Source organism: Musca vetustissima, unplaced genomic scaffold, assembly GCF_032173495.1.
Source record: "Musca vetustissima isolate MV318-11 ecotype Yass unplaced genomic scaffold, APGP_CSIRO_Mvet_v1 utg580, whole genome shotgun sequence".
NCBI classification, from domain to species: Eukaryota; Metazoa; Arthropoda; class Insecta; order Diptera; family Muscidae; genus Musca; species Musca vetustissima.
The window spans coordinates 302,922-375,010 of NW_026882109.1; the positions used below are offsets into that span (position 1 = coordinate 302,922).

The 72,089-nt window shown below is 35.9% G+C and overlaps 3 protein-coding genes across 3 annotated transcripts; 1 reads left to right on the forward strand and 2 right to left on the reverse strand.

Moving 5' to 3' along the window:
* The first annotated feature begins 39,107 nt into the window (after positions 1-39,107).
* LOC133328314 (uncharacterized) lies at positions 39,108-40,306 on the forward strand. Its single transcript, XM_061536880.1, has 3 exons — positions 39,108-39,411; positions 39,481-39,667; positions 39,725-40,306. Exons 1-3 carry the CDS (start codon positions 39,398-39,400, stop codon positions 40,304-40,306), a joined length of 783 nt encoding a protein of 260 aa, XP_061392864.1. The 5' UTR covers positions 39,108-39,397.
* Position 40,307: 1 nt separating this feature from the next.
* On the reverse strand, positions 40,308-41,930 carry LOC133328312 (putative nuclease HARBI1). Its single transcript, XM_061536879.1, has 4 exons — positions 41,476-41,930; positions 40,982-41,420; positions 40,779-40,923; positions 40,308-40,713 (listed from the first exon to the last, which is right to left on the reverse strand). Exons 1-4 carry the CDS (start codon positions 41,583-41,585, stop codon positions 40,352-40,354), a joined length of 1,056 nt encoding a protein of 351 aa, XP_061392863.1. The 5' UTR covers positions 41,586-41,930; the 3' UTR covers positions 40,308-40,351.
* A 21,497-nt stretch (positions 41,931-63,427) lies between these two features.
* On the reverse strand, positions 63,428-65,053 carry LOC133328315 (chaoptin-like). The gene has a single exon (XM_061536881.1). It carries the CDS (start codon positions 65,051-65,053, stop codon positions 63,428-63,430), a length of 1,626 nt encoding a protein of 541 aa, XP_061392865.1.
* Between the last annotated feature and the right edge of the window lie 7,036 nt (positions 65,054-72,089).

Consider the following 72,089-nt stretch of genomic DNA (forward strand, 5'->3'; position numbering starts at 1 on the left):
ATCTTTATAAAAACAGTCATGCCGATCCCCTTCTCCATTTTAAAAATCTCGATGTTTGGGCCATAATTGCAGCCACTGGAGCGACCAGAAAAACCAACAAAAATTAAGTATTCGGTCAATTTCATCCCCTGAATTTTAACCGATCTTTACGAAAAACAATAGGGGTTTTCATTGGGCAAAGCCCATTCAACATGCAAAATTTCGTGAAGATTGGTCCATAACTGTGGCCTGTATCGTATTTACAAATTAAAATCAACAGACGGACGGACACACATGTCTAGATCGACTCAGCTAGTCGAGATATTACGATTGGTGTACTTAAAGGTGGGTCTAGGACCAATAAAAAAACCTCCTTTAAGAAGTGAAAACGTCGATAAATTTATCCAGGCCCTTTATCACGAGGTGGACACAAAAATACCTAAAATTGGCCCATATATGTAAACATGATGGATACCGAAAGGATTATTATCATCTTTTGTAAAACCTCTCACCAAATAATAAAAAGTATGAAAATTCGGCTTTATATAACAGTGATGTGAAAACTTTGACCTATATTTAAAATGTTCTCCAAAATGTCGAAATCCTGCATACGTCCGAATGTATTAACAACCTGGCTCATAAAAATATTTATGTAATATTGTCACAGGACCTTTGTATGGGACTATGTCAAGACACGAATCTACATCCACAATTTTCTGCGAAGACGTTTTTCAGCATCAATATGATGAAGGTGGCTATACAAAAACGTGGATCTTTATTGAAAATAATCTTCGAAGAAGTTTCTTAGTTTATAAGAGCACATAATGCCAAAATATAGCCCCTCCGATACCTGTAGTGGGTTGGGATTTTTACTTAAAGATGGGCCAATATGGACAATGTTTTTTTAGAAAAAGATTTGTTATTTGGTGCATTAAAAAATCTATGCAAATTAAAGAAAAGGTTTAATCACATGCAGCTACGGCCTTCATAAAACGGTGTCACTCGATTTTCAATATTTTTAAAGTCTATTTAAATAAATTGGATGCACTTTACCATTTCCTATTGCATCAAAATTATGTTCATGGGCTAATATCTTTTGTCGATGATTCAATAACGAATTGAGAAATTGAATTTTATCTTAAATTGTACATATTACTGATTTCGGGTATATAGTGTTGGGTTTCGGATCCAATTAACTGTTGAGCAGACAATTTATTTAATTTTTAAAGATGTACCGAACTACAGGCGAACCAATGTCTTCTTGATCTATATTAGATTTAGATACATGTGGAGTTAATATACATAACTCAGTTCCCAAGCCTCATTGGTTCTATTTCATAGACAAACATATTTCAGAGTCAATAAAACTGAAATAACAGTGGCGCCCAATATGATCCCGAAGAAGAAAAAATATTCGCCTATGTGAAGCGATATCCTCAAAAAAGGTATATCTTCGCAATAAGCACATCATTGTAAGTTCGGAGCACTTACAAAGGACATGTTTGTGGTGATTAAAAGGATTTCCGCATTGTAATGACAAATTGATGTCGTTTTGAACCAGGCTTAGAATGTTTGTTCTCCATGTCTTTATTCTTGAATAGTAGGGCGATTTACTTCGACTCAGACGGTGTTGTCGCCGGATTTGTAGAAAAATACAAAACTATGAGTTGACTAAAATGAAATAGAACAAATGAGGCGCCTAGGGAGATTTATGAGAAAAAAAAAAAACACACCACTAACTAAACAAGGTATGCAAGCCCTGATTCGAATTTTTTTTTTTCTTAAAATAATTTTATTTTTGCTACTGAGAAAATGTGAAATCGCACTAGGTATGAGGTGAAAACGAATCGATGATGTATTATAGAGATATCTTAGACATAACTAGGAAATTTGGATAAATAAATTCAACCACAGGAGAAGTAAAAAATTCTCACAGAAAATGTTTTGAGTCGTGGTTTTTGTTCTTCTAAAAATGTTAGCCCCATTTCCAACCAAAAATACTGAAATATGGCATTTCGGGTTCTTAGAAGGCCACCTCGCGTAAATTTTTTTTTATTTTTTTATATAAAATTTTTAATATAGGTCCTCGGCAGCATTTTACTAATTGCCTAATGATGGGTTGTACCAGCATTTCTATAAAAGGAAATATGTTATTTAAGTTATCCCAAAAGACCCTTGGCATGAAATCAGTATTTCTGACAAATTTTAAATCCCATAGATCCGACTTGCATCACATACCTGCATTCTATATTTACTTTTCTGAAAATATATATTTTATTTTTTCTGTAAATCCCTCAAGGCGCCCCTTTTGTTCTATTTCTTAGTCAACTCATATAACATTTTCCGCCAAATCTGGCGACAACACTGTCTGGGCTGATATAAATCGCCCTAATATTCCAGAATAAAGACGTCGGACAATACTCTAAACCATGGTTCAAAATGACATCAATTTGTCATTACAATGCTGTAATCGCTTAAATCACCACAAACATTTCCTTTGTAATCGTTGCACTTGTCACGACGAACTACTTTTTTTGAGGATGTTGAGATCAACACTAATCGCTTCACATGGTTAAGAATTTATTTTCTTCTTTGTGTTTATATTGGGCGCCACAGATACTTTTGTCGATTTCTTAAAAATATAAATAATATTTTTTCAAGTGCTTCCCAAGACGTGGATTTTTCGATGAATTTTTTTACAGGTCAACAAGAGATGTCGATTTTTTTAATAATGTTTTTTCAGTGTCAAATATGGGCGTGGAATTTTTCAAGAACAATTTTTTCAGGGTCTATTATACACGTAGATTATTCAAAAATTTTTTCAGGGTCTATCACAGGCTTGGATTTTGTAAAGAAATTTTTTTCAGGAACTATCACAGGCGTGGGTTTTATAACGAATATTGTTTGCAGGAACTATCAACGTCATATTATAAGCGTGTATTTTTTTAAATCATATATTTCAAGGTCCACTACGAGCCTGTATTGTCAGTAGAATTTTCCAGAATGCCATTGCCAAAATCCCTTCAGCTTATCAACTATATCCATATTCGCACATCAAAGAAACTCCCGTTTTCAGATTTGTGACAATTGTCAAACAGCATCAAGATAACATTCACACCAGCAGTATTTAGGAGACATGTGCAGAATTTTCAGGATTTATGTTTCCTTTAATATCCCCCCCCAAAATATTTTATAAAGCGAGAGGATTACTGAAAATCGTTAAAAGAAAATTTTGATTTTGATCTCCATATTTTTCTTAAGCTATTCCTTGAATTACTTCAGGTTCTCAAACAAAAAACTCAGGTGATAAAAATCAAAATCTTTGGTACGCACCACAAGAAAAGAATAACAATTTTGAATTGAATGGGCCACCATCTACTCCAATTTCAGTGCTTGGCAAAATAGTGCCAACTCATTATCACCCGATGTTTATCTAAGGGGACCAAGTGTAGCAACTGAGATTTGGTGTAGTGCGATGGTTTTTCTTTAGATGACAATACCAAAAGGGCATGGAGAGGAGCTCTCCCTCTCGTATTGCAGACGCCGGCCTCTTAAATGTTTGCTACATGCAAATCTATTTCAACCTGATCATATCAGCAGATTAATCATTTTCGTAGAAAATTTTCCAACAACAACAACACACACACATTCCACTCCAAGAGAATGCGTGTGTGTGTTTGTTTGTGTGCATTTGACCTGATCCGTAAAATAGTTCTAAAATACTTCATATTTCAATGCATTCTTCTCTTCCTCCTCTCTTCATCCCTATTCTTGTGGCTTATATGTGGAGGGTGGATCATCATTATGACTGGCGGGATGGCTGGCGCATAGATTATCCCGATGACCACTACTAATGATTATCTTTGAGCGCCTCACCATAAATCGAACAAAACGAAGTGAAATTAGAACAGCAACTCAATATTTACACACGAAATGTATTGTTCCGCATTGTTCGACATTGTCCGGCCAATCGATAATCTCTTGGGATTAAGAACAACTACTTTGTCCTAGTTGGTGAATTTGTTTTTTGCATTGCAAATCTCTCTAGACGCCTCAGTCTTATTTTTGGCCAACTCATTAAGTGTTTTGACCAAATCCGGCGTCGTCATCAAATGTCTGAGCCGTTATTAGTCGTCCTACTATTCTAGAATAGAGACATGGAGAAGACAGACTAAGCCTGGTTCAAAATGACATCAATTTGTCATTACAATGTGGAAATCCTTTTAATCACCACAAACATTTCCTTTGTGTAAGCGGTGTAGAATTGCAATGGTGCACTTGTTTCGAACTATATTTTTGAGGATTTAGCGAATGTTAATCGCTTCATTTTAGGTAATTTTTTTGGAGCTAAATCATCACTAGCAATTCTCTTTCGTCAGAATCTATTGATAAAATATAAGGACCATCAAAATACCAACAAGGAACGTGGATGACATTGTTTTAAGATGTGGCTTATTTTAACCATGTAGGACATTTTGTAAATTAATTGGGCGCCACTTTAATTTAGCGCGTGTCTTCACACTGCTGAAGTAATATGGCTTTCTTCACTGGCTGGTGCGTTCTCTCTGGATAAAGATATCCATTCTACAGAAAGATAAAAAATGGTTTCAGGAAATTTTCAATATGACTTCAATTTTGGAATTGTCCTCATATTAGATATTTTAAACTTTTTAACAGCATTTTCCAACAGAAGGATAGATAGTACCAGAAAATATTTTAATTGAAGTTAGGTATTATTGCAATTTTGAAGACCCTTGATATGTGTATATATGTGAAATTTCAAGTTGCATCGATTCGACTTGCAACGCATACCTGTATTTCCATATTTACGTTGGTGCAAAACGTATGTTTTCTTTACGCGGTAAATCTCCCTAGGCGCCTCATTTGTTCTATTTTATTTTTAGTCAACTCATATAGTATTTTCACCAAATCCGGCGACAACACTGTCTGAGCCGAAATAAGTCGCCCTACTATTCTAGAATAGAGACATCTAGTAGAATCTGTAAGCCTGGTTCAAAATGACATAAATTTGTCATTACAATGCTGTAATCCATTTAATCACCGCAAACATATCCTTTTGTAAGCGGTCCGAACAATGATGCACTTGTTGCGAAGAACTCCTTTTGTTGAGGATAGGAAGATCAACACTAATCGCTCCACATGGGTGAGTATTTGTTTTCTTCAATGTGATTATGTTGGGCGCCACTATTTTTTTTTTCTTTTTTTTTGGATTGGTAATCTATGGATCTTGAAGACCTTCAGTAGTGTTGGCGGGTTATTTGGGATACCATTTGTATTTTGTTTTTGCAAAATAGTGGGGAATGTATGTCCGTCGAGGGTAAGGCATGAAAGACTATAATTTCGGATCTCGCCACTGATACTCATCAGTTTCCTTAGTTTTTTGTTGGGATATTCTCCCCAGGCTAAAAACGACTCCTATTGTTTTTAGTAATGACCGGGCAATATTTAGGATTATTCAGGTTGCTTCTGAAGCCACAATTATGAACCGAACATCACGAAATTTTGCTCGGCGAAGGAGATCTGGACAAAAATATGCATGTTTGTTTTGACAATGATCGGGCAATACTGACCTAGACTTTTGTGTGAATATAAGAACATGTACATTCTATGGCCAATTAATTTACTCCAGAAAGACATAGATCGTAGAAGAAGAGTGGTATCCAAGAGGATTGGTTTCCTTTAGATTTAGATTGAATTCAATAATATTGAGATATATTTGAGTCGAATTCGAATAATTCGAATCTACACTAATTCAAGATTGTCCCTACAAAATTTTAAGTGAAAATCTCAAGAACTCTTGAAGATATAACGGATTTATTGTGTCAGCATCCAGTGACGGCAAGAGTGATTCTCAAACTTTAAACGAATGGAGGGCCCGATAACTCAAAAAAGAATAATCCAATCGGTTCCAAATTTTGACACGTTTCTCTGGGAGTGTATATCTCTCGTATGAACTGGGATAAAACCGATCAGTAAAGAACTTCCTTATTTTTTAAATTAGTTTGTGATCAAAAATAAGCGAATTTCCAAAAACATTTTTTCAAAGCTCTGCCATTTTGTTAATTTTTGAGCCATTTACCAGCCCAATGAAAATCTTGAAAAATTAAAATCGAGAATGGGGAAGGTCCCCTTAAACAAATTACACGCAATAATATAATAATCTATCATCATGTGCATTTTTTTGTTTTATCAAAATGTAAGGGTAATGAATTTACTTCAATAAGGTGTAAAGTTTGTTAGAGAAAAGCTCGACAATACACTACATTGTTGAAGTGAATGCCAGAACAAGTTGAAGTGATTGTCAAACAAGAGCTGTCTTGTTAACCTCGAAGTGAGGCTCCAGCGAAATTCTCATGCAGTTTATTTCGTTGGTCAGCTAAGTACCTCGCTTTGTTGGAAGAGATATTTGGGTATGAAAGGTTTTTTGTAAAGAAGCAAAAAATAGGTTCTGGGAAGAATATCCCAACAAAATACTAAGGGAACTGATGAAGATCAGTGGCGAGATCCGAAACTATAGTCTTCCCTGCCTTAACCCTTGGTGGACAATGCCACACTTCTCCCAACTAATAAATATTTGAGTTTTGTTTTTATGTCTTTTTAGGGCGAAGGATCATTTATGTAAATGTTTTTTTATTAATTTCTCTTTCGAGATGAGCTACATGATCGGAGTTGCAATGAAAAGGGAAGCCAGAGAGATACTAAATTCCTACCACTATGCGACGCGTTTCGCCGTTGGTTAAGCGGCTCATCAAGCATATTGGGCAATGTGGCTTACAAATGTATTTACTTGATAAGTTATATTTATGTCGACTATTGTTGCGAAACTGCATCTACGAATTAAATTCAACCGTGTCAAGCTTCGGACATTTAGCATCACACCAGAACATTCCTTTTCAGAGCAGATTTTTCTTGTAGTGACGGACTTTTTCTCCATACAGACCACAATATTTTTCTTCAGTGGTATGCAACTGCATATTTTGCAACCTTAGGAAGATAAGGAGGTGCCTTTGAGCGCTAAGGCGCCGGACATCAACAAATGCCATGGCAACCAGGGTTCAAATCTTAGCCGGGCTCAAGCTGAATTTTTGAGTTTTGTTTTTATGCCTTTTTAGGGCGAAGGATCATTCATGTAAAATGTTTTTTATTAATTTCTCTTTCGAGATGAGCTACATGATCGGAGTCGCAATAATTTGTTTTTTATAAAAACAACAAACTTTGCCAGACTACTCTGCAAAACCACACTTATAATAGTTCCTAAAAAGCAATAATTTTAATTCACTCTAATGGTATGATCCTAAAAAATATATTTTTACGATATTATTTCTTACAGAGTTTACCAAGCCAAAATAAGAGTGGCCCCGAATATAATCACAAAGTACGTTAAAAGTCTGAAAAAAATAACCGATTATTTATTCATCAATTGAAACACTTCGGAAACGCGCTATTTGTGTAGCCAAATGATTCGATTTTTCTTTTATATCTCCAACAATAGTAGCAAAACGCTTTCTTTTTATCGATGTCCTCAGCTTTGAAAAGAGGAAAATGTAAGCGGGCCATGTTCGAAAAATACGGTGGTTGAGGCATGATAACGGCACTATTTATAATCGATTTGGCAATAATTTAAATGTTAAGGTTTTCTTTGGGTGTCAAATTTTCTTTCCAGAAATTTACTGTGACGTACACTTCTTATAGGAGACTCGATCGTTTTTAGATATTTTGAATCAACTTCATGGTGGAAGTTGGTTCGACAGGCCGAGCTTTCGATATTTTCTCTCATGATGTTAGACTTCAAAATATCTAAAATCTGTTATTTTTTTATTAAAAAAAAAATAGAAATTATCCTTTAAAACTTCATTGTTACCTCAAAATCACTAATAAATTCCTTCATCCTTCCTTCCTTTCAATCTTTTCAATTAATTGCTTAACAAACAACAAATTTTACACACTGAAATCTGAAACTTTGGACGACCTACCACGTGGACAAAAAAAAAAAAAAAAATAAAAAACAAATTATGAACACTTGAAAATCAGAAAATTTTCAAAACATATTGAAGTAGTGGGTAAATCAATTCCTGCACTTTGTACGCCTAAGGTTTATTGCATTTAACCTCAATGTTTTTATTGTTGTTGTTATTATTATTATTATTAAATGCTTTTGTTTAATTAACCCTCGAGAACACTCTACGCAAAACAATTTTAGAACACTCCAAGTGCCTTGAAAGGGGGGGTGGACGGATTTTTCAATGAGGTGTAACAACGTGTGTGTGGAGTGCCAAAGGCTATAGGCCATTAAGAAAAGTGCCAAATCAAAGACCTCAATTCAAAGTTTTTTCGTTTTTGTTCTCCAAGAATTGCACGTACCACAGACTCGTTGACAGAATCGACATTGTCGTCATCGAAGGAATGAAGGAAACATTTTGCCTAGAAGCAGGGGAATGTCGTCTTCCATGGTGGCAAAGCCACACACATGGTTTGGTTGCTTCTTCAACTTTTTTCATAATATTTAGGGAGGCACGCGCTCAACCACTTCACTCCACTTGTCATCATTATTGCTGCTACTGATGTTTTTATTGGGCTTGCACTTTGGCACATTTTGCTTCTGAAGAACTATACAGCATGAGGATGGCACTTCATGTAAAAAAGAAGAAGAAAAAATTGCAACAAAACACCAACAATAGAGGCGCTTATTAAAAACTTCCAAGTGAGGCCAAGAAACGAACAAAAAATCCCGATCTCTACTCAATGAACTTTCAAAAAGGGCCACACATGATGCCTTGGGCCGGAATTCCCTGTTAGTTTTGCAATAACAGAGAGAGGAAGCAAAGGATATGCATTTCCCTAATCAGGATTCTGAAGCAAGCTACTGTCTGCTACTCATATTACAAGCCATAACAAATTGCAACGTGTGCTCGACCCACCATGCTTCTGTTATGATGACAAAAGGACCTTCGAACAGAAGCAGCATTACGACAGCCACAATGCCTCACGGTGTGCTCTAGATTTCTTGCGTAAAAATCTTAGCGCCAGCGATTGTAAAATATGGCATTGTTCTCTATTGCGCACAACTGTTAGAATACCGTTATAAAATATCAATATCAATCTCTATTATTTTATGGGGTCATAAAATGACACGCACACCACCACCAACATGCCAAGGATCATGGTGTGCCTCTCACAAAGGAATTGCGTACATTTTTGGGTAATATAAACAGAAAATGCTATGACAAGCACACAATCGGACAAATAAGCGTATAATAGGAGAGAATGACCTCAAGGATATCATTGTTTTTGTTATTGTAACAGGACACAGCAGGTTGTCCGAATCCTTTTTTGGCCCAAAAACAAGCAAACCAAATACCTAGCCGGTATTTGTTTTTCTTTCTAAGCCCAGTTTAGGCGAACAATATAAGTCGGTTTTTAGTTTACTAGACTTAGTTTAACCTTGCCCTAAACTAACTCTATGTGTGTATGACTGTCCGTCCCTACACTTGTTCGCCCAACCATCCTTCCCTTTCTTTTTTTTTGTATCCCACATATATTGAGACGACTTCTACGAAGTCGTTAGTGTGACAGGTTGGTTTTGATTTGGTTTTTAGGTTTTTGGGATTTGTCTGTCTGTCTGGCTGGCGCCAGCATTAGCAAACAATATGAGAAATATTTCGTCACAAAACTCAGCGGGCGTTAGTATTTGTATTTACTTAGGCGAACGAAAAAGAGACAGAAACAATGTGAGAGTGAAATAGATATATTTTGGAAACAATTTTTATGACATAAATCCTGTCCTGTTCAAATCGTATTTGTTTGTCTATGACTACTAATACCTGGCTTAAAGAGGTAATAAAACAAGGTTACAAAAATATTTAGTTTTTACTTCTTGTGAACAGGTAAAAAATGTACGTGCTTGTCCTGAAATCGGTAGGTTTTCAAATATCAAAAAAATCGAATGATGTTGTAGAAATAATATTTGCCATTGAATAAGAAATTTGTATTTTCCATACAAAGTTGAATAAAATGTATAACACGGTATCACATTTTAAACTTGAATATATTGAACCAATCGGGATTTTCAAAATCTTAAAGCCTATGATGGTAGAAGAAAAATCCTAGCTGGGTTTTAAATTATTAGCTAAGGTTTTTGTTTTGTATCTTACAATCTGTCAGATTTTGCAGGTCTAGATCGGTTCAAGTTTTAATAAAGGACTCTGCAAACTCGAATCAAACTCTGGTAAAATATTTACAGTCGAAATCGATCTAATTATTTAAATTTCATATAATCGTAAAATCGGACTGGGCCGACTATATGATACCCTTCACCACTTTGGGTATGTTGAACATATGTATCCTTACAATTGCATGTCATAGTTCCCGCGAAGGAACATGCTCATGTCTTTCTGCAACCTTTGATACATTTAATTTCATTCGGGCAGATTTAGAGTCGTCTGCGTACCATGGGACAAATTTATGGTAAAATTGATACCCGATATTCGATACGCCGCACTGTTAAAAAAGTAACTTCAATTAGGCACCCGTCATCATCATTTCAGACTCAATTTAGTATGCTATGCCAATTTTCGTGCAAATCGAAGGATATATAGGGACTTTGATGCACTATTCACCTAAAATCGGACAAAAATATGTATGCGAGCTATATCTAAATCTGAACCGATTTTCACGAAACTTACCACTAATCATTTCAGACTCAATTCAGTACGCTTTGCCAAATTTCGTGCAAATCGAAGGATATATAGGGACTTTGGTGCACCATTTACATAAAATCGGACAAAAATATACACGGAAGCTATATCTAAATCTGAACCAATTTTCCCGAAACTTACCACTAATAATTTCAGACTCAATTCAGTACGCTATGCCAAATTTCGTGCCAATCGAAGGATATTTAGTGATTTTGGCACACTATTTACCTAAAATCGGAAGAAAATATATATGGAAGCTATATCTAAATCTGAACCGATTTTCACGAAACTTAACACACACCACTCTAGACTTCATTTAGTACGCTATGCCAAATTTGGTGCAAATCGAAAGATACATAGGTACTTTGGTGCACCATTTACCTAAAATCGGACGGAAATATATATGGGAGATATATCTAAGTCTGAACCGATTTTTCCCAATTTCAATAGAGTTCGTCCTTGGGCCAAACAAATGAGCTGTGCAAAATTTCATCCAAATCGGATTATAAATGCGACCTGTTCTTTGTTTACAATTTAACACCAACAGACGGACGGACGGACATGCATAAATCGACTTAAAAAGTGATTACACATGTCCGTCCGTTGTCCGTATGCCTGTCTGGTGCGCTCGATAAGGGAATAATCAATTTGATCCAAACTTTGCACATCTTAATATTTCTTCTAAACTTAGTTTAAGTGCGAAGATAGGGAATATCGGTCGACTCCTTCTGGTACCTCCCCAATGAAATTGTCAAAATTGTGCTAAAATTAATTTTATAATAACATGCAAACGGATTATCCGATTTTAAGGAAACTATCTAAAACCAATTATCTTTACCAAGCCTAGATCAAGTCCGAAGATGGGACCCAGTTGGCCAACTTAACTTAAAGCGACTTAAATAAGCTGTCGAGCGTAGTTTGTCGATATGCAGTTTATGGATTTGCGCACCATCAACCACGATGTTCAGCGGGAGCTTTATTTGAGCTGCACATGTGGTGATTTGTCGGCGGATATCTTCATATTCCGCAGATGGAAGAACAGTGCCAAATCAGCTATATAGACATAAATCCTTTCACGAATGTCATCGATAATGGGACCCGACGCCATTACCATACAATCAACCGCATGCAAAACAATCTCTGTGCAGTTCGGTAGTTTTGGAATTTCAGAAATGTGGTGCTTATTGATTCCCGAAATATGAACTGTATTGGACTTCTTTTTTCTGAATTTTACATATGACTAGCGACCACATATACAATTGATTATTCAACGTTTCAAAGTAGGCCGGAAGTTGGTATTCTCTATGTCCACGATCCCCTTAGTGCGATTGACAGTATCGAAGGCTTTCGATAAGTCAAGAGCCTCTAAAACTGTTGTATCGCAAGGTTTGTTCTGACAAAACACTTTCTGATGGTATTTAAAATACAGAAGACCCCGATAGTCGCTTGGGAGTCGTTATGTAGGTCTAACAATAACAGTATTTGAAACCCAATATAGACTGAAGACCCTGACTTCTAAAGGGAGAATACCTATAAGTACGCTACCTTCGAATGTTCTTCTACGTACAAAAACAACCTTCCATTGGATTTTTTTTTTTTTTTTTTTTGAAAATTTATCACCAGCCTTAATTCTATAGATAGCACAAATTTCTAAAGCATTCTGTATACATAAAATCCTATTATATTCTATAGGCAAAAGACCTTCTGAGCGCCTTCAAACGATAATATACCCTCGATGGTCTTCCAGAGGATCATATATTGGCTTCAGATAGCAAAAATGCGATTTTAGGGTCTTTTATGGATGGAAGACCTTGCGTGGGCCCATCTAGAAGAAGACCTTCTAACTGTCAGCTAATGCGAGAAAACTTCTAAGTGGAAGACCTTCGATAGCAATTCTACAGACAAAAGACATTTCATAGGTCTTCCATATAGATTTTCTATAAGTATTTTTCAGACAGAAGATCTTTAATTCTATAGCCCTTCTATAGAAGGTAGAACACCTTACATAGGTCTCTTATAGATAAAACAGTTTCTGATGGTCTTCTACAGAAAAATACCTCTTAAAGGGATTCTATAGAAAGAAGGCATCCAATAGGACTTACTGGAACACCAATGGGCAAAATACCTACTGTATATCTTCTAAGCCAGTATTCTAAAGACGTAAGACAATTTTATAGGTCGAAGGTTTGTATGTCTTCTAAAGGCGGAAAATGTCCCGAAACAGACAGAAACTCTTCCATAGCCTTTAAACAGACACAATACCAACTATAGGTCTTCTGTAAAGAAAAGGAACTTCGATAGGACTTCTATGGGGAGAAGATATTAAAAAAAATATAGACTGAAGATATTGTGTAGATATTTTATCTTCTATTTACTTTAAAAAATGTTATATTCAATTCAAATATTTTTATCGAAAATTAACCCCTTGCTTTCCTTCTATAGATAGCACAGATTTCTAAAGCATTCTATAGAGGAGAAGACCTTATGAATGTCTTTAAAGAACAATGTAACCTCGATGATCTTCCAGAGGACCTTCTATTAGTTTTAGATAGTATTAATACAATTTTAAGGCCCTCTATACACGAAAGATCTTGTGTGGGCCCTTCTAGAAGAAGACCTGCCACCCAAAGAACAAATATCTAGCGTAAGACCTGCAATAGAACTTCTACTGGCAAAAGTCCTCTGTAGGTATTTTATAAAGATTTTCTATTTTTTTTAATTCTATAGTCATGCTATAGATAGAATACCTTCTATAGTTCTCCTATATATATACAACAGTTTCTGATGATCTTCTGTAGATCTTCCATAGAAAAAGGCCTCCTATAGGATTTCTGTAGACGACAGACTTTTATATGTCTTCTAAAGGCGGAAATTTTTCTGAGGCATTTTAGTTTTTTGCTTGGGATATTATCCCAGGAAGTCATGTATAACTCCACTAAACAAAAAAACCCTTCTTCCCCAAATTTTGTTACGTCCACAACGTCAAGCCTAAGTACTTCTAGAGAAAAGCTCTGTTTGAGAATTCTCTAAAAGACTCAGAAAATGTCGTGGCCGAACATGTAAACATGTGCCATAACAGAAACTCTTCAATAACCTTCATACATATACAAGACGTGCTATAGGTCTTCTGTAAAAGGACGACCTTCTGTAGGACTTTTATAGGCAGAAGATATTTTAACAATTTGTATGCGCTGAAGATATTCTATACATATTTTATCTTCTATTTATGAAGAAAATTTCGCAGAATGTGTAGAAAATCTTGTACATGCCAAGAGAAAGCTTTCTTCGGGTCTTTTTCAGACAAGAGACATCCTATAGTTCTTACAGACACTGAAGGACATCCATAAGTTTTCTTCTACAGCCCAATCTAGTGTGGATGTGGATGCCTTCTATAGGCGTAAGCCCTTTTGTAGATTTTCGAAAGTCAGAGCACCCTCTTCTGGAGGTCGTCAAAAGACAGAATACCTTTCTTAATATATGACTGCTATTCTTCAAGTCGAATGCTGGCCCTGAAGGCTGTCATTTTTTATGAAGGTATCTCTAATAGATTGAAGGTTAGCATCCTAAAAATAGGGGGCTGGTATATTACAAATGAAAGACTGAATATATACATTCATATTTATTATCATGAGAGCCAATGCGTTTACATTCTAACCCTGAGGCATCATCCTATTTCAAAAATATTTGTAGAACGGCAATCACATTTATATAGTAAATAGGTTGGATTAATTAAATATAACCTGTTACATTTAATTTTTTTATCTTTAAATACGTGATATACCCATTGTTGTACTATCAGAGCAAAGCGATGAAGATTGCACCTTGTAACCTCAAGTGTAAGATCGTCATAAAGCAGGTAGAAAATTCCCAGACTCGTAAATCAAAAAAATGTGACAGTAAACACAGAGAGTGAAAAAATATTCTTCCTTGGAATAATGTTTTACGATCGGCAACAACAACAAGAACACTTAAATACAACAATTCATAATTTATTTTCATCCCGCCTAACCTAACTGTCTTGTCTATTATTTTCCAGAATCAATGTCACAGCAGCATAAACCTCTTTTAGGTTAACTTAGTTCCCTTATTAAGATTATCAGGATTGTCATAATCGTCATCATTATGATAAACGTGTGGATTATGAAAACATACACACACAAACATTTAATAAATAATCAACTAATGATGATTAAAGGAGCGCAGGAGTGAGTCCCAACGTATGTTTTCTTCCTGGAATACCCAACCTCCAGCATTCCTCGGTGTTGTTTTACAGAAGGTGTATAAAGTGTCATCGTTTTTTAATTTCAATTCGCCTTGTAAAGGTGATCGAGGTTCTTGTTCATCATCTATTTTCCATGTTGTTGTTGTTGCTGTTGTCTTCCCCCGTAACCAAATTATCAAAACTGCAATCTGTCACTCAAGGATGTTTTGTAAGGTGTGTGAGTGGTATCTGTTGTTAGCTACTGGGCCAAAAAAGCTGCAAGCCCCATGGAGTCCCAAAACAACACTCTGCACTGCCTACTGTTCTGCTCCGTTTTTTTCTTTCTTGGCCTCCTCCATTCATTTCCAAAGCAAAAAAGAAGAGATTCATTAAACATTCAAAAGAATAATAATGAAATTTACATGATGTCGCTCTTGTGTGTTGTTGTTGTCGAAGTTTTGTTTGTATAAATTGTTGTTGTTTTATTTTGATTGTTTTTATTTTTCTGAATTCAGGGCGCTACTGGCTGGAAATTAAACAAAACACAAAACCAAACCTTTACAACAACATCCCATCCAACGAGAAAAAAAGTTCTCCTCGTACCCAAAGAACATCCAGACAGACACCATCACCAAGAGCAGCAGCCAGCCAGCCAGCAGCAGCCGAGGAGACTCATCTACAACTGCCACATTTAAACCCAGATTTCAATGCAAAGATAAAAACCCTTTTACCAAAGAATCTCTCTGTGCATAGATGAATGTCATTGGGAGTTTTATTTAATTTTTCTGTCTGTCTACACTCAGAGAAAACTATAAAAATGAATTCCCGGTAAATTGGGGAATATTTTAATTAGGGTCACGAATGTGAGTTGAGGAATGCGAAGAGGGGGATTTTGAGAAGTAAAGGAGGCAAAAAAGAAGAAATGTAGCCAGATGACCTAAGAAGGGCCTTAAAAATACAAAAGGAATTTTGAAAGATCAGATAATATACCTCCGAAACTTCTTCTATAGACAGCGCATGCTCAACGAACTTTCAAGGATGGAAGGCCTTCTGAAACCTTTTATATACAGAATACCCTCTGTAGGACTGAAAATGTCGGAAGATGATCTTTAAGAAGTTCTAATGCGGGCCTTTCACAACATGAATGCCTTTTGTAGGTCCTCTATAGACGGAAGACTTTGTATAGACCCTCGTAGAAAAACATATATATTTCGTTTATAGACAGAATGCTTTCGATATTTCTTCTACGATATTTCTACTTTTATAAATCGAATGATGACATCCCAAATTCTTTGACACACAAAATACGTTTTTTATGAATCTTCAACAACAGAGCAAAGCTTTTCGAAAACTTCTACATATAGAATACTTCATGCAGATCTCCTATAGACACAAGACGTAAACCTTTCTAGACAGAATACTCTCGGTAGAAATAATACCGCCTGTGCACAGGCAGGGCTTTTTTTCAGACACAAGCCCTAAACAGAAGATATTCGGAAGGTCTTCGAAATACAGAGGACTATCGATGGTCTTCCAGAAGTCCAATTGTAGAATTTTTATACTAAGAATACCATTTGAGGGTTATCTATAGATGGATGATCTTGTATATATCCTTCTTGAAGAAGGCCACTTATTGTTATTTTAAAGGCAGAAGACCTTCGGTAGATCTTCTGCAGATAGAAGACCTTCCATAGATCTTATATAAGAATTCCATAGGCAGAAGACCTTCAGCAAGTGCTAGATAGACAAAAGGTTTTCAATGGACAGCAAATTTTTCTGTTTCTACGAAAATATTGAACAGGCTGTATACCTTCGGCAGAAGACAGCACAGAATACCATTTGTATAGGTGCAAGACCTTGTGAAAACCCTTCTAGAAGAAGAAATTCTATTTGTCTTATGAGTTCTTCTGTATGAATTTTTTGTGAATTCTTTAGGCAGAAGACCTATAATAGGTGGCAAATTTACAGAATGCATTTTAAGGGTCTTCAATAGAAACAAGGTTTATTTTATATTCAACAGACCATTTACATCCTGCAGGTCTTCTATTGACAGCATAAACTTTCTGTAGCCTATTATAGACATAAGACCCTATGTAGATCTTATACAGACAAAAGATCCTCTGAGGATATTTAATAGCCAGTAGACCGTCTGACAACAAAATACCCTCGAAGAACCTTCAGAAGACCTTCTGTAGATTTTTTCATAACAATATTATTTGCAGCTCCATATATAGAGGACAGATTTTGTGTATACGCTTTTATAAACCACAAAGGGTTTCTAAAGCCTTAAATTTGTTGTCTCATACAACAAAGAATGACAAATGACAAAATACCATCGAATGGTTATTAGAAGACCTATAGGTTTCAATAGCAAGGTCATCATTTGCAGAGACAAAATGACTTTGATGATCAGGGGCTTGAAGATTTTATATATAGGTTTTCAAACCCTAAAGGCACCCATTTGTATAACTTCTAATAAAAGATTTATCATGTGCATTCTGTAAGCAATATAATTTGTTGATACTTTTAGGCAGTGGTATGTGTCAAAGAGAAAAACCTTCTGAGGGTCTTTCAGTAAACAAAAGGTTATGTTCAAAATTATTAGACGGCATAGCACCTGCAGGTCTTTTATAAATACCAAAGATCTTTGTGAAACTTTCTATACATATACAACGCAGTGAATATTTTATATAGAGAGAAGACCAATGACAAAATATCTATCGATGGTTCTCCTGGCTTTCTTTCGAAATTATTCAACAGACGATATACCTCCTATGCAGGGACGTATATAGACAGGGGGGCCCCTGGGGGAGGGCCCCCCTCGAAATGAATTTTTTTCACAGTAAGTTTATGTTTGCAACAGCGAATTTTTTCATTTTGTACTGCCGGGAATCAAGGAGACCATTTGTATATCATCTACAGATGGATTACCGTGCGTAGAGGCTCCTAGAATGAAAACCTTATAGCCCTTCTACGAACAGAAGACCTTCATATACCTTCTATAAGAAAAATAATTTCTAAGGGTACAAAAGGACTTTCAATATGTGATAAATAGAAAGAAGGCCTTTAAAGGTCGCCAATATATATATATATATATATCAAAATTATTCAGCGACCTGCAAATTTTCTATAGACAGCAAAGACCTTCTGAAGGCCTTTCATACACAAAATATCCTCGATGGTCCTCCGGAAAATCTTCGGTAGGTTTTTAATAGAGGAAAGACCTTGTGTGGACCCTTCTGTCTGCATAATATAAGACCTTCTAAAGGCCTTTTGTTTACAGATGTTGTTCTAAAAGAAGGAGAGAAACCTTTTCTATGTTCTCCGCAGACAGAACACATCCTGAAGGTCTATAAGGCTGTCTTATAATGACGAAAAATCTGAGGACAGGTTATAGACAACAAAAATATTCCATAGTCCTTAAACACATATACATATTACGATCTTCTGTAGCCTGACCTTCTTATAGACGGAAACTCTATAGTCCTTTCACAGATCTGGGATTTTCTGTACGTTTTCTGTACATTCTGTAGAACTTATATTGGCAGAATATATTCTATAGGACTACTATAGGCAGAACTGTAGATATCTAAGGTAGAGATAACACTTTGAGTCAGGTAAACTATAGACAGGTATGTACAGATCCTCAAAATAGATTAAATGCTTCTGAAGGAATTCTATGGACAGATCATCTGAATATCTTCTATAAACGAAATACTTTGTGCAGACCATTCTATAGGCGTAAGGCATAAATGTCTTCTAATGAAGGTATGTTTATAGATATATAGGACTTCTATAAACATACCTTTATATATTCAAGGTAGAAAAGATGACACGTTCAGAAGACTTTCTACAGGTCCTTCAGACTCAGCCGTTTTTCTACTGGTTTTGTAGAGAGAGAAGACCTTCAATAGACAGAATACTTAGCGAATGCCGCAAGTCTGAAGGTCTATAAATGTAGGAGGCCTTTCTAAATAGGAAGGCTGGCCTCATAAAGATGAAAAACAATGTCTTACTGATGGAAGGTTGAGTTTCTATTTCTATGAGACATCATAACAATAGAAAACTGGCCTTCTAAAGATGGAAGGTAGGCTTACAATACACAGAAGCCTCTCCTCCTAGATATGAACGACTGGTATCCTGAACATATAATAGATTATATATTTACCGCATATAAAGAGATAGAAGACTATCCTTCCATAGATAAAATCTGACTTTCTAATGATATGCGGCTGGTCTCCTACACAGAAGTTTGTCTCATAAAGGTAGAAGGCAGGCCTCAAAAATATAGAAAACTGGTCTCCAAAAGATGGATTGACGTCCTCCAATATATTGAAGCATGTCTCCTAGATATGAATGACTGATATCTTAAAGGTAAAGTACTGACCTCCTATAGGGCACACGGCTGGGTTCCTATTACTAGAAGTCTGGTCTCCTATACATAGAAAACTTTTTAATATAGATGAAGCACCTGCCACTAAAGAAAAAAGACCGGCATACTACAGATGGAAGGCTGGACACCAATAGATAGTAAGCAGATTGATATCCCAAAGATATAATATAGTCCTCTTATAGATTGTAGGCTGGTCTCAAAAATATGGAAGGCTGTCCAGCTAAAAATAGAAGGATGGTCTTCAAAAATAGAAGGTTGACTTCCTTACAATTATATACTGGTCAGAAAACATTAGCCGTACTCCATAATGTCCTCCTATATATGGAAATCTTCTTATAGATAGAAGGCTAGTCCCTGATTAATAGAAGACCATCATCTCATAAATAGAAGACTAACCTCAAAAAATAGAACACTAATTTCTTATACATGGGAAAATAACAACCTAAACATAAAGTGATGGTCTTTTATAGACAGCAAGCTGATCTCATATTGATAGAAGGCTATTCTCCAATACATAAAAGGTCGACTTCATAAAGGTAAACGACTGTCCTCCTATATAATAAAAAGTCCGACCTTCTATAAATGAAACTGTGAATAGAAAAAATTATTTAGGTCTCATGAACCTAACCTTTCCATTGGCGTGATGGGGAAACTTGGAGTATTTTTCAAAAATATCACGTAATCTCAAGTTTGTTGTCTGGAAAAAATCTACCAATCATCGCCATTATCATCAGCAGCAACCCTCCACCCAAATCAAAAAATTAAACGAATGACTGTTAATATGAATGCGATTTGATAAGAATCAGTTTTTTTCGAAGTTGAAGTTCTTCCAATAGATATGAGTAAGTAAGGAATGAGGCGAGGAAGAACTTCAAGTGGAATGATAAAACAAAAGTAATAACGATTTCTTCAGTGATTTTTTAATCAAAAAAGATGGAGAATTTTTGAGGATTTTTCCACATTACAAAACGCTTGCGATTGGAAATCTTCCCAACAACAATTAATGGGGACATTTAGGGGGATTTTTGTAAACATAATCTAAGCAGCAAAATATTAAACAATCGCGTTGTGTCATTATCTATGGTTACGAAGTTAATTCTACTCCCATCCGTTCTACGTTGTCTTTTTTCAAAATCTTCTGTTGATGGCGGGCAGTCAAGCGATTAGATTCGATGTTTGTTTTTTAAAACGCTTTTCAACAGTTTGTTGGTTAACTGATTTGTTGTTTTTTATGATTGAAGGTGGTTGGTTGTGTATTCATTGTAGCTACTGCCATTGGTTGCGCTTCTTGACTGTTACCAGAGTTCTGTTGTTTTTTCCCTTTCTGCTTGAATAATCAAAAGATTAGTTGGCTGGCTGGCGATAAGAAAACCCATCCATCGATCCATCTAACCATTCGTTGTCCATCGATCTAACCATCCATCCATCCACTTGGGAAATATCAAATCAAAAAAATTTTATTTATCGCAATTATTGAATTATCACAACTTTTTTGTATAGATTTTTAACAAAAACAATCTATGAAAGCGTTAATCGCTTATCGCATAGCCGTCATAATTATTTTTACAGTCTTGAAAGAAATTAAAAAAAGAAACTAAATACTCAAACAAATTGAAAATGAATGACTTTGTAGAGAAGGCAAGATAGGAAGATTGTGGGGAAAAGATAATGAGTATCTAAGTAAAGGTGAAATTAATTGCACGGATTTATTGAGTTCCAGAAGATCTACAGCAGTTCTATAAACGGTTTATATAAGGTTTTCCACAAAAGAAGGCATAAAGGATATTGTATATTTTTAGATGACATAAATAATGGCTTTAAACTAAAGAAGATCATCCTTCAATCTGGACAATGCCAACCTTTATCTATAGAAAAAAATCCTTATATTTGAGGAAGTTTATACTATAATATGTAGGAGATTAGGCAGTCATGAACCTGTAGAATGTCCGCGTTTTATCTATACAAAATGTCATATATACATAGAAAGAATGTCTTTATTCAAGAAGGTCATCGTTTTATCAATCATATATTTATAGAATATCAGCCTTTTATCTATATAATAGCATCCTTCTAAACTTCTATCTATAAGAGACCAGCATTCTATTTTCGAGAGACCAACCTTACATCTTTAGGAATCAAGACTTGTTTCTTTGGAGATTAGCCTTCTGTCAGGAAGCCAGCCTTCCCTTAACTATGAAATATAGCATTCTAGTATTACGAGGCCATCATTCCATCCACAAGTGGATAGTCATCTACCTATTCTAACAATGGGAGGCCGTCTATCAACTAAAACAGGACGGTCTTCTAGCCATAAGAAGTCAAGCTTCTATATATGAGAAAATAATCTTTAAAAGGTCAGCTTTACATCTATATGAGGTCAGCCTTCTATCTATAAAAGCCCAAGGTAGTTTTTTGTTGTAGTGGCTATCCCCTAATGTGGAGAATGTTAGCCATTTTTTTTAGAAAACCTTTAGAAGGTTGGCCAACTATCTTTAGAAGTGAGATCTATAAAAATTCTTGTATACATATAAAGTCTTCAAGGACGCCCTCATTGTATACGTAGGAGATCATGTATCCATTGAAGGCGAGAAGGTTAGCCTTTTATGTAAATGTAACCAGCCTTTTATCTGCAGGAGGCTACACTTGTCTACAGAATTCATTCCATATGCAGAAGGTCAGCCTTCATCCAAATCATAGTATTTAAGAGGCCAGACTTTATCCTATAGCCTTTAAGAGGTAAGTTTTCATTTATTTATTAAGAGAGTTCAGCTTTCTATCGTTAATGTAGCACTCTTCTATCTCAGGAAGGCCAGCTTTCTATCTATGGATGGACAGCATTCTATTAATAAAATAACAGATTTCAACATTTCTATCTATAGAAGGAAACCTTTACATCAATGAGAGTTCAGCCTTCTGTCCGAAGAAATACCCCCGGGAAGTCAGAATTCAAATATAGGACAATTCAGGCTTTCTATAGACTGAAGATTTTATGTTTATAGAAGATCTTCAGAAGAATATCTTTATGAGTTATGCCTTCTATCTACTATATGAGACCACCTTCTTTTTAATATACCAGAATATACTGGTTTTCTATTGCACATAAAATATTTGCCGTTTTGACTTTGTTTTGTGTCGATTTTTCTTACTTACATGTTCTTGTTTTGTAATATTGTATTTAGCATTTATATCGAAATAATTTGGAAATTACATATGTGAATTTTGAAACAGCAATGACGACGTCGGTAACTGTATCTGAAATAAAGAAACCATGAAATGCAAAACTAACGAAAACAAAGTTTTGCATTCCATTGTTTCTTAATTTCAGACACTGTTACCGACGTCTGTATCGCTGTTTCAAAATTCACATATGTATTTTCCAAATTATTTCGATATAATGCTAAATACAATATTACTAAAACAAGAACATGTAAGTAAGAAAAATCGACCCAAAACAAAGTCAAACCCATAAAATCAAAACGGCAAATATTTTATGTGCCATAGAAAACCAGCTGCCACCACCAAACACGACTCTAAAGTTATCTTTCGAGCTTTCTCTCTCTCTCTCTCTCGGCAAATACTTTCCTATCATATACGAATTATTTTTTTCCTTTGTACTGAAGGCCATTGTCTATAAAACGCAAACGGCATCACTATATATCCATTCGAGGACAGTCCTTCATCGATATTTTTCAAGCCAACTATCTTTAGAAGACCAGTGTACAATCTGTAGGAGGTCAGTATTCTATTATTAGCAACAATCTTCGACATATAGGATGAATGACTTCTATATACTTAATACCAGCCTTTTGGAGGTCAGTCTTTTATCTTTATGAGGGTTCCCCCTGCTATCAATAGAAAAAAGGAAAGTCCTCTCTAAAAGAGAAGAGTTCTATCTACATAAGATATCATTTTATCTTTATTAAGCTGCTTTTTTTTAGTAGAAGCCGTTATTTATACAAGGTCTGTCTTTTATCTGTTCAGTTCAGCTTCCTCCCTGTAGAAGTTCAGCATTTTAGTTGTAGAAGACCTAGCCTTTTGTCGAAAGAAATCTAGTCTATAGAAGATCTTCAGAAGAAGGCTTAAAAAATAATTTATTTTGTATATAAAAGACCTACAGAAGGTAATCAGTAATCCGTCAAATATACATGAATATTTGACGGATTACTGAAGAAATGCTTTTGACCATAGAAGATATACGCATCGTCCTTTGTCTATAGAAGGCTTGAAAAAAGTCGTCTGTCTACAGAAGATCTTCAAAAGATGGTATTTTGTCTTTAGAAGACTTAAAGAACTTCCTTATTCTATTAAATACTTATTAAGTATCCTGTAGGTGTTCCACAAGCAGATGACCTATAGACAGCATGACTTCAGTACATATTACATATTCAACTGACTGAAAGCTTTTTATAGGTACTTTTGAGCTAAAACCTGCAAAATATGTGAGTCTGAAGATCAGAAGTATAATAGGAAGTTAAACTTCTGGAGTCTTATACTGTCTATTGAAGTCCTTTTGTCCATAGGTAGCGTAAACAAAATCCTTTGTAGCTACCGAATGTCCTCTGTCCTTCTGAACGACTTTTGTCTAAAGAACACATTGATCTTAACATGGTATTGTCCTGTCTGTAGAAGAAATACACACGGCCTATGTAAAAATAACCTGCAAAAGTGCACATATGTTTAAAAGACATTCCGAGCCACTTCTGTACAGGATATCCAGAAGTTCTCCTACAGGACGTGGACAATGTAAAGTCTAGAAAAAAATATTGAAGACCTCCGGAGAGTGTTATATTCCGCAAAAAATACAAAAGCGCTTATGTCTATAAAATACCTTCCGAACGTCTTTTGTATATTTACTCCAGAAGGTATTTTGCCTATAGTAAGAAGGGTATGGTCTAATGATTTAAAATCGAATATTTATCATCAAAAATACCGCATGTATTTTGTATATTACCCACAGATCTTCTGCTAATAGTTAGGGAGCAATAAAAAAATCTGTAAAAGCGCATAAGATATATGGCCTATTGTAAGAATGGCTATATATTCCTGGTCTAATAATTGTTTTTCGAAGTATTCTCCAGTATTATTTATACACTCATTATATATTCTTCCACTTAGATTGAAGCACCTCCAGAACATGGTTATACACGGTGATGCTTCTGGCGGAGAAACTCAGTGACCATGAATGTTATTCTTGATGTGCTGGAATAGAAAGGGCTTGTATTTCTCTTGTGTGGATTTTTCGAATTTCTCCGAAGACTTGAGGTAAATAAATTGTGTAGTGTTTACTCAGTTTTGCTGACGATGCAGGCTACAATTCGTATCGAAGTGATTCGTCGACACAAAACTTTAGTTGGATTTGATTCGACTTAGAAGATACACACGCTCGATTGTTGTTATGGGCTCTTGCGCACACATCCATGATTTGGCACCTGTAAAGATTTTTAAGAACCGCGATCGTACTTTTTCAAAATTTCTATGCAAGTCTTGTTTTCAACGATTGTCAAATTGTGCGGAATCAATCGAAAACAAAACTTTTTTCTGATGTTAATGCATTATTGAATATATGCTGGATATAGAAATGGGCAGGGATTCCTCTACCTTAAGATATGTAAACATGACGATCTTGGATTATATGTTCTTGCACGACATCAATGTTCTGTGACACAACGGCCGTTCTGGATGAGCTTCAGGACTTTTGTCTTGAAGAGAGCGCCAATCACGGTTTAAACAGTTTTTTATAGTGCTATAGGACGGTATAAAGCGCCGTACAATGATTTAAGTTCATCGATGCCCTCATGTCGTGATAATCCGCGTCGAAGTGTGAACAAATATAGCACGAAAACTTTAATTAACTCAATATTTTGAAAAATTGATTTTTAAGGCTCGATAAAAAACACAACACATGATCTGAGTACTTTTGCTGTAGAAATTGTCCAACCTTCAACACTTAGTACTGACTAGGTCACAAATATAGCCTTCGCATCTTTAAAAAACCAAACTTTCATACTCTGTCTACAGAGAGCCTGCCTATATAGCTAATGTATGATTAAAATATTTTTTAATAGAAATGTATATTTTGAACAGAATATCCAGTCTTCTTTATATAGAACTATGAAAAGAAAGTCTGCCTGCAGTCCACTGATGTTTAAAATCGATTGGAATTCCAAATAAATTTAACAGCTTTCCTAAACGCTCTGACCAGAAACTCGTATCCGAAATCTGATTATTTCATTAGCGTCATTCTTATTTAATTGAATTAAAGCCATATACAGTATGTGTCATACATACCATTATGATACACCTACATTGCCGTCAAGGAGTTCACATGACCACACATACATGCTTACATTCGTATTTATATCCCCATAACAACAAAAACCGACAACCTACAATCTCAGTTGTATAAAATGTCTCGTTAACGAAATATTTGATGTCTGATTTATGATCTGACATTCTAGTTTCTGTGATTAACGACAAAAACCACAAACAAACACACATAAATACGAATATACATATTCACATAATGGCATGCAATAAATGAATGAATTAAAGACAACTGCAACTGATATTCAACGTTCGTCTGTCCGTCCGCCTGCCGTCTTTTGTCATATCGGCAAAAGAGATTTCACAAAATTAAATGATTAACATTTTGCCAATGCTACTGGAACTTTTCAAAATTTACATCTTGTAAATAAATGAGCAGGCAAACAAACCAACAGACAGACAGTCGTAGGAGATTCGAGTCCGCATGACCTGAAATGGGTAGATTGTTAAATGATGATTTCGCAATTTGACAGAAGAATTATTTTCGATAACACATTGCATGACATTTACATTTGCATCTTTGTAGCTTTGTGTAGGTATGTTTGTGTGAGAGATGTGGGAATCATTATTAACCACAAAAACAAAATGCATATCAATTAAGTGAGAGAGAATGTTAATCAAGTTCGATAACCAAAAAAAATATAATTAATATAATTTTGAAGGAAATGTGATTTGGAAAACAAGACCTTCAAGGAGATCTTCTATAGCAGAAGACTATCGAAGGAGGAGGTGTTCTCTCAATAGCGGATCTTCTGTTCAGAGACCCTCGAAGAACATTTTAGTCAATTGATCAAGAGAATATCGTCGAAGGCCCTGGAGGGATGTATTCTGTCAATAGAAGACATCGAAAGAGTATTTCTGCTTATAGAAATTCTGCAAAGGAGGTCACCTAATAATAGAAGATCCTCGAAATATAATGTCTAATGATAGACACACTTCGAAGGAGAGATTCTATTACTGGAAGAAGGCCTCGTAGTAAGGCTTATATTTATAGATGGCCATCGTATGATGACTTCTCTCAGTAGGACAACATAGCTTATGTTAATAGAAAACCCTAGAAGGGGAACTTATATTAATTGAAGACTATCGAAGCAAGGCTTCTATTTATAGAATACCCTCGAAGGAGGTTTTTTTTCTTTATAGAAGGACTTTGAAGGAGGACTTCTATTCAAATAATAGCCCGGAAGTTGGTCTTCTCTTAATATAGAGCCCTCGAAGGGGGAGTTCTACTAACAGAAAACTCTTGAGAGAGGTCCTCTATTGATAGAAGAAACTCGAAGAAGGGCTTCTATTAATAGACGACCCTCAAAGGAGGACTTCTATTGATAGGAGGACTATTCTTAACAGAAAGGCCTCGAAGAAGGACTTATCTTAATAGAGAACCCTCGAAGGGGAACTTTAATAACAGAAAACTTTTAAAAGAAGTCTTCTATTGATAGAAGAACTCGAAGAAGGGTTTCTATTAATAGATGACCCTCAGAGGAAGACTTATATTAATTGAAGAATCTCGAAGAATGACTTCTATTGATAAAAGAAACTGGAAGTAGGGCTATTCTTATCAGAGGACCCTCGATCGGGAACTTCTAACAGAAAAGTCTTGAAGTAGGTCTTCTATTAGTAGAGGACTCTCGAAGAAGAAATTCTATTAATAGACGATTCTATCATAGATTAACTTCTATGATAGAAGAACCTCAAAGGAGTGCTATTCTTAATAATTAAAGGCCCTCAAAGGAGGATTTCTATTGATAGAAGAACCTCGAAGGAGGGTTACTCCTAATAGAATTTTAAAGAACCCGGCATGAAAACAGTTATTGAAAATGTACCTATTGTAAACATTTTCATGCCAAGAAGTTTTTTACATTCCAAGATCCGGAAAATGGTGTGGAACCTCCATATGAAGCTATGTCAACTTATCTTACTATGTCAACTTGATATCGAAAATGTTCTGCAAAAAAATTTTCTCCCTCCCTCGATAGAAAAATTTGACAAAAACCTTCAAAATAACGAAACCAAAACCGGGACCAATAGAAGGCTCTCGAAGAAAAAAATTGAGTAAATCTTTAAAAATAACAGCATTTCCTTAAAAGAACCAAATGTTTTTCACCCTACAAGAACCCGGAAAGCCAGAAAATGAGGCTACATACAAACCTATATTATACATTCTCAGCATAAATGTGTATGAGCCTCCTAAAACTCAGAATTCCAAATTACAGCCTTTTAGGTTGAAAAATTGGCATAAAACCTTTAAAATAACAAACCAGTGAGCGGAGTAATATTGTCGGACATGGTCGACATATTATACCCTAGCCTAAACTATACAACAATCACTGAATGTTAAGTTTATTCGACTCTATAAACCGATCATAGACAATATTTCGCCATACTTGCACCTCTAGTCAAGTATAATAGGGTCGCCAGCACAAAATTGATCACGTTATATGTCCGAACTTGGACTTATGGTGAATTTTTTCATCTGAGGTTTTCACATAACCACCAATGTAGGAATTTTTTTACCCATCTATTCATATCCCATTTGCGATACCAAACGTCCTATGATCTCTATCATTACAAATGACAAACGGACATGGGGGAATATAGCTTTACACAGATCGAAAATATGCATATATACCTTTAGGAGTCTCCGACAAATATTTTAAAGAGTTACAAAGGGAATAGCAGCCACTACACTGTATCATTGGGGGTATACAAATACCCAAACACCTGAATCGGTTTCTACTACTCCGAATTGTGAACCTCTATGCCCCATTTCAACAGCAAACATCCATTTCGGATCCGATAATACTTCATTATGAAAAATTCTAATGAGGTTACAACAGTCAGACGTGGCTACATGGGTTCTGACACCAATGCAACTACCAGACATTTATCCATCCAACAACCTCAAGAATACCATCTCCATCGCAATACATCGGAGTCTGTCCAATTATACATCGCGTATTTCTATTATTGTTATGAGTGTTAGCCTTAAACTGAAAACAGAATATTGGTTATCATTGGACAACCATCTTAATTGTTTCTTGTCATTCTTGTCAACTACCATACGCACAAACACACTCACACTTTGTTTCTATAGCTGTCTGAAACATCCAATCATCCATCCGTGGACAAAAAAGAAATGTTCCCCAAATGATCGCTGGATGTAGAATAAGAACAACAACAACAACAGCAGCAGCAGTAACATGGACAAAATAGACAATTGTTTGATTGTATGTATGTGTGATTTTGTATGTTTTTGTTATTTGGTGGTTTTGTTGTGCTGTTGTTGTTGTGCCCAATCTATGGCCTATCTCGTCCATCTCCGAATGGCCATGTTCTTATGGGACAACTGCCTCTTTTACAGCTTCTGTATTTAGTCTTGTGTTTTTTTTTTGAGTTGAGAATTGTTTTGTGGTTTTTTATTTTGAATATATGGAAATGTTTTTTTTTTGTTTTTGTATTAATAACCCCAAACATTCACAGTCACAGTCACAGCGGCAGGAACAGCTGAATGGAATCCAAAAGATTATCGAATAGATAAAACAATTGTTTTGCTGTTGTTGTTGTTTTCTTTCATAATTAGTAGCAATATCTACATTTTTATGGAAATTAATAAAAAAAACAAATGAATGCTGTGATCATTATTTAATAAAGAATTATGTAAATTATATTTTTATATTAATTTAAATTTATGATAGCTGAATTTTGGAAATGTTTTAATTTATAGGGTCAAATATGGATACCGTTTGGTGGCAGTTTTTCTTTTTTTTATAGCTACTAATGGGTGGCGTAGGGGATGTTAGATACCAAGCAACGTATCTGATTGGCTTTAACATGGCGAAGTCCAGGCTTATCTTGGTCCCTCTTTCATCTCAATTGTGGACACTGACCTCCCCGTGGTGCCACCTGGGGTCGCAATTTTCATCACCCGATTAAATAGTGAGCTGATATGTGCCGCGAGTTCACCCATTAGAATTAAAAAAAATGGGTTGAGGCGTCGGAAAACCGAACCTACTATAAAAAAAAAAAACAAAGAAAAAGAAAACCAAGCCCACCTAATGTTGACGGTGCCCGCAAACGTATAAAGGACCACGATCTGCACTTGGAATGTGCGCACCTTGTACAGAACAGGCACAGTGTTCGCCATGGCGGATGTACTCAAGAAGTACAAAGCCGATATTATTGCCTTACAGGAAATGCGATGGAAAGGGACTGGCGTAAGTAAATCAGAAGATTACGCCCTGTATTATAGCTGTCATGAAACGAGACATGAATTTGGCTGCGGATTTATGGTTAACAGGAGAATAAAAGACCTCGTCTCCAGATTCACTCCAGTAGATGAGCGAATTGCTATAATCCGCATAAAAGCGAAGTTCTTCTACATCAGTCTTATTTGCGCCCATGCTCCGGCTGAAGACAAAGATGAGCAGACCAAAGACATATTTTACGAGCGCCTAGAAACAGCATATGATCGTTGCCCTGGTTATGACATTAAAATTCTGCTAGGAGATTTTAATGCAAAAATCGGAAGGGAAAATATCTTTGGCCCCACCGTCGGAAAATTCAGCCTTCATGCAGAAACATCAGACAACGGAATGAGGTTGATTGACTTCGCGGCAGCAAAAAACATGGTAGTTAGCAGCACCACCAGATTCAAGTATCTCCCGATCAAAGAACGAGTAATCAAATCGATCATGTTGTGATAGACGGAAAGTGTTCATCCAGTGTTGTAGACGTCCGATTGATCCGGGGAGCGAATATCGATTCGGATCATCACCTTGTGGCAGCCAAGGTACGCACCCGTCTTAATGTAACAGCAAAGTGCGATCTAATGTAACACGGAAATTTGACGTCGAAAAGCTGCAAACACAACAGATAGCAGAAGCCTACTCCGCTCAACTTACCCAACTGCTTGACGAAAGCGCCCCTTGTCCCGATAATAACAAAGTGGCAGAGAATTGCCCACTCCCTACAAACTGCAGCAAAAGCAACACTTGGGCACCAAAGACCACCATCAAGAAATGCGTGGTACGATCAGGATTTTCGTAATGCTACTGATTTGAAAAACGCAAAGTATAGGGTAACCCTGCGGACTGTAGCAATACGAAATGCGATGGTGACCTATCGGGAGAAAAGGAGGGAGGAGAAACATATTTTCAGAAAAAAGAAGAAAGAACAATAAAAACGTGAGCGTGAGCAAATCGAGATGTACAGGAGTCAGAACGAAGTCCGAAAATTCTACCAACGGGTAAAACATGAAACCGAAGGCTTTGGTGCAGGCACATCCTCCTGTAGAGATGAAGAAAGAATCCTGGTGACAGATACAGACAGCGTGTTGAGGATCTGGAAGGGACATTTTGAAAAGCTTCTGGTATCATGTAGTGACGGTGAAGATGATACCACAGAACCAATAAGAGATGATGGTATAGAGTGTATACCACCTAGCCAAGATGAGGTCATAAAAGCAATTAATCGGCTCAAGAACAATAAAGCAGCACGAGCCGATGGGTTACAAGCCGAACTATTCAAGACTGGTGGTCAGATGCTGGTCAGGAGCATGCACCAGTTGATTAGTACAATTTGGATAGAGGAATGCTTGCACAATAATTGGAACTTCAGCATCCTGTGTCTCCAGCACAAAAAGGAGACAAGACAAGTATCCTTCCCATCGCATATAAAGTGTTATCCAGCGTTCTGTGTGAACGTCAGAAGGCAATGGTCAATGACATTACCATATCAATGCGGCTTCAGATCTGGCAAATCCACCATTGACCAGATTTTCACTCTGCGCCAAATCCAAGAAAAGACCCACGAAAACACACCAACAAATATCATGTATTCGTCGACCATAAACCGCATTCGACAGCCTTATCCGTTCAGATGTGATTAAAACTATGTCTGCATTCGGTATTCCTGCAAAATCAATACGGCTATGCAGGAAAACTTTAAGTGGCACAAGGTCAGCTGTTAAAGTCGGAAAGGACCTTTCAGAGTCCTTCAATACCGAACAAGGATTCAGACGAGGTGGCAGTGTGTCGTATGACCTGTTTAACATCCTGCTGGAAAAGGTCATACGAGATGCAAATGTGAACAAAAATGACACTCTGTACACCAAACAACACATGTTACTCGCCTATGCCGATGACATCGACATAATGGGTCGAACATTGAGAGCGGTAACAGCCAGCTTTGAACAAATTGAGAAGGAGTCTGCCAAAGTGGGTCTGGCAGTAAACGTCGAGAAGACCAAGCTGATGGTATCAACGCGCAAGACGTCCAGTAGACACGGACCAACTGTGGAATTTGAGAACTACAGCTTCGAGGTTGTCAAAGATTTCATATACCTTGGTACCGCCATAAATAAAATATCAGTTTTGAAATTCGGAGAAGAATTGTGATGGCCAACCGATGCTTCTATGGTCTAAGTAAGCAGTTCAGAAACAAGGTCACCTCCCGCCAGACCAAACTCACACTTTACAAGACGCTGATACTACCGGTGCTTTTATACGGATCTGAAGCATGGGTACTTACGCAAACAGATGAGACAGCTCTTGGAGTGTTTGAGTGAAAAATTCTCCGAAAGATCTATGGTCCGATCTGCGTTGACGGTGACTATCGCCGTCGAATGAACCATGAGTTGTACCAGCTATTCTCGGACATCGGCATTGTTAGACGTATTGAGCTGCAGCGACGTCGTTGGCTAGGTCATGTTGTGAGAATGGATGAAGATGCCCCAGCCCAGTAGGCATATAAAAGCGAACCAGCTAATGGTTCACGTAGAAGGGGAAGGCCAAGAATACGTCGGAATGATCAAGTGGAAGACAACATTGCCGAAAATGGTCTTTCAAATTGGAAAAACTGCGCAAAAGACCGACGCGCCTGGAAATCTTTTCTAAGCTCGGCTTATGTAACGAAAGTTTTGTCACAAGCCAGCTAAGTACGTAACCAGGGTGTGGATTTTTTAAAGAATATTTTTTCATGGTTTAACAAAGGCGTAGATTTTTAAAGAAAATTTTATCGAGGTCTATAAAAGGCGTGGATTTTTTAAAGAATATTCTTTCAAGGTCTATAAAAGGCGTGCATTTTTAAAGACTATTTTTTCAAGGTCTATGAAAGGCGTGGATTTTTTAAAGAATATTTTTTCGAGGTCTATAAAAGGCGTGGACCACGCTTTTCATCTTAATTTGACCACTGTGCATAAATTGATCATTGTTTTCATTTTGATTGTTTTTATTGCTGTTGCTGTAAAATTGTGATTGCTGCACTTAAATTCTGTTGTAATTGTTGTTTTTGTTGATAATGTTGCTGATGTTGAAGTAAGGACCATGTTAGAAAGTGAGATCCCAACAACAGTATTAACAACAACACAAAAACATCACAACAACATGATGTTTTTGTAACAAAGTTGGAGTTACTTTTGGTTGGCTGGCTGAATACTTTCTGGACGTGCCTTCAGTAACTGCTGAGGATGGCTTCGAGGCTAGCTGGTCATCGCAATTGTGTTTGGTGTAAATAAAGACAATCGAATGCCATCTGTAGATGTGGTCGGGGGATAATGACGACAGCGACGATGATGAGGATGGCTTCCACGTCGATGTTAACGATGTGTTATGTGATCAATATTTATTGTGCGGTTTTCAGTCTACCTTCTGCTTCGTTGAGGGGTTTGACTTCTCAGTATTTGCCACCACCACCAATAATATTAACATCAGTCTGACTGACTGCCAGCCAGGCCATGCCAGTCAGTTAGAGCCGATCATCGTCTACATTTAGGCACGATTAGTTAAATGTGTGTCTTATTTCTAAATACGATGAAAACACTCCTCCTTATCTTATCAATATATCATCACTAAACGAGATGATGATGACGAAGAAGAAGAAGAGGAGACTCCGCATCAGGCCATAGAAGAAATTCTCATCATAGATATTGTGGTTCGATTCCCTTTTTTGAAAGAAAGTTCTCTCTCGGAATTGTTTGTTTTTGTTATTTTTATTTATGTGTTTTTGATTGTTTGTTGTTTAGATCGCCCAGCCCTCCGTCCGTCCAAGCATCGGATTCTATTCTTCCAGCCCAAATGACAAAACAATATGAATGAACGAACGTAGCAATGAATTGTGCCAATACTTCATTTGTTTTTTTATTTTTATGTGATTTGGTGTTTTATTTTCAAAAATTATGGAGAATTACAAATTCCCAGAACGAAGAAGAGACGACGACGACGAAGTGGCAGACGGGCGGACGGACAACCGCTTTAAATAGAGAATGGTACAAATTTGAATTTTTTGTCTTCCCAGGTTTGTGACACACAAACGGGTGTGCCATGACAAGCAAAATGAAACCGTCCATCGGGTTTGGGTTAATACAGATTTTTGATAATAATCAACTGATTAGAGGACGAACTCGCTCAATGGACGAACGTGAATACGACAAACAAACGAACGAGCATAAATTTATGTGGTTAAACAAAATTTCTTTTGCGGTTTGAGATTTTTATTTTCCGTAGATCCAGATGTTCTAATATCTGATATCCTTGTTTTCGGTTTCTTTTTTTGCCAACCTCAATTTGCTGGCTGGCCTTTTTTTGAGAGTGTGAACGATTATGACAATGAGTTAAACTGCCGAAATTTACTTATCTTACTTAACATCGAAGAATCTGTGAAATTTTGTTCGTTATTTAGAAATATTTGTTGACAGTGACAGTAATCCATCAAATATGGAATAAATTCTTAACACGTGGTTTATACTGAACACCTGGAGAGGAAGAGAAGTTGTACGGATATTTAAATAATCTTGATTCGAAGTAAATCTATTGACCAACGTTATCAGTAATCAGATTCGGGAGATTTAACTACTGGCCAAGGAATATTTCATTGGTATTTTCTGATAATATTTGTTTAGTCCTCAGAAGTTTTTGACACCTCAAACTATTGGTTGTAGATACACCTTTTGTATGTATGGACCAGCTGAATCGATCTAGTTATGTGTGCCCATTCGTCAGGCAATCACTTATATTGCAATCTCAGTAATATTCGCAATAAAGTACCGATTGCTTAGGAATGATTTATATTTAGGGACATGAAAAGGAACATAATCAAAGATATGTGTATGAGAATGACCTCCCAAATATGTCAAAATTAGAATTATATTTTGAAGGCATTGCTAGTAGAGCCTCTAGTCTAATAAATTGCTTTAGGATATAAAGGACAAATTAGCAAAAATTCGTCCGAGCCGGACTTTTTATACCCTTTCCCATGAAGTTTATAGGATTTTTTAACCTCTGAGAAAACGAGGTTGGAAAATTTCGGAAAGTATCGAAACTGGGCGGGACTTTTCATGGGAGGCTATGACAAAACATGGACCTATATTAAAATGTTCTAACATAAAATATTTCGAAGAATGGCATATTACAGTCACATCGGTAGAAAATAATCAAAGAACAAAATATCTATAAAGGTGCGGAACCATTATATTGACATGTATAACAAAACACCTATAATTTTGTTATCACCCACCACAAAAACAGGAACCCTTTAAAATACCAAAAATGAGGCGGGGCCTTTAAAGAAAAATTACTACAAAGATATTTGTCACTCTCTAAGAAACTGGAATGCTAAATTCCAACCACAATAGTAGGCCCTTTAGAGGAGGCTATGTTAACAATATTCTCGAAATATATTTTTTTCACACAACAAGAATATACAATGCCAAATCACAGCTATTTCGTTGGGAAAATCCGCCTAGGAACACAAATAGCGTGGAACCTCTGTATCGGGCATAAAATTGCCGAAAAATTACAGCGTTTTCTGAAATGAAAGAAAAATGTTGGCAAGATCGAGGAAGTCGGCCTCAAATAAATATCTAAATCATGACAATAATAAACCAGTAAGCACTGCTCTCGGACGGGGCCGACCATATGATACCCCACACAACTACCACGAAAAGCTACCTTCCGTGTGATATCAAACGTTGGCTTGCCAACTTCCTTAATGGGCGGCAGGCCTTCGTTTAGTTCCGTGGCCAAAAAATCCAAATATCGCAAGATCAAAATGGGAGTACCACAAGGCGGTGTCCTATCTCCCATTTTGTTCAACATGTATCTTGCGAAATTCCCCATTCCTCCACCAGATATTTCAGTGGTGTCGTACGCCGACGACTGTACGATTAGTTCGTCCGGCGTTAACATTGACGACGTAAGTGCAAGAATTTCCAACTATCTAGCCACCATCACCAACTTCTTCCGGGAGCGCAATCTAAAAAGTCCACTGTGTCACTTTTCACTTCCTGGACGCGAGAAGTCAATCTAGAACTTGACATTTCCGTTGAAGGTAGTCGCATCCCCACCGTCCATAATCCGAAAATCCTTGGGGTGGTGTTCGATAGCCTCCTTCATTTCTCCTCGAAATCCAATTACATCAACCAGAAGTTGAATAAAGTTCTGAAAGCACCTCCTGGGGCAAGGATAAAGAAACGTTGGTAACGACTTATAAGGCTATATGTCGTTCCATTCTGAATTATGCTGCCCAAGTCTGGACTTCATTCCTTAGCGACACACAATGGAGATCCTTGCAAACAACCCAAAATAATGCACTCCGAATTGCAACCGGGTGTGTCCAGATGACGAGCGTCGATCACCTACATGAGGAAACCAGGATGCTGTCAGTCAAGCAACATAATGTGTTGTTGACTAGACAGTTCCTGCCGGAATGCTATCTGCCGTGCCATCCTAACCATCACACAGTGATGGCAGATCCACCTCCGCGACACATCCGCCAGGACTTGAGGCGCTATCGTGATAGCATCCAAGGCGTCATTCCATCGGACGTCAACAGCTTGTCGATAGCGAACGCAATGAAATCCGTGCATCAACTGGCGGTCTCCGAAGCCATAAATGGCAACAGATGCAATAAAGTCCTGCAACAACATCCTCCTGCAATTTCGGATAGTGAGAGGCTTCTTCCTAGGCAAACCCGTTCAATTCTGGCACAACTTACAATTTTTTTAATTTTTCCCACAAAAGTCAGGGTCCATTTCACCCGCTAAAAATTATTACCGATCTTCATTAAAACAGACGGACCTATTTTTGGCCAGATTCCATTTCTGGTGTAAAATTTCGTGGTGTTCGGGTTATAATTGTGGCCTCTAGACCGTCCAAAAAAATCAAACAAAAATAAAGTTTTTTTGTCCATTTCATCCCCTAAATATTAACCAATCATTACAAAATACAATAGGGGTCCTACATTCAAAATTTCGCGACGATTGGTCCATAATGGTGGCCTGTATCGTGTTTAGAAATTATAATGGTCAGACGGACGAACACACATGTCTTGATCGACTCAGCTAGTCGAGATATCGATTGTCATATCTTGACTGAGCCACTTAAAGGTGGGTCTAGGACCACTATTTCGCGGCGTAAGAAACTCCGGGCGGCTGCGCAAAGCTATAATACCCTGACAACATAGTTGTGTAGGGTATAAAAACTACATAGTAAAGTAGCAAATATCAGAATTGAAGTAGGAATTAAACAGAATATGGCTTGATTTCGCAAACATTCCTATATTGACCATTTTCGGGAAAGATGTATGCCAAAAAAAGGTACTTCGGTTGGAAAACTAAGTCAAAATCTTTAAATCTCATTTTATGTCAAAATGTGGCCTGTTTTTATGATTTTCATGCCCTGAAAAAAATATTTCCTTTGATAATCCTTTAAAAACTCCACGCCTTTGATAATCCTTTAAAAAGCTCCTCGCCTTTCATTAAAAACATATCCTTTAAAAAATCCAGGGCTTCTAATGTAGCAATTCTGTTTAGTTGGAGTCCCTGGACCACGAAAATACCTTTGGTTTTTTTGGGCCACTTCGAAAATTACTTTTTTAACAGTAAATGTAGAGAAAAAAGTGGAAGGCTATTCTTTGATGGCAATAAGTCTGTTCTCCTATAAATAAAGGACATACAATATGTCTCATATAGACAAAATAACTTCAGTTGCAGATTGGTAGGTTATGTAGGTCTTCTATAGAAAAAAAAACTTTCAATGGGTCTTCAATAGACAGAGGTCTTCTAAACACAGGGAGACTTCTGAAGGTCATCGATGGACAGAAGTACTCGTGTAAATATTCAATAGCCAGTATACCTTCTGTAAGTCGTCAATATATCTTTAGTGATTATTATTATTTTTATACACCCAGTCTAATGAGGGCATATACACATAGGTAGGGCAAAAATGTGCCTCATCGAAATATTGGTTTTAGACCAGTGTTGGGCAAAATTAAATTGAGAGCAAGTGTATGCGAGCGTAACTGAGAATTCACCATTAAAAATGACTGACGCAAAGAGAAAGAAAGAGAAAATGTGTTTACCAATTGACCCTCAGTTACGGTAGCGTATATGGGTAAGCATGCCTGTTTTAGACTCTATGTTTCTTTGGACCGTTTCAGACAATTTGGATTCGATTTACAAATGTCCGTCTATCTGTCTGGCCGGCTGGTGCGCAGTATAACTCTCGAAGTGACTAACCGATTTCATCCAAACATTGCACATCGTAATATTTCTTTCAAACTTAGTTCATGTTCGAACATGGGGAATATCTGTCCAGTCCTTCTGGTATCTCCCCCACAAAATAATTTCACGCGTGAGGTTTTTTATATAATTTTGTTTATAGATTTTATCTAAACATTTTAAAAATGTATCAAAATATGATACGAGGTTGCAAAAAATCATAAATATATAACATGCCCCTAAAGTAAATTGTATCACTAGTGTCATCAATCATCATCGTCAATCATATTTAAACTGGGGAAAATTCCCATAACCGATTTGAAAATTGAATATCAGGCGATATTTGATTATGCCATAATTCGGAAAAAATGTGTGTCTTCTTATATACATAAATATCTAGGGTGATTGAGAGACAGAGATGGCCTGTCAGAAACAGTGACGTAAATGACATACATTTCCGACGTATTATACATACGTCAGAAACGACGGAAATCTACCCAAATCCATTAGGTTTTTGATAAAATAGCTATTTCCATTAATCAATTTGGAAGTTACGCATGCTTTACTCAAATCCATAAAAAATTGAAATTTTTCTTCTCAAAAAAAAAAAAATTAGAAATTTGTATCAGTTCTAGCAAGGAATAGTCAGATATATGTAAAAATAATATATATTCTTGAAAATAACTTTATATGCTGATAATATTGAAATAAATGACGTTTACTACATTTATTACATTTTATACAGGTATATGACGTTTTCGACGTTTACACCTTTTTGACAGTCGAAACCTGTTGAGAGATTTCAACTACTGAAGATAAGACTTACGATATAGCATATTAGATAAACAATTTCTCCATCCCTATACAACACTTCGATTCTATAGTTTTTGTCCGATATTAATCGATGGCGATTTTACTCCATGTGTAAAGAAATCTATAGAAAGCTTGGATTATCTCAAATGTCTCAGTTAACTCCACACGTATATCGACCACATTGAGGAAATCTATTGCAAATTAACGGCCTGTTCCACGATATCGAAAGAACACGTTCGCACAACTTTTACACGACAAACAGCTGATTTCCGTTCCACTAAAATCCATCAGAACGAAAATTTGCACGAAAATCAATGCGAACGAAAACGTAAGCGTTTCAGTGTAATTTTGCGTTCCACTATTTTTTCTTTCGTACGCATGCGAACACAAATGTCAAAATCAGTCACTTGTGTGTTTGCTGTCGTACGATAACAATTAAGGAAAATCTGTTTTAAAACATAAACATTGCTTAATTGAAAATGGAAACAAAAATGTAAGTAAAAATAATAAATCCAATTTATTATGGGAACAATAAATAATTTTTTTATTTTCTCAATTCCAGCACGAAAAAATCATCAACTACACAGCTGCGGGCACTAGTTGAGTATATGGAGGAGAATCCCGAGTTTGCCAGAGGAGTGCCAATTTTTGGAAGCAGCAGGCAATCCCTGGAGGACCACTGGAAGAAGTTAGTTTTTAAATTAAATACCATGGGTCCTCCTTCCCGCACAATTGCAGAGTGGAAAAAGGTAAGTCAGAAAACTCGGCTTACGATCTATTTGTCTGACCGGCATTACTATTTACAGACGTGGGCCGATCTAAAGTCCCGCACCAAAAAGAAAATTGCGGAAAATAAAAAAGGGCTGCAAGGTACAGGGGGTGGTTTATACCGGTTTGAGTGCCTAACGGAGCTGGAAACAGCAATTGACCGGACACTCTTCTTGTCGAAGTCCGCAGCACCAAGTGGTAAAACTTTTGGCTACGCGGACGAAATAGATTACTGCTTCGAGGCATTGAATACCACCCCATCAAGACCATCCAAGGCCGTAGCAGTGGTAACACCTACCAGGCAGTTCAGTTCCCCAGAATCACATACCCAACAACAACAAATAAACGTAAAAACCTGTACCATCACAACTCAACAATATGCAAAACAACAGGCACAGTCAGCACACACACAACAAACTCAGACACAGTCAGCACACACACAACAAACACAGACCCAACAGCAACACCAACGTAAACAAACAACGTCCCCTCGTCAACACATGGAACATCAAACCGTGCAGAAATCACCCCCATTCAAATGCACATCACAACATAATTTTCCATCCACATCATCAGCAAAAAAACGTTCCAACGTCGGAGAGCAAAAACTAATTTTTTAATTTTTAATTTAATTTATTTTATTTTAATAAAAAATTCTTTTAATTTTACAAATTTATTGCAATTTTTCTCCTTATTGCGTCAGCTCTGCTTTCAAGATCATTATTGTCATCCACTTCGTCTTCCAGATCATCATCAATAACATCACCTGGCGGCTCTTCAGATCGGTAGTGTATGCACATGTTGTGCAGCGCACAACATGCATTTATAATTTGCACTACCTTTGCAGCGTCATAATGAAGGCCCCGAGATCCGATGATACATCGGAATCTGTTTTTTAGGACCCCAAAGCACCTTTCAATGACGTTACGCGCACTAGCATGTCTCTTATTGAATTTTTTCTCGGCGACATCTCTAGGGCTGCGGTAAGGCGTCATAAGAAAGGGCTTCAATTTGTATCCTCCATCCCCTATAAAAAAGAAAACACAAATGTAATTGATGTATTATGATATAAGATGTATACAAATTACTCACCGAGAATCCAAAAGTTTCGTTTTCCATTGTCAAACTCCCTTTGCATACACTTGTCTGGATCACTCCTTTCCCATACAAATGCATCATGGTTGCTTCCGGGATGTCTAGCGTCGACAAATGTTATACGCATTTTATGGTCACATATCTAATTCGAAAAAACACAATAATTTTAAAATCGCTTTACGATAAATGTATTTACTTACCACCATTGCATTTATACTATAATAACCCTTTCTATTATAGTAAAGGGCTTTCAATTCGTCCCCTGGTGACTTGATGCGGATATGCGTGCCATCAACGCATCCAACAATTCCAGGGAACATTGTTCTTTCATAGAAAGCGTCCATTGTGTTGCGTTCCTCTGTAAGTGTCGGCTTTTTTATCCATTGGCCGCAAATGTGGTCCTCAAAAATCTGCAGACATTCCGCAATGGTTCTGCTCACTGTCGACTTCGCTGTTGAAGTCAAGGCTTCGTTCCCTAGATTCTGTTGGTAGCTTCCTGTTGCCAAAAACCGCAAGAATGTGCCAAGTTTTAAATCGGGGCGGATTTGGGTAGTTCTGCAACCGGCCACCCACTTCTCTTCCATCATATCCAAAAGAGCCCGAAAAACTTCCTTCGACACACGAAAATTGGCCACAAACCTAGAAAAAATCATTTTTTATTATTTCAAAAATGTAAAAATACAATCATACTTACTGGTTGTTAGGTACTTCAAATAAATTCGAAGCATCTCTTAAATGCCTCCGTGGCACATTTTGTACCTCCTCCTCATCATCCATAAAAAACAGGGCCACAGAAATATTCATTTTTTTCTTTTTTAAGAACACAAATAATCTGAACACAATCACTAGAAATTTTATTTTGTTTGTTTATTTACAATTTGTTTGTTTACAACTGAACTGTCAGTTGAGACAGAGCCACTGCTGCTTTTTCGCGTTTAAATTAGACATTTGGCGCTTTTTTTTGCCTTATTTCGCGATTAATTTTGCCAAAAAATATTTTGCAACACTGAATCACGTAAGGCTATGCGAAAGAAAGAACGAAAGTTAGTGGAACGCATTCTTATGCGAAAGTGAGTGAGTAGCCTTCGTTCGCACAAATTTTCTTTCGAGATCGTGGAACAGGCTGTAATACATCGTTTCTGTGATGATTATGAATTCAACATATTTCCCCAATTAGAGGTCAGACTTTGTTTTTCTATAGAAAATCTTCAATTGAGCCTGGCTGAATTAGTTTTTATATTGGAAATCTTCAATTCACCCCCAGCTAAAAAGGGTTTTCTATAGAAAATATTCAATTCAGCCTGGCTAAATTGTTTAATTTCTTTTCAAAAACGCAATTCATCATGTCTAGTCCCTAATTGTTCAATTTCTACTCAATTTCCCTTTTCCTTCCCCCTTCTTCATGACTCATATTATCTTTCAAAAAAAATGTTCTAATTAAAAGAAAAAATCAAAAACTATATCATAGTTTGTCATTTACTGGAAATCATTTAATATTTGTGTGTGTAGTTGTACCAGGGTATAGCTTGATGTCAGTAGCGCGTTGACACATCCAACGTTATCTCAATTTGTCATTTCAATTTATCAAAATGCCTTCGTGACGACCGAATGAAGTACCTGCCCGGTTATAGTTGTGATTTGATTTGTTTTTTCTTTCGATATTTTTCGTTCCAATCAAATCAAAATTCTTCGCTTCTTCTATCCGCTATCTCTAATTCAGCAGCGATGTGTTGATTTTTTTTTTCAATCTAGGCAGTAGCGTCTACAGGGTTATCTATCAAATTCAATTCAATTTGAAATTGTGTCGTTCGATAATTAATTTTCACAATCGCCACCTTATCGCCACATTTCAAATCAAGTTTTTTTAATACCAAAAAAAGAAGAAGCAGCAACTATGATACAAACAGACAAATAAACAAAAAAAAATAAACATGAAATCGAAACAACTACAATAAAAGGAACAAGAACAACTACAATCGATAAGCTTACATAGCTACTCCAGAGGATGATACTATTAACTATACAACTATTCGCTGATGATGACGACGATGTTGATGATGATATCAGACACCAGTTGTAACCAATGGGGGAACAAAATAACACTCTTTGATTGGATGGACTACAAAAACAACAACAGACACTCAATACAAACACACATACGCATGCACCTTTCGAATCGAATGGAATACCTGTAGCTATGTATATGACATCACCAAACGGTCGGCGGGGTTCAATAAAATGTCAAAATGGGTATTATGGCAAATACAACCCGAAATCCATGATTGCGTGCAATTTGACATATCTGTCATATTGGCCAGGGGAAAATGATAGTTCGCGCGGTAAATGTATTTTTTGGGGGGCAATTCGAGTTGAGTACAAAAAAGACAATCACTTGAAAATGTCAAAAACAAAAAAAAAAATCACGAAAATATCCAAAAACCAAAATCCACCGTAAATTTGCAATTATTGTCTGAGCCACCACCCATTGACTTCGCAGGTTAGAAGACAGCCTAAAACGATCCGACCAGACCGTACATTTTCATTTGCAGTCTATGATTTCTTGACACGAATATTCAATAAAAATGGCAAACATGATTTGTTTTGGTTTTGAGAAAACTTACATTAACCGAACAGATATCAAGTCGTTGTAAGCTTAATCGATTCCGCTTATGTTTTCAATTTCCCATGACGTAAACAAACTGATGTAAGTAAATCTATATGTGTATAGGTATGTGTGTAGTTTTCTGGGGCGTTGGCATTTACAATTTACTTATTTTTTTCTCTAAATTTGTAGGCAGACGGGAAAATTAGGCAGGTGACACTTGTTCATTTCGAATGGAAAGGCTCAAGAAAAGGCAAATAAAATAAATGTAGGTGGGCTGAATTGAAGATTTTCTAAAGAAACACTAATTTCAACATACTAAATTAAAGATTTCCCATAGAAAAACTACTTCAGCCAGGCTGAATTGAAGATTTTCTATAGAAAAACTACTTCAGCCAGGCTGAATTGAAGATTTTCTATAGAAAAACTACTTCAGCCAGGCTGAATTGAAGATTTTCTATAGAAAAACTACTTCAGCCAGGCTGAATTGAAGATTTTCTATAGAAATCCTAAATCAGCCAGGCAGAATTGAAGATTTTCTATATAAACTCTTATTCAGCCAGGCTGAATTGAAGATTTTCTATATAAACTCTTATTCAGCCAGGCTGAATTGAAGATTTTCTATATAAACACTTATTCAGCCAGGCTGAATTGAAGATTTTCTATAGAAACTCTTATTCAGCCAGGCTGAATTGAAGATTTTCTATAGAAACTCTTATTCAGCCAGGCTGAATTGAAGATTTTTTATAGAAACTCTTATTCAGCCAGGCTGAATTGAAGATTTTCTATAGAAACTCTTATTCAGCCAGGCTGAATTGAAGATTTTCTATAGAAAACCTTATTCAGCCAGGCTGAATTGAAGATTTTCTATAGAAAACCTTATTCAGCCAGGCTGAATTGAAGATTTTCTATAGAAAACCTTATTCAGCAAGGCTGAATTGAAGATTTTCTAAAGAAAACCTTATTCAGCCAGGCTGAATTGAAGATTTTCTATAGAAAACCTTATTCAGCCAGGCTGAATTGAAGATTTTCTATAGAAAACCTTATTCAGCCAGGCTGAATTGAAGATTTTCTATAGAAAACCTTATTCAGCCAGGCTGAATTGAAGATTTTCTATAGAAAACCTTATTCAGCCAGGCTGAATTGAAGATTTTCTATAGAAAACCTTATTCAGCCAGGCTGAATTGAAGATTTTCTATAGAAAACCTTATTCAGCCAGGCTGAATTGAATATTTTCTATTGAAAACCCAATTCAGCCAAGCTGAATTGAATATTTTCTATTGAAAATCCAATTCAGCCAGGCTGAATTGAAGATTTTCTATAGAAACACTTATTCAGCCAGGCTGAATTGAAGATTTTCTATAGAAACTCTTATTCAGCCAGGCTGAATTGAAGATTTTCTATAGAAACTCTTATTCAGCCAGGCTGAATTGAAGATTTTCTATAGAAACTCTTATTCAGCCAGGCTGAATTGAAGATTTTCTATAGAAACTCTTATTCAGCCAGGCTGAATTGAAGATTTTCTATAGAAACTCTTATTCAGCCAGGCTGAATTGAAGATTTTCTATAGAAACTCTTATTCAGCCAGGCTGAATTGAAGATTTTCTATAGAAACTCTTATTCAGCCAGGCTGAATTGAAGATTTTCTATAGAAACTCTTATTCAGCCAGGCTGAATTGAAGATTTTCTATAGAAACTCTTATTCAGCCAGGCTGAATTGAAGATTTTCTATAGAAACTCTTATTCAGCCAGGCTGAATTGAAGATTTTCTATAGAAACTCTTATTCAGCCAGGCTGAATTGAAGATTTTCTATAGAAACTCTTATTCAGCCAGGCTGAATTGAAGATTTTCTATAGAAACTCTTATTCAGCCAGGCTGAATTGAAGATTTTCTATAGAAACTCTTATTCAGCCAGGCTGAATTGAAGATTTTCTATAGAAACTCTTATTCAGCCAGGCTGAATTGAAGATTTTCTATAGAAACTCTTATTCAGCCAGGCTGAATTGAAGATTTTCTATAGAAACTCTTATTCAGCCAGGCTGAATTGAAGATTTTCTATAGAAACTCTTATTCAGCCAGGCTGAATTGAAGATTTTCTATAGAAACTCTTATTCAGCCAGGCTGAATTGAAGATTTTCTATAGAAACTCTTATTCAGCCAGGCTGAATTGAAGATTTTCTATAGAAACTCTTATTCAGCCAGGCTGAATTGAAGATTTTCTATAGAAACTCTTATTCAGCCAGGCTGAATTGAAGATTTTCTATAGAAACTCTTATTCAGCCAGGCTGAATTGAAGATTTTCTATAGAAACTCTTATTCAGCCAGGCTGAATTGAAGATTTTCTATAGAAAACCTTATTCAGCCAGGCTGAATTGAAGATTTTCTATAGAAAACCTTATTGAGCCAGGCTGAATTGAAGATTTTCTATAGAAAACCTTATTCAGCCAGGCTGAATTGAAGATTTTCTATTGAAAACCCAATTCAGCCAGGCTGAATTGAAGATTTTCTATAGAAACTCTTATTCAGCCAGGCAGAATTGAAGATTTTCTATAGAAACTCTTATTCAGCCAGGCTGAATTGAAGATTTTCTATAGAAACTCTTATTCAGCCAGGCTGAATTGAAGATTTTCTATAGAAACTCTTATTCAGCCAGGCAGAATTGAAGATTTTCTATAGAAACTCTTATTCAGCCAGGCAGAATTGAAGATTTTCTATAGAAACTCTTATTCAGCCAGGCAGAATTGAAGATTTTCTATAGAAACTCTTATTCATCCAGGCTGAATTGAAGATTTTCTATAGAAACTCTTATTCAGCCAGGCTGAATTGAAGATTTTTTATAGAAACTCTTATTCAGCCAGGCTGAATTGAAGATTTTTTATAGAAACTCTTATTCAGCCAGGCTGAATTGAAGATTTTTTATAGAAACTCTTATTCAGCCAGGCTGAATTGAAGATTTTCTATAGAAACTCTTATTCAGCCAGGCTGAATTGAAGATTTTTTATAGAAACTCTTATTCAGCCAGGCTGAATTGAAGATTTTCTATAGAAACTCTTGTTCAGCCAGGCTGAATTGCAGATTTTCTATAGAAACTCTTGTTCAGCCAGGCTGAATTGCAGATTTTCTATAGAAACTCTTGTTCAGCCAGGCTGAATTGAAGATTTTCTATAGAAACTCTTATTCAGCCAGGCTGAATTGAAGATTTTCTATAGAAACTCTTATTCAGCCAGGCTGAATTGAAGATTTTCTATAGAAACTCTTATTCAGCCAGGCTGAATTGAAGATTTTCTATAGAAACTCTTATTCAGCCAGGCTGAAATGAAGATTTTCTATAGAAACTCTTATTCAGCCAGGCAGAATTGAAGATTTTCTATAGAAACTCTTATTCAGCCAGGCTGAATTGAAGATTTTCTATAGAAACTCTTATTCAGCCAGGCAGAATTGAAGATTTTCTATAGAAACTCTTATTCAGCCAGGCAGAATTGAAGATTTTCTATAGAAACTCTTATTCAGCCAGGCAGAATTGAAGATTTTCTATAGAAACTCTTATTCAGCCAGGCTGAATTGAAGATTTTCTATAGAAACTCTTATTCAGCCAGGCTGAATTGAAGATTTTCTATAGAAACTCTTATTCAGCCAGGCTGAATTGAAGATTTTCTATAGAAACTCTTATTCAGCCAGGCTGAATTGAAGATTTTCTATAGAAACTCTTATTCAGCCAGGCTGAATTGAAGATTTTCTATAGAAACTCTTATTCAGCCAGGCAGAATTGAAGATTTTCTATAGAAACTCTTATTCAGCCAGGCTGAATTGAAGATTTTCTATAGAAACTCTTATTCAGCAACGCTAAATTGAAGATTTTCTATAGAAAACCCAATTCAGCTAGGCTAAATTGAAGATTTTCTATAGAATCTCTTAATCAGCCAGGCTGAATTGAAGATTTTCTATAGAAACTCTTACTCAGCCAGGCTGAATTGAAGATTTTCTATAGAAACTCTTGTTCGGCCAGGCTGAATTGAAGATTTTCTATAGAAACTCTTATTCAGCCAGGCTGAATTGAAGATTTTCTATAGAAACTCTTATTCAGACAGGCTGAATTGAAGATTTTTGTACAGAAACCCCAACTGTCTTAAATATATTTTTTATCTCTAAATCCCTCTATAATACAATTAGTTTCAGAAAACTTTGCTGAATTGTATATTTCTGTTCGTAATATGTTTTTGTTATGTTTTCTATGTAATCTAAATGATATCAATATCTAATTATGAGATAAATCTAAACTTCGTTCTGGACAAAAAAACAGCGAGCTTTCCACTTCAGCAACATCAAAGAGAGCTTCAGCAGATTAACCTCCCCACAGAGGATTGTCTGTGAAATGTCAAGTGGCTGTCAACAGCAGAACTTGTTAACGGTTAAATACTTTCGCAGACAATTGGATAAAAAAGACGAATAAAAAAGTATTTTGTGGATAAAAAAGATTTCGGAAAAATAAATTTCAATTCACTGTCGACAGATGAAAACATGAAAGAGCAACGCACAATTATGTTTGTGATAAAAAAGCATTCGTCAAGAGGTAGAAAGGGATGCTAACTTCAGTGTAGCATCAATGGAATTCATTTTCCTCAATGTTAAACCCTATTCAGCTAAGCTGAATTCGATTTTTCTATAGAAAATCTTCAATTCAGCCTGGCTGAATAAGAGTTTCTATAGAAAATCTTCAATTCAGCCTGGCTGAATATGGGTTTCAATAGAAAATCTTCAATTCAGCCTGGCTGAATAAGAGTTTCTATAGAAAATCTTCAATTCAGCCTGGCTGAATAAGAGTTTATATAGAAAATCTTCAATTCAGCCTGGCTGAATAAGAGTTTATATAGAAAATCTTCAATTCAGCCTGGCTGAATAAGAGTTTCTATAGAAAATCTTCAATTCAGCCTGGCTGAATAAGAGTTTATATAGAAAATCTTCAATTCAGCCTGGCTGAATAAGAGTTTATATAGAAAATCTTCAATTCAGCCTGGCTGAATAAGAGTTTCTATAGAAAACCATCAATTCAGCCTGGCTGAATAAGAGTTTCTATAGAAAATCTTCAATTCAGCCTGGCTGAATAAGAGTTTCTATAGAAAATCTTCAATTCAGCCTGGCTGAATAAGTGTTTCTATAGAAAATCTTCAATTCAGCCTGGCTGAATAAGAGTTTCTATAGAAAATCTTCAATTCAGCCTGGCTGAATAAGTGTTTCTAAAGAAAATCTTCAATTCAGACTGGCTGAATAAGGGTTTCTATAGAAAATCTTCAGTTCAGCCTGGCTGAATAAGGGTTTCTATAGAAAATCTTCAATTCAGCCTGGCTGAATAAGGGTTTCTATAGAAAATCTTCAATTCAGCCTGGCTGAATAAGGGTTTCTATAGAAAATCTTCAATTCAGCCTGGCTGAATAAGGGTTTCTATAGAAAATCTTCAATTCAGCCTGGCTGAATAAGAGTTTCTATAGAAAATCTTCAATTCAGCTTAGCTGAATTAGGTTTTCAGTACGAAATCATAAATTTTGCCCAGCTAAATTAGAGTTTCTGCAAGAAATTTTCAATTCAACTTAGCTGAATTAGGGTTTCAGTACGAAATCTTCAATTCAGCTTAGCTGAATTAAGGTTTCTGTGGCAAATCTTCAATTCTACTTGGTTCAATTAGGTGTTCCTTACATTTTCTTTCAATTCAGCTAAGCTTAATAGTGAAAAAAATCAGAATTCAATATTACCAATTATATGGCAAAGGTTTCCTTTGGCTATCTCTCCCTGTTGTTCATTTATTTGTTTTAATTCCGCAACTATTTTTTGTTTACTTCGGATTTGTTGTTGTTAGTGTTGTTTGCATTCATTCCATGAATAATTCACCATCAGACAAGCGCTAAAACATTTCATTATTGTGCTACACAATCAGAATATTTAATGATTTAATCAGTGCAGCAGCCCCAAACAGTCATCATCACATTTACAGTCATCCTTGTCGCATTCGCTGAGCAAGATATAGCATGATGGAAGGAAGGAGGAAGAGGAAGATAGAGGGGCAACATCCAACCATAATGACTGTTTGACTGCAGCCTCTACGAAATTTGAAACAGTATTTCTAATACATATCGGAAATTTTCAAACCCCTCCAACCTGCCTTGTTGTGGTTTCGAAACACTGTGCCGCATATGGAGATGTGGCATAAAATCTTAAAAAAGAAACAGAGAAATGAAAATGCATCCTCCACAGATATCACCAAACAGCTCCTAATAACAGCCAGCCAAGCCGACAGTTGTGAACTGCTGATGCTGCTGCCGGTCTGGCTGGATAGCTGGTGACCAAGAAATCTGAGGCAACAAAAAACGTTTGTTTGACTACGATCATGACAGTGATAACAACAAGGTTCACAGATTTTTTTCATTTTAATTTAGCCAAAATACTTAAAGGAATCACAGCAACTGCAACAACAACAAAAACACAAACATAGATCAAGACGACGAATCAAAACAACAACAACAAGAACGACAACGAACAGCAACCAGAAAACCGCAACAAATGAACAGCGTGAATCCGAAACCAAAAAAAAAATCGCAAAAAGTATCCTCAACCTGAGTAATGGCGCGCGACTCGTGTTTACACACACAAGTCACACAGCATTTAAACAATCAGCGACGAAACATCTCACCAGAAACGAAGAAGAAGAAGATCACTGCCAAATACCAGAGTGGGTTGACAATGTTCTCCCTAAAGGGCCTAATTTCAAGAATGAAAAAAAAACGAAGTGAAAAAACAGAAAGTGAGAAGGAATTTTATTTATTCCATAGAGACTGCACGTCTGCCACAAATTGGTGTAGGGTATTTCGCACTTTAGTTATGTATGGAGGGGAAATTTATCTGAATGATAGAGACAGTGCAGGGGCAGGATGGTGGTTCTTTGTTTGTACAGTACAAAAGGTGTTCTAGGTAACAATGGGAATCAGAATTCTTCAATGTGGGAAGTGAATAGCATTCACATTCAAGATCGATCATTCCAATTGGAATCTAAGTGGGAACTTTTTATAAGGGAAATATGATCTTTAGGAGGCATTATATCCATATTGTGAATGATGAATGTTATGGGCAACGAAAATGTTGGATACGATTCTTATTAGACAAATCGAATCTAATCTGATCCCACGACAAATGTCGGTCGGATAGAGAACGATAATACATACATAATTTCCAACGATGTCCTTTTGAATCTATCATAATTAGAGATAGACAGTGGGCAAATACCCGGTGAATTAGGTAAACGCCCATTTGTGGATATTTATAAATAAATACCCGAGTATTTACCCAAATGTTGGGTATAAAGTCGTTAACTGCCAAACCATTTGACGTTTTTAATTTCAAAACAACTACTGTTATGCAAAATCGCGTATTATCAACATTTTTAAATCAACTTTGCATTTGCAACAGAGTGTTATCAGTGTGTACAAAATATCCAACAAAAAAATTGTCGGTGTAGGTCTACGTCTTTTGGTAGTCCCCATATAAAGGTACCTAATTATGAATATTTACCAAATATTGAATATAACCCAAGAAATTATACTATGGTCTGAGTAAGCAATTCAAAAACAAGACAAGCTCTCGCCTAACCAAACTCACACTCTACAAGACGATCATACAATCCGTACTGGTGTATGTCGGACGACATCGACATAGTCAGATGTATCAAGCTGCAGCGACAACGTCATGGATAGGTCATGTTGTAAGGGGCCGTTCAAATATTACGTAAGCAGATTTATTGCAATAAGCTCGGCTTATGGAACAAATGTTCTGATTCAAGCCAGCTAAGTAAGTAAATAATTCCATAGAAACTAGTTAACTGCTGGACCACTTGACGTAGGCTGCAAAAATTTGGTTCTGGGTCAATTTTTTGATATAGCCCCCATTTAAACGTACCTCCCAATTTAAGGCATTTTTTATCTATTATCCACATTTTGCAATCAAATTGGCTATAACTTGGACAGAGTGTTCTCAATGTGTACAAAATATCCAAGAAAAAACCAGTAAGGAAAGTAGTAAAGTCGGACGGGCCGACTATATGATACCCTTCACCACTATGGGTATAATAAACGAATGCATCCTAACAGAAGGGCCATTAACATGAAATTGGATGAACTAAAATATGTGACCTTTATCTAAATGTGAACCGACTTAGATTAATCCATAAACATGTCATTCGTTTGTTACAACGGGACAAAATTTTGTAAATAGATTTAAAGCAAATATCAAAAATATATGTACGTTGTACAAAATTTCATATCAATACTACAAACATAAGGAGTTCGGTGCACCATTTACTTAAAATCGGATGTAAATAGATATGGAAGCTATATCCAAATATGAACCGATTTCAACGAAACTTGTCACAGGTTAGGTTGTACTAATTTCAGCAGGTTTTGTTCCTAATGACCATATTTTGGGTCCTACTTAAAATCGGACGAACATATATATGAGAGCTATATTTAAATCTGAACCGATTTTCAAGAAATTGTATACACATCATTCTACACTCAATCCAGTATGCTATGGCGAATTTCATGGAAATCGAAGGATATATTGGGACTTTGGTGAACCATTTACATTAAATCCGTCGAGAATACATATGGGATCTATATCCAAATCTGAACCGATTTTTAAGAACTTTCACACATACCATTCTAGACGCAATTCAGTATGATATGCCAAATTTCGTGCAAATCGGGCTTTGGCATACCATTTACCTAAAATCGGTTCTAAATCTGAACCGATTTTCACGAAACTTAGCATACATCATTCTAGACTTATTTCAGTACGCTATGCCAAATTTCGTGCAAATCGATATATAGGGTCTTTGCCACGCCATATACCTTAAATCGGACGAAAATATATATGGGAGCTAAATCTAAATCTGGACCGATTTTCATGAAAAGAAGCACACTTCATTCTGGACCCAATTCAGTACCCTATGCCAAATTTCATGCAAATCCAAGGATATATAGGGACTTTGGAGACCCATTTACCTTAAATCGGACGACAATATATATTGGAGCTATATCTAAATCTGGACCGATTTTCACGAAACTTAGCACACATCGTTCTGGACCTAATTCAGTACTCTATGCCAAATTTCGTGCAAATCGGATGATATGTAGGGACTTTGGGCACCATTTACCTTAAATCGGACGAAACTATATATTGGAGCTATATCTAAATCTCAACCGATTTTCTCGAAACTTGGCACAAATCATTCTGGACTTAATTCAGTACTCTGTGCCAAATTTCATGCAAATCGAATGATATGTAGGGATTTAGGTGCACCATTTACCTTAAATCGGACGAAACTATATATGGGAGCTATATCTAAATCTGAACCGATTTTCTCGAAACTTGGCACAAATCATTCTGGACTTAATTCAGTACTCTGTGCCAAATTTCGTGCAAATCGAAAGATATAGAGGGACTTTGGTGCACCATTTACCTTAAATCAGACGAAAATATATATGGGAGCTATATCTAAATCTGAACCGATTACAATAGGGTTCGTCCTTGGGCCAAATAAGTGACTTGTGCCAAATTTCATCCAATTCGGATAATAAATGCGACCTGTATTTTGTTTACAATTTAACATCTACAGACGGACAGACGGACGGACGGACATGTATAAATCGACTCAGAAAGTGATTCTATGCATATTCTCAAAAGGAACCATGTGTCTATCTCGTTTCCTTTTGCCTGTTACAAACATATGCACAAAGTCATAATACCCTGTACCACAGTGTGGTGAAGGGTATAAAAATGTCGGCGTAGGTCAACGTTTTTTGGTAGCCCCCATATAAAGGTATCCCATTTTGAGTATTTAACCAAATATTTTGTATATATTACTTTGCATCTAACTTTCGAACCACTTGACACAGCTGTCCAAATTTGGCTGAGATGGGTTTTTATATCAAAACAACTTCTAGTATGAAAAATGGGGTCTCTTGTACAGTCCCCATATAATCGTCACCTAATTTGGTAGGAATATCTACGAAGAATTTGAGCATACTGAAAACCTAGAGCTAACCCTAAAATATGGTTGTTACAAAATGTGGATTCCCAGAAAACATATTTTCAGAATACGTTCCGAATTCGAGCCGATTCTCATGCCCAATTCGTCCCGACTTCAGTACAAAAGTTGTATGGACTTGGTAACCGAAATAGGAAAGTTTTTCGGAAGGAATTCGGAAAATATATTCGATTTTCCCACTGAATACAGTCCGAATTCGGATACAAATTATTGGAAATTATGAGGGAAATGTAGATTATCTGAGAGAATAGGACCGAATACGGATTAAAAATAAAGTGTTCTGTAAAAACTTCTAAAGCAAATAATTGTTTTTTTTTCTTTAAATTTTGTAAAATAAAATGCCCTCGGAAAAAATTGTTAGCTGGGTTTATCCTTCATATTTCTTTCCGAGGAATTTGTTCAATTATGCAGCACCCGATTTCGATTACATTCAGGTACCAAGCGAGAATAATCAGATCAGAGAACAACCATCTCTGGACGATTTTGCAGATCGTCAATCATTGAAATATGTAAAATTGATCGGAAATTGTATATGAGCGATATGCTATGGTAAATTGCAGGCAGAAAGAACGAAATATCGAAGTACAGTCTCTTAGGTTGGAAACTTGGAATGGGACCGTGAACATACCGAAATTCTCGAAATGCCAAATATTAGGAATACCATTACAAAAACATGGATAGATATTTTATAATTTTTATTAGAGAGATTTTGACACCCATCGAGAACCTCAAATATATATTAACGGAACTTGATTGATTGAAAAACGCGCCCTAACTCCACAAAATATCGAAATTCGGGAGGTTTTAGGATATCCCATCCTAAAAAGTGGGCCGATGTAAAAATTAATATATAAAGTTAGAGCCAAAACTTGCCCAAATTCCTCAAAATACCGAATAAATATTATACTGGCTTGGTTAACACATAAGGTTGTGTTGAGTTTGCTTCAGATCGAATAGTCCATTCGCATGATATTTATAATAACGCAAGAAAGATAGACATTTACGGAACAGTTATTGTGTTTTTTATTAAAAACCTGCCTACAAATTCCCAAAGAAAAAAAGTAATCTTGAGGGGTACTGTTATATGGGGCTAACCAGAATCTTGATCGTTTTTGATAGGGATATTTTACATCTGACATAACTACAATTTTAAGGGTATCAATATATGGAGGCCAATCATGGACCGATATATCCCATTTTCAATTACAAACATTGTAAGTGTAAAGCTCGATTTTAAATATTGCTTTCTCAAGTGTGATTTCAACAGATGGACATCAGCATAGAATTGTATTCTGATCAAGAAGACAGATCGGAACAGGCTCGAAGAATACTTTTCCCACGTAATAAAGGGCAGAACATTTTTATGATTTTTTTACATTATTCTGTTATAACTTATATGTCGTTAAAAACCGTGTTGTTCTATGCCATTTACACTGTACTTAAAATGATTTATCCTTAATATAGAAGTTAAGTCAAAATTTAAATTGCCTACAATTTCGATTGAAAAATTCAATTGCAGGGTCTGAAAATTTTCAGCAAGTTGTTGTTTATTTTCAAGCCTGAAAATATAGTTTTTTTTTTAAATTTTTGGCACCCGAATATCTAAAAGCTTATTGTGCTTTAGAGATTAATGTTTATGAGTTTGGTAACTATGTACCAAAAATCATACAATATACATATGTACAAACATAGTAATGGGGAGTAAATTTCATCAATAATCAATAATAGTAGATTAGAGGCATTTGAATACTCACCTATGGATCGAATACCATTCAAAGTCCGATGATCAAACCTGAAAATATAAAAAAAAATGTTTTTTATTAGTTTGGGAAAAAAGAAATACATTATTTTTATATGAACTATATTTTATTTAAAATTCTTCGGAATGTCCGGTTTGGGCCAAATGGGCACCGTGGCCCAGCGTTATCCTGGTGGAACACGACACATCTCCTGTTGGCTAATTCTGGCCATTTCTGGTCAATTGCTATCTTCAAACGGTCCAGTTGTTGACAGTAGAGATAAGAATTTAGAGTTTGTCCATATGGAAGCAACTCATAATAAAATGAGGTGCTTCACCGTTCTTTGACCACGATCGTTTTCTCATTTCCAGTCACTATCCGTTTAAAAATTGGTCTATTTCATTCCGTTTGGCCAAGGCTTCGAAGATGGAAATTCAATCCATCCTTTTTATACCCTTCACCACACTGTGGTACAGGGTATTATGTCTTTGTGCATATGTTTGTAACAGGCAAAAGGAAACGAGATAGACACATGGTTCCTTTTGAGAATATGCATAGAATCACTTTCTGAGTCGATTTATGCATGTCCGTCCGTCCGTCCGTCCGTCTGTCCGTCTGTAGATGTTAAATTGTAAACAAAGTACAGGTCGCATTTATTATCCGAATTGGATGAAATTTGGCACAAGTCACTTATTTGGCCCAAGGACGAACCCTATTGAAATTGGGAAAAATCGGTTCAGATTTAGATATAGCTATATAGATATAGCTCCAGAATGATTTGTGCCCGAGAAAATCGGTTCAGATTTAGATATATCCCATATATATTTTCGTCCGATTTAAGGTAAATGGTGCACCAAAGTCCCTCTATATCTTTCGATTTGCACGAAATTTGGCACAGAGTACTGAATTAGGTCCAGAATGATTTGTGCCAAGTTTCGAGAAAATCGGTTCAGATTTAGATATAGCTCCCATATATAGTTTCGTCCGATTTAAGGTAAATGGTGCACCGAAATCCCTACATATCATTCGATTTGCATGAAATTTGGCACAGAGTACTGAATTAAGTCCAAAATGATTTGTGCCAAGTTTCGAGAAAATCGGTTGAGATTTAGATATAGCTCCAATATATAGTTTCGTCCAATTTAAGGTAAATGGTGCACCACAGTCCCTCTATATCATCCGATTTGCACGAAATTTGGCATAGAGTACTGAATTAGGTCCAGAACGATGTGTGCTAAGTTTCGAGAAAATCGGTTCAGATTTAGATATAGCTCCCATATATAGTTTCGTCCGATTTAAGGTAAATGGGTCTCCAAAGTCCCTATATATCCTTGGATTTGCATGAAATTTGGCATAGGGTACTGAATTGGGTCCAGAATGAAGTGTGCTTCTTTTCATGAAAATCGGTCCAGATTTAGATATAGCTCCCATATATATTTTCGTCCGATTTAAGGTATATGGCGTGGCAAAGACCCTATATATCGATTTGCACGAAATTTGGCATAGCGTACTGAAATAAGTCTAGAATGATGTATGCTAAGTTTCGTGAAAATCGGTTCAGATTTAGATATAGCTCCCATATATGGTTCGTCCGATTTTAGGTAAATGGTATGCCAAAGCCCGATTTGCACGAAATTTGGCATATCATACTGAATTGCGTCTAGAATGGTATGTGTGAAAGTTCTTAAAAATCGGTTCAGATTTGGATATAGATCCCACATGTATTCTCGACGGATTTAATGTAAATGGTTCACCAAAGTCCCAATATATCCTTCGATTTCCATGAAATTCGCCATAGCATACTGGATTGAGTGTAGAATGATGTGTATAAAATTTCTTGAAAATAGGTTCAGATTTAGATATAGCTCTCATATATATGTTCGTCCGATTTTAAGTAGGACCCAAAATATGGTCATTAGGAACAAAACCTGCTGAAATTAGTACAACCTAACCTGTGACAAGTTTCGTTGAAATCGGTTCATATTTGGATATAGCTTCCATATCTATTTACATCCGATTTTAAGTAAATGGTGCACCGAACTCCTTATGTTTGTAGTATTGATATGAAATTTTGTACAACGTACATATATTTTTGATATTTGCTTTAAATCGATTTACAAAATTTTGTCCCGTTGTAACAAACGAATGACATGTTTATGGATTAATCTAAGTCGGTTCACATTTAGATAAAGGTCACATATTTTAGTTCATCCAATTTCATGTTAATGGCCCTTCTGTTAGGATGCATTCGTTTATTATACCCATAGTGGTGAAGGGTATCATATAGTCGGCCCCGTCCGACTTTACTACTTTCCTTACTGGTTTTCTTTTCCAGCTTTTTGTGAATTGTTTAAAACACATGCCGGTCAACTTCGATCATTTCATCTGATCACAGCATAGCATACTTTTAGGCGCATGCAATTGAATCAGGTTTCTAATTTGATAAAGATGATCAAATTAGATATTAGCTATAAAAAAATTTCTAATTATCACGTATTTCAAAAGTTCCAGTAAAATAAGTCAAGATTTTTTAAAGGGAGCGTGAAAAGATCTCAAATATGAATGAGATTTAAATTATTAAAATATTAATTAAATGTATATGTTATAAAGGAATACGGCACATAATTAAACCCACCTGGACCTCTCTATCGCATATATTTTAATAATACCAGGGGTAGATGATTATGGACCCATCGTCACGAACTTTTGTATGCAGACCACAGAAGCGGTCTTCTTGTTTTTGGTAATGATCGGTTTATATTTTGAGGATGAAATGGACCAAAAACTTTATTTTTTGGTTTTTCTGATCGCTCTAGAGACTACAATTGCGACCACAAAATTTTACACGAGGAAGGGAATCTTGCCAATAAATAAGCATGATTCCTGTAAAGATCGGCCAATACAATACTAAATTGACCAAGACTTTTGTGTGAAAAATTACTTACTTTCTTTCTTGTATTTCATCCTAAAAGAAATAGACCGGATAATATTAAATATTTATTCAGAGACAATGACCCATTCGGTCTAAATTGACATAGGCCTCGCCTCAATTTGTCACCCATAAGCAGTGTTGCCAAAACTTTGCTAATAAAAAATGCTAGATTTTGTTTGAAAAAGCACTAAAAAAATTAAAAATGTGCTAAAAATTTTCTAAGAGAAATTAGTAGAATTCCCTACCAAAAATTATTAATGTGGGTCTATGTTTCGGGGTAGGCCCTAGAGAACGGAATTTTGGGGACGTCGGGCATGTTTTTCCATCAAATTGACTATATTTTGAAACTTTTGATTTTAATGGTGTGTCAAATGTTCGCAATAAAAATAATTAATATCGGGTTTTGCGGGGTGAATGGGATATATGCAGACAATTGTAAAGCCAAAGTTTGGACTTTGTCCTCATATTAAAGTACAGCTCTTTCTTCATTATTTTCAAAATTTTAGATGCATTCTGTGGGTCCTTGTACGGTATGACATATTTATGCGGACAATTTTGTACATAGGTCTATGCTATTTGCGTTCTTTTAAGGTTTAGAACCTTTTCTAGCTGAAGTGGCTGTAATTTAAAAATATGTTTGCCGAAATTTTTCAATGTACGCCCATCTTTTGACATAACCCCATTATAAAGTGGGAAGCGACCCATTTTCGGTACTCCGATGTGGCTATAATTTGGCATTCCGGATTTCCGTTGAATAAAAAACTCCTTTCGAGAAAGTTACCGATTTAGGTTCATGATTTTTACAACGCACTCATACAAAGACCCTTTCATATGGTTTTCATTTTACCAAATAAACAACCTACTAGCAGGCGATGCTATAGTAACCTTATGAAGTACCCGACCATGTTTTGAGAATATATTAACACACCCCCTTTGTGCAGGGTATAAAAAGTTCTGACCGGCAGTACTTTAAGACTTTTTAACTTGTTTATAAATGTACTGACACTGTTTTAACATTGCAAAATCAAACTCATAGCATGAAACCTAGGGACAATAAATGCGTCAATGTGAAATCGAAATAATAACCAACATTTTAACTAATTCTTTAAAAAAAATAAAAGTGCTAAAAAATGTGCTAAGTGCTAGATCAGTTTTTTTTTTGGTGCTAAACGAGTTTGAAAAGTGCTAAATCTAGCACTAAGTGCTAAATTGGTAACACTGCCCATATATATTCTGAATAAAAGTAAAATGCTATGTAAAATTCTGACAATCTATGGAACAAATCTTTCCGCGAGAAATTTGTTAATATACGCCAGTATTTTAATGTAGCCCCCTGGAGAGACAAACTGACTGACATTCGCCTTAATTTAATTGGGGAAACCGGATCTATCCTTGTCAGGCAAGAGAGTATCCTGACGTACCCTTGTTATGATTCGATCTTGACGGATGGGAATGACGCTATGGATACCACTTAGGTCACAATGGTGATTCACGTGACTCCTCCATCTAAAGAATGATGCTGATGATCTGCATATTTAAGCAATGGATGATTCAGCAACGCAGTCAGCCATCAAATATATCCAAGCCAATATAGCCCTATATTTGTATACAATCTCCTTTTTATGGTCATTTTATAAAAAAAACAGTAAGGAAAGTAGTAAAGTCGGACGGGGCCGACTATATGATACCCTTCACCACTTTGGGTATATTCTACATATGTATCCAACAGACATAGCTTGTTATTATTATAGACGTAATTCAGTATGCTATGCTAAATTTCGTGCAAATCGAAAGATATATAGGGTCTTTGATGCACCAATTACCTTAAATAATATATATATATATATATATATATCGGAGGAAGATATATACGGGAGCTATATCTAAATCTGAACCGATTTTCACGAAACTTTGCACACATCATTCTAGACTTAATTCAGTACGAAAGGTATATAGGGACTTTGGTACAACATTTACCTTAAATCGGAGGAAGATATATACGGGAGCTATATCTAAATCTGAACCGATTTTCACGAAACTTTTCACACCTCATTCTAGACATAATTCAGTACGCTATGCCAAATTTCGTGCAAATCGAAAGATATATAAGGACTTTGGTACACCATTTACCTTAAATCGGAGGAAGATATATACGGGAGCTATATCTAAATCTGAACCGATTTTCACGAAACTTTGCACACATCTTTCTAGACTTAATTCAGTGCGCTATGCAAAATTTCGTACATATCGAAAGATATATAGGGACTTTGGTACGCCATTTACCAAAAATCGGGCGAAACTATATATGGGAGCTATATCTAAATCTGAACCGATTTTCACGAAACTTGGCACACATCTTTCGTGGCTCAATTCTGTGCGCTATGCCAAATTTCGTGCAAATCGAAAGATTTTGAGGGTCTAAAGCCCGTAAATCAGGCAAAAATATATATGGGAGCTATATCTAAATCTGAACCGATTTTTCCCAATTTCAATAGGGTTCGTCCTTGGGCCAAACAAATGAGCTGTGCCAAATTTCATCCAAATCGGATCATAAATGCGACCTGTACTTTGTTTACAATTTAGCATGGACAGACGGACGGACGGACGGACATGCATAAATCGACTCAGAAAGTGATTCTATGCATATTCTCAAAAGGAACCATGGGTCTATCTCGATTATTTTTGCCTGTTACAAACATATGCACAAAGACATAATACCCTGTACCACAGTGTGGTGAAGGGTATAAAAATTAAGGTTACGGACTTCATACAATCGAACGGACTTGTAGGCATTATAATTCTACTGATTAAATTTAGAATCGCAGCTTAATTGTTAAACATGTGACACTGGCTGTCTTTTATTATTTTAGTCGAAATAAAAACTATAACTTTTAATCTGGCGATCCACCTATATTAATGAGGTCCATTCGATTTCAACGTCTAGGTGGTTTGGCAGATTCCCAACATATGTTTCAAACAATTTGCATTCGATTTCAAAGTACCCTGTGCGCACGATATCTCTCGAAGCATATAACCAAATTGCATCAAATTTCCTATCAATCATAGATCCATTTCAAAGATGAAGGTCCAATCCTTGTGGTACCTCCCTACACATTTTCAAAACACTCTCACATGGAATGGAAGCAGGATCGGATTTCATCAGAACTACGAACATTGTAAATGTTTTTCCAAACCTATATTAAGTCAGAAAAAATATTGAAGGGTCCTATTTCAAATCCTTAAAATATAACTAATTTCGGTGAACAGAACAATATCTCATATCGGTGGTGTTTATTTTTTAAATATTTAAATTTACAATGAAAAATCTATTGGCTGTGCAAGTATGTTGTGTTACCATTGCCGTTGCATACTCGTACATATGTTTTTATAGGTGATGTTGTGTTTATCCCAAACAAAAAAAAAAACATACATACATATGTGGCTGATGCTTCTAATTAAATAATTCGCAGAAATTCGAATTAATTGCATGAAGATACTGAGCAACGTTTACTTATCCCTTCATTTGGCAACAAAACAAAAAAATCTGCAACAACAACAACAAAAAATGAAATACAATCACAACAACAACACAACAGCAATACACCATCCATAAAAAGAGCACATTGCACAATTCAAGGATGTGTTAAAGTCTTATCCGACCCACGATAATTCACCGATTCTGTTGCCCAGGGACAGACAGTGAGTATGGATGGATGATACACTTGCCAAGGCAATGAGGAGGTAGGCAGGCAGACAAGCAAACACTTGGCCACAGCAATTCCTAACCAGCTAGTTGGGTATGATTTTGCACCATGTGGAACACTACAACCAGCCAGCAAGCCAACTACTCAGCCGAACCGTTGCAGCCATGGAGCAAAGGTGGTACATTGTTGCGTGCTGCTGCTCATGTTATGCACAAAAGATTAAACGAGTATTTACGATGCAACGACATGGAAAATGTTGTTGCTACACAACATTTCATCCCAAACGAAAATACAGAACAGAACACAGCCAGGCGAAGTTGGAAAACAACTTACCAGCCAGCCAGTCAGCCAACCAACTAGCTTGCTAGCTAAGCAAAACGCTCGAAACTCCAAACAGCAGAAGAGTTAAAAGGTGTAGACATTTGCATATTTCCCTTGCAAGCGTTTCGATGTGATGTCGATGAGGTTGTTGTTGTTGTTGTTCCTGCTGCTGCAGATGATGGCGATGGTGATACTGATTTGGTGAACAGCAATATTTTTGGGTTTTCCACCTCATCGAGTTGGGCGCAACAAAATATGTTGCATTATTGGCAAAAAGTGAATTATAGTTCTCTAATGACCAAGAGGCCAAGAATTATAACAAGGATATTCGAAGTGTCTTAGAAAGGAAATTTTCGGTGGAAGGAAGGAAATTGAGAAAAATCCACGCCTTGTTTTGGTCCTTGAAAAAATATTCTTTAAAAAATCCACGCCTTGTTTTGGTCCTTGAAAAAATATTCTTTAAAAAATCCACGCCTTGTTTTGGTCCTTGAAAAAATATTCTTTAAAAAATCCACGCCTTGTTTTTAGGTCTCCGAAAAAATATTCTTTAAAAAATCCACGCCTTGTTTTTAGGTCTCCGAAAAAATATTCTTTAAAAAATCCACGCCTTGTTTTTAGGTCTCTAAAAAAATATTCTTTAAAAAATCCACGCCTTGTTTTTAGGTCTCCGAAAAAATATTCTTTAAAAAAGCCACGCCTTGTTTTTAGGTCTCCGAAAAAATATTCTTTAAAAAAGCCACGCCTTGTTTTTAGGTCTCCGAAAAAATATTCTTTAAAAAAGCCACGCCTTGTTTTTAGGTCTCCGAAAAAATATTCTTTAAAAAATCCACGCCTTGTTTTTAGGTCTCCGAAAAAATATTCTTTAAAAAATCCACGCCTTGTTTTTAGGTCTCCGAAAAAATATTCTTTAAAAAATCCACGCCTTGTTTTTAGGTCTCCGAAAAAATATTCTTTAAAAAATCCACGCCTTGTTTAGGTCTCCGAAAAAATATTCTTTAACAAATCCACGCCTTGTTTTGGTCCCCCAAAAAATATTTTTTTTTTATAAAATACACTCGAATAAATATTTTTAGAAATTACCCTTGAAAAAATATTTTTTTTAAATCCACGATGTTGTGAATATTTTTTATTGTTGTTGTTAAAAAATATTTTTTGTTGTTGTTATAGTATAAGTAATATTATTTGGCATTCTTGACACTTAAAAATAATTAGAAATTTGATTTCGACTTAAAAATTAGATGTGATCGTAATGGGTATCTACAAAACCGAACTATTATGCACTAAGGGCTGTTCGGCCTCATGGTCATGCTGAAAGAATCTTCGACGGCAGCATTGTTCCTCTTGTAGAATACGAAAAAATTGCAATAACAATATGATCAGAACCAATAGCAGGGTAATGAGAGCCAACACATCACGCAGGGTCCAATAGGGATGAATGCCGGAGACACTACCAATCAGCTGTTGCTTTTCATAATGCTCAAAGGGTGTGGGAGGAGGCATCTCATGAGAATTAAGATAATTGTCCATATCATACCCTGGCATGTGTCTTCTAACTGTGATATTTTGTTGTTGTAGTTGTAGAATTAACTCCCCCTGATATTGTTCCTCCCAATCGTTACCATCTAAGGTGATTTGTTGTAAGGCGGGATGTTGTTGCTTGAGTTGCGTACAATTGAAATCCACCAAATGATTATTATCCAAATAGAGTTGCCGGAGACCTTTAAGGGGCCTAAGAACTCCTGTGGGTAATTGCAGCAACTGATTGTGTGACAAATCAAGGCTACGAAGTTCGGATAGCATTAAAAATTGATTTGCGGACAACTGCCTCAAACGATTGTGAGCCAAATTGAGATATTCCAAATTTGGTAAATGTAAATAAATTGCCGAGGATTTGCGGGATATTAAACCGCCTACATGATTATGTGATATATCCAGAGAACGTAAATTCACCATACCCTGGAAATCATCTAGCGCTTCAAAATAATTGCCTTGCAGCTGTATGTCTAGGACCTCTAGTTTGTTGCCGATTTTTATGCCACTCAAAGAGTTATTGGCAGCCAAGAGGCGTAGAACTCCACCATTGACGGTACAGGTCTTGAGGCCACTATTTGAGATTTGTAATAAATCCACCGATTGTAGATATAAATCCTCGAGAAGGCTATTGCTTAAATCCAATATTTTTAAATGTTTGAAATGGGCCAGAGAATTTGGTTCGTAAACGGAGAATTTATTATCACTTAAATTCAGCGTGCTTAACTTCGGATTTTTGCTGAAGGTATTCCCATCAATGGCCTCCAAATTGTTGTGACTCAAATCCAAATATTCCAAATTGGGCAGCGGTTCAAACACTCCACCCTGTAAGCTGATCACATTGTTATAGGAAATATCCAAAAAATTGAGATTCTGCAAACCGCCAAAGGCTTGACGATTTAAAATGTGTATACGATTCGAGCGTAACTGTAATTCCTCTAGGGAGCCAGCCAAAGGCTGGAAGACATTTTTCGCCAGGGTGAAGATGGAATTCTCCTTAAGGGCCAAAATCTTTAAACGATGAATTCCACTGAAATCTTTTTCGTTGAGGCTATTTATACCACAGTTGAGCAGGAGCAGCTTTTCCAGATTCGGCATAACATCTAATAGCTGGGAGGATGGTATACGTCTTAGGGCAGAATTTTGTATCACCAAGACCTGTAGGGCCGGCATGGATTGGCTATCATTTAGTTTCAAAGAATCTTCATAGGAATCGATTAAATTCTCCAGCAAACATGATGTGGTACTTGTGGTGGGACAGCTTCTTTGTAAATCCACAACTGTGGCCCCGACTTTGTCATTCTCCGACAGCGACACAACAACAACAACGATAACATCCAGAGCAGCAAACATCTAGCCGGCATTTTCCTCAGTCTTATCTTTATTTAATATTTTTTTTTTATGTGGATGATCGGGTTCTTTGTTTGTTGTTGTTTTTATTTTTTTTTATTATTATTATTATTTTTTTTTTTTTTGAATAACGCGAACAAAGCTGCCCTGTGGTTTTGCCACCACAACAAATCGTATTGAACTGAAATATAAATATTAAAATTTTGTTTTTGGTTCGGAATATCAACAATTAGCGAGGCGAGTTAGTCACTGATTGACACTTCTTCTTCTTTGTGCTCTGAGTAATGTCATCGGGCTGCTTTATTTCTGCATGCTCTCCAAAGCTGATAAGAAAAGTTTTGTTTTTTTATGGGAAATAAATAAATGCAGTTACATTGTGTCACACACATACACTCGAAGAAAAATGTTTATAAAACAAAAATTTTAATACGTGGAAATTTTTCGGCAAAAATTCCAAAATAACTATTTTTTTCGAGTGTATTTTTTTTTGAAAATATTTCTTCGAGTGTATTTTGTTCTTTAACATATTTTCTCGAGTGTATTTTTGAAAAATATTTCTTCGAGTGTATTTTGTTCTTCAACATATTGTCTCGAGTGTATTTTTGAAAAATATTTCTTCGAGTGTATTTTGTTCTTTAACATATTTTCTCGAGTGTATTTTTGAAAAATATTTCTTCGAGTGTATTTTGTTCTTCAACATATTTTCACGAGTGTATTTTTGAAAAATATTTCTTCGAGTGTATTTTGTTCTTTAACATATTTTCTCGAGTGTATTTTTGAAAATATTTTTTTTGAGTGTATTCAAAAAAAAATTCAAGGGTCTACCAAAGGCGCGGATTTTTTAAAAAATATTTTTTCAAGGGTCTAACAAAGGCGTGGATTTTTTTTAAAGAATATTTTTTCAAAGGTCTACCAAAGGCGTGGATTTTTTAAAGAATATTTTTTCAAAGGGTCCACCAAAGGTGTGGATTTTTTAAAGAAGACTTTTTTCAAGGGTTTACCAAAGGTGTGGATTTTTTTAAAGAATATTTTTTCAAGGGTCTACCAAAGGCGTGGATTTTTTAAAGAATATTTTTTCAAGGGTCTACCAAAGGCGTGGATTTTTTAAAGAATATTTTTTCAAGGGTCTACCAAAGGCGTGGATTTTTTAAAGAATATTTTTTCAAGGGTCTACCAAAGGCGTGGATTTTTTTTAAAGAATATTTTTTTCAAAGGTCTACCAAAGGTGTGGATTTTTTAAAGAATATTTTTTTCAAGGGTCTACCAAAGGCGTAGATTTTTTAAAGAATATTTTTTCAGGGGTCTACCAAAGGCGTGGATTTTTTAAAGAATATTTTTCAAGGGTCTACCAAAGGCGTGGATTTTTTAAAGAATATTTTTCAAGGGTCTACCAAAGGCGAGGATTTTTTAAAGAATATTTTTCAAGGGTCTACCAAAGGCGTGGATTTTTTAAAGAATATTTTACCTAACATTTACTTCGCTGTCCCACAACAGGTGACCAAGCATTCAATCGAATGCCAATAAAAATCGTTTTGTCAATGCCTTGCCACAATCGATTGTGTGTGTCTGTCTGCCGCTTTTGTCTTTCTTGCTCTCTGGCCTTACAGAAGATCGTGAGTTAAAATTCAGAGGCGTTGTTGATATCACACGCCCCCTGCAACATATTAAACATGCATCCATGAGTGTTAAAAATAAATCTTCATTTTGAAAATAAAAACATATTTCACACAATTCGGGTTTTTTTCGGTGAAGACTGCAGATGCAGGTTATCCTTTGGCGGTTAGCTGCACAGCTTCAGTTGGAGGCGGGTGGAGAATATATGTTTCGAAGAGTCGTAATTTCTTTATGATTACGATTGCAAACAGAAAACGCATTTTAGTGCATAGTTAGGAAATTGTGCACAGTGGAATGAAATTTCTTTAATGAAATCATTTTTATGAAAGAAAAATTTCAATAGAATTTTTTATGAAAATAAAATTTCAATAAAATTTTCTATGAAACTTCAAATTTCAATGAAATTTTCTAGGAAACTAAAATTTCGATGAAATTTTCTAGGAAACTAAAATTTCTATGAAACTGAAATTTCAATGACATTTTTTTGAAACCAAAATTTCAAAGAAATTTTCTATGAAACTAAAATTTCAATAAAAATTTCTATTTCAATAAAATTTCAATGGAATTTTCTATGAAACTAAAATTTTTATTGAATTTTCTAAGAAACTAAAATTTCAATGAAATTTTCTATGAAACTAAAATTTCAATGAAATCTTCTATGAAACTAAAATTTCAAAAACATTTTATATGAAAGAAAAATAGCAATGAAATTTTCTAGGAAACTAAAATTTCAATGAAATTGTCTATGAAACTAAAATTTCAATGAAATTTTCTATGAAACTAAAATGTCAATGAAATTTTGCTATGAATCTAAAATTTCAATGAGGTTCTCTATGAAACTAAAATTTCAATGAAATTCTCTACGAAACTAAAACTTCATGAAATTTTCCATAAAAATAAAATATCAATGAAATTTTCTATGAAACTAAAATTTCAATGAAAATTTCTTTGAAACTAAAATTTCAATGACATTTTTTATGAAACTAAAATTTCAATGAAATTTTCTATGAAACTAAAATTTCAATGAAATGTTCTATGAAACTAAATTTTCAATGAAATATCCTATGAAACTGAAATTTCAATGAAATTTTCTATAAAAATAAAATTTCAATGAAATTTTCCATACAAATAAAATATCAATGAAATTTTCTATGAAACTAAAATTTCAATGAAAATTTCTTTGAAACTAAAATTTCAATGACATTTTTTATGAAACTAAAATGTATATGAAACTAAAATTTCAATGACATTTTCTATGAAAATAAAATTTCAAGGACTTTTTATATGAAAAATTTTCTATGAAACTAAAATTTCAGGGACAAGGACGAAAGAAAAATTGCAATGCAATTTTATGAAACTAAAAATTCAAAATCCATTCAAATTTTCAATGAAAAAATTCATAGAATTTCTTGCCTCAAGTCCATTGTGCACAATCACATTTGTCATTCGCACAGTTCGACAATTTTTCATCTCTGCTATTTCTTTATTGGTAGGGCACGTTATGCCTTTGGTCATATTTGCGACTAGAATAGTTTCGACCAAAACACTTGAGAACGATTGTTCAAAAAAAGCCCCAGCGTCGTCTGTTTGTCTGAGCTGTCCTCCAAACAAAGCTTCAGCCGTAGCAACGCACGATCGACCGCATAACCTCGTTCCACTCGTTTATCCACATCAAAAGGAAACAAGAGAGGTGATTGCAATGTATTCCGATTCCGATGCACTGCCACACTATTGATTGGAAATTGGTTGGGGGTGGGTGTTTTTGCAGAACATCATACCTACCAGACAACCGATCAACCTCCTCCTCCTGTCGATCGCAACGCGAGGCCATCAATAGGTATTTGCCAGCGTGTTCAATTAGACTTGCGTCGAGACGTTGTTGCATTTATGAATTAGTGTGTGATTTCCAAGCGATTCTTCTCCTGGAGAGAAGGGGAGTTGCCACATGGGTTGTACTAAAGTGTAAATTTATGTTTTTTACGTTTCATTTTATGAGATTTTATCGTGCGCAATCGAGGTATGAGAAAACAAATGTTTTTTACACCTTAGTGGACGGGACCAATGCCATGCTGTCCTCCCTCCCCCACGTTGTATTAATTGATCAAATTGAAGTGAGAATTTTTTTACTATAAAATTAAAAAAATATATGAAGGATTGGAAAGTTTTTTAAGGAATATTTTTCAAGGTCTAAAAAAGACTTAGATTTTTTAAAAATTATTTTTATTTCAAGGTCTAAAAAGGACTCGGATTTTTAAAGAATATTTTTTTGATGGGCAATTAGAGACGTGGATTTTTTAAAGAATATTTTTTGAAGGCGTGGATTTTTTAAAGAAGACTTTTTTCGAGGGCTATAAGAGGCGTAGATTTTTTAAAGAATATTTTTTTTCGAGGGCTATAGAGGCGTGGATTTTTTAAAGAATATTTTTTTCGAGGGCTATTAGAGGCGTGAATTTTTTAAAGAATATTTTTTCGAGGGCTATTAGAGGCGTGAATTTTTTAAAGAATATTTTCTTCGAGGGCTATTAGGGGCGTGGGTTTTTTAAAGAAGACTTTTTTCAAGGGCTATCCAAGGCGCGGATTTTTTAAAGAATATTTTTTTCGAGGGCTATTAGAGGCGTGCATATTTTAAAGAATATTTTTTTCGAGGGCTATCCAAGGCGCGGATTTTTTAAAGAATATTTTTTTCGAGGGCTATTAGAGGCGTGCATTTTTTAAAGAATATTTTTTTCGAGGGCTATTAGTGGCGTGGATTTTTTAAAGAAGACTTTTTTCAAGGGCTGTCCAAGGCGTGGATTTTTTAAAGAAGACTTTTTTCAAGGGCTGTCCAAGGCGTGGATTTTTTAAAGAAGACTTTTTTCAAGGGCTGTCCAAGGCGTGGATTTTTTAAAGAATATTTTTTTCGAGGGCTATTAGAGGCGTGGATTTTTTAAAGAATATTTTTTTCGAGGGCTATTAGAGGCGTGGATTTTTTAAAGAATATTTTTTTCGAGGGCTATTAGAGGCGTGGATTTTTTAAAGAATATTTTTTTCGAGGGCTATTAGAGGCGTGGATTTTTTAAAGAATATTTTTTTCGAGGGCTATCCAAGGCGTGGATTTTTTAAAGAATATTTTTTTCAAGGCCTATCCAAGGCGTGGATTTTTTTCAAGGCCTATCCAAGGCGTGGATTTTTTAAAGAATATTTTTTTCAAGGCCTATCCAAGGCGTGGATTTTTTAAAGAATATTTTTTTCAAGGCCTATCCAAGGCGTGGATTTTTTAAAGAATATTTTTTTCAAGGCCTATCCAAGGCGTGGATTTTTTAAAGAATATTTTTTTCAAGGCCTATCCAAGGCGTGGATTTTTTAAAGAATATTTTTTTCAAGGCCTATCCAAGGCGTGGATTTTTTAAAGAATATTTTTTTCAAGGCCTATCCAAGGCGTGGATTTTTTAAAGAATATTTTTTTCAAGGCCTATCCAAGGCGTGGATTTTTTAAAGAATATTTTTTTCAAGGCCTATCCAAGGCGTGGATTTTTTAAAGAATATTTTTTTCGAGGGCTATTAGAGGCGTGGATTTTTTAAAGAATATTTTTTTCGAGGGCTATTAGAGGCATGGATTTTTTAAAGAATATTTTTTCGAGGGCTATTAGAGGCGTGGATTTTTTAAAAAATATTTTTTCGAGAGCTATCCAAGGCGTGGATTTTTTAAAGAATATTTTTTCGAGAGCTATCCAAGGCGTGGATTTTTTAAAGAACACTTTTTCGAGGGCTATCCAAGGCGTGGATTTTTTAAAGAATACTTTTTCGAGGGCTATCCAAGGCGTGGATTTTTTAAAGAATACTTTTTCGAGGGCTATCCAAGGTGTGGATTTTTTAAAGAATACTTTTTCGAGGGTTATCCAAGGTGTGGATTTTTTAAAGAATACTTTTTCGAGGGCTATCCAAGGCGTGGATTTTTTAAAGAATACTTTTTCGAGGGCTATCCAAGGCGTGGATTTTTTAAAGAATACTTTTTCGAGGGCTATCCAAGGCGTGGATTTTTTAAAGAATACTTTTTCGAGGGCTATCCAAGGTGTGGATTTTTTAAAGAATATTTTTTCGAGAGCTATCCAAGGCGTGGATTTTTTAAAGAACACTTTTTCGAGGGCTATCCAAGGCGTGGATTTTTTAAAGAACACTTTTTCGAGGGCTATCCAAGGTGTGGATTTTTTAAAGAATACTTTTTCGAGGGCTATCCAAGGTGTGGATTTTTTAAAGAATACTTTTTCGAGGGTTATCCAAGGTGTGGATTTTTTAAAGAATACTTTTTCGAGGGCTATCCAAGGCGTGGATTTTTTAAAGAATACTTTTTCGAGGGCTATCCAAGGCGTGGATTTTTTAAAGAATAATTTTTCGAGGGCTATCCAAGGCGTGGATTTTTTAAAGAATACTTTTTCGAGGGCTATCCAATGCGTGGATTTTTTAAAGAATACTTTTTCGAGGGCTATCCAATGCGTGGATTTTTTAAAGAATACTTTTTCGAGGGCTATCCAAGGCGTGGATTTTTTAAAGAATACTTTTTCGAGGGCTATCCAAGGCGTGGATTTTTTAAAGAATACTTTTTCGAGGGCTATCCAAGGTGTGGATTTTTTAAAAAAGACATTTTTATATTTAATGATCCAACAACACCAATTTCGATTTTTCCATGAGAAATTTTTCAATTTTCCTTAAAAAAAGTTCCCCCTTTTTCAGTTTTAAACCCCATTTAAAAATTAAAAACCCAACAAAAATTGTGGGTTGTGATAAGAAATCCCAACTTTTATTTTTAAATCGATTCAATTGTCATTGAATTGCAATAAAAAAGTGAATTGCCTCAAATTGTATCGCATTACACAGGGAACGAAGCACTCCACCCTCTCCCAGTCCTGCCGCCTTCCTTTGGTGGTCCTTCCATGAGGCTGATTAGTTCTCACTGCCGTCAATCAATGTCAAATGACATACGTTTATGTCAGTTTTTTGTTATTGTTGTGCTTTTTTTATAGCTATATATTTCCAGTTAGGCAGGTTGTGCGAACCTCCACCCTCCGTAGTATTTGTGCCTGTCGCTAATCCTGCGATTTGTAAAACAGGATTGTCACATAGTTCAGTTATATTTTTCGGTTGCAAAAAATCATAAATTTCCAAGGGGAGAGATATTTGATACTTTAAGCGATGGGCGTCGACGTTATGAAATTCGCCCTTTAAACAGAGGCAACCCAAAAAAATCCCATTTACAACAAAAGGACAAAGTCGTCCTAACAATGAATAAAAAGGATATTCATTACAAGAACCGCAACATTAATATTTTTGCGACGGACTGGCTCACTGCACATTCACTTGCATAAGGACACGAAAGGACGGACGGACAGACGAACACACACGACGTTTGGCAATTGAATTAAGTCCTGGTGGTCGCATCATAGAAATT

What these genes read in the sequence shown, in the direction of transcription:
- LOC133328314 (XM_061536880.1), top strand. An exon ending in CAATTGCAGAGTGGAAAAAG is followed by an intron (nt 39,668 to 39,724) that starts GTAAGTCAGAAA and finishes TACTATTTACAG; the next exon opens with ACGTGGGCCGATCTAAAGTC.
- LOC133328312 (XM_061536879.1), bottom strand. Translation starts at nt 41,585, where the DNA reads ATGAATATTTCTGTGGCCCTGTTTTTTATGGATGATGAGGAGGAGGTA. An exon ending in ATAGTATAAATGCAATGGTG is followed by an intron (nt 40,924 to 40,981) that starts GTAAGTAAATAC and finishes TTTTCGAATTAG; the next exon opens with ATATGTGACCATAAAATGCG. An exon ending in ACGAAACTTTTGGATTCTCG is followed by an intron (nt 40,714 to 40,778) that starts GTGAGTAATTTG and finishes TCTTTTTTATAG; the next exon opens with GGGATGGAGGATACAAATTG.
- LOC133328315 (XM_061536881.1), bottom strand. Translation starts at nt 65,053, where the DNA reads ATGTTTGCTGCTCTGGATGTTATCGTTGTTGTTGTTGTGTCGCTGTCG.